Source organism: Crocodylus porosus, unplaced genomic scaffold (genome assembly GCF_001723895.1).
Source record: "Crocodylus porosus isolate Cpor-Errol unplaced genomic scaffold, CroPor_comp1, whole genome shotgun sequence".
Lineage (NCBI taxonomy): Eukaryota > Metazoa > Chordata > Crocodylia > Crocodylidae > Crocodylus > Crocodylus porosus.
Window position 1 is genome coordinate 10,536,232 of NW_017728948.1, and position 64,348 is coordinate 10,600,579.

The 64,348-nt window shown below is 46.4% G+C and overlaps 1 long non-coding RNA gene across 1 annotated transcript; it reads right to left on the reverse strand.

Moving 5' to 3' along the window:
- Positions 1 to 33,638: 33,638 nt before the first annotated feature.
- Positions 33,639 to 49,553, reverse strand: LOC109322276. The gene is made up of 2 exons (XR_002104342.1): positions 49,326 to 49,553; positions 33,639 to 35,882 (listed from the first exon to the last, which is right to left on the reverse strand). It is a non-coding gene; the product is annotated as an uncharacterized LOC109322276 (long non-coding RNA).
- Between the last annotated feature and the right edge of the window lie 14,795 nt (positions 49,554 to 64,348).

Here is a 64,348-nt window from a genome sequence, read left to right on the forward strand (position 1 = left end):
TATGCGAGACACAGGCAGGGGGTACACAGGTGCCCCAACACTCTCTCTCTCACCTTTTCCTTTCTCTCGCCCTCTTTTCATCTCTCTTGCCCCTTTCTTGTCTCAAAACTATGGCAAAAAAATTGATGCAATTAAAAAAATTAAATTCCCCAGTAATAATTTGGTGTGCCGCGCTTTGCGTGGTGCTGGGTTCAGCACTCCTAGCTTTGGCCTACATCACCTCTAGCCTAGGTGCATACTTGAGTTGTGCACCCCTGATATAAAAGGTGGCAACCCTACCCACACCAGATCAGACATCTGTCATATCACGGCCTTATATACACAGCCCTTCTTCCAACATATGGCACTCATTAGTCTGTAAATGTAAAATCCCCTGGAAAATTGAGTGTTGGGGTACTTGTTAAAACTTTCAGCAGTTAGGGGGTACTTGCTCCTTTTGAGAAACACTGCTCTATACATATAGAGGAGTTTGAGAATGGGCAAAGCAGCGGAGAAGCTTCTTGAATTCCTCTTCCAACATCTCAAAGCCTGGAGGTTTTCCAGTCTCTCCTGTAAGATGGCTCAGTCTCTTCTATCAAGCCATAGCTTGGAATCTCCTTTTGCTCCTTCTATCTTATTCTGGTACAGCAAGTAAAAAAATGCAGTGCACTGTGGTCATAGCCAGTGTACTGGATGCAACAAGCTGCCTGCCCCAGGGTACCAGCGGTCAAGGGATCATCATGGCAACTTTGACCCCCTGGCTCTTGTAGGTGATGAAGCTGTGCTGGGAGTTTGCCAGACCTGCTTTCCTCTAAAAGTGGGACTTTCTTATTTAAAGAGACGGGAGATAAAGAAATTGATAATGCCAGATATCCTAGCAGGGGAAGGAAAGACAAAGACGGAGGTTATTAAGGTTTGGGGGCTGAAGCAAGGGAAGATTGATGGAGTGGGGAAGGAACAGCACTGAAACCTTCAGCCTCCGTGTCTGTCCTTTTTCCCTGTACAAATACACATGAAAGCACCTGGCTGGTGCCAGGTGCATGTGGGAGTATTGCTGAAGGAGCTTGTTGGGGATTTGTGCCAATGGAAGAAAGGACATTAAAAAGAGCATGTGGGGGATGCTCTCAAATAGCTCAACAGGCTGTTCTTGGGCTCATGTTATGCACCTTTGCATAAGAAGATGTGGTTTTATATCCCTGACTCAACCATAGACTTCCTGTGTGAAATTGCTGGTCCCTGTCTTGACTAAGGGGATAGTACTGTTCATGTCATGTTCCTGGAGATGATCTGGGTAAAATAGTGAATTTTTCTGAGGTGAACTAGTATAGCGATAAAAGGAGCTAACAGGAGGTCCCATCTACACAGACCGAGCGTAGGCATGAACTTATCTGGTAATAAAACAAATTCCCATCTTGCTAAGAATAAGCATCTGTCAGAGTTGAACCCCAACGGGCAGACCTGAGCACCTCTGCAGGCATGTCAGGTTGCTAGAAGAGGATCCGCACTCCAGCTGGGGTTTCCATCTCTCCGGTGTTGCAGCATGTCTAGGTTTCGGTTCAGGTCCGTCACTACTGAACACAGTGGTTTCCACCTGAGGATCTGTGTTCAGTGGAGTGAGACAGGAAACATGTGACATGAAGTGACCTTTCCACTTATTGCCTTAATCAGATTTATCCCGCTGTTAATCTGAAGCACACAGCTGCACCCAGAGCCTCACCTGACATACGATTCCAGGGTTAAGCCAAGACTGTGTTGTGCTTTTTAAGAAACAAGCCCCTTATTTGTTACCTCTCATATGTGTCAGAATGAGACAAATAAAAAATGATAGCACCAGGGGCTATTATTGCAAGCGTGGCTTTGGGATCTCTTGTGTTGTTTTACATTTGATTATCAGTGGCTTGATGGTTAAGGTCTGTAAGTCACAGGCGGCAAGTGTTTGCCTAGTGCCATGCTTCCAGGCAGTCTGATGCTGTCAGATGTGCAGCTGCAAATGCTAAGAATAGGTGGAATTTGACTCCCTATTTATTATATATGGTGGTTTCATGATCTCCTCAGACTGAAAGCATTAATACCAGCTAGGTTTTATTTCAGCTCTACAGGGAGGAGCCTTGGTCTGAAATGGAATAGTGGGAATAATTCTGATTAGGTATCTACTTATCTATTCTAGCTACATTGTCCAAACCCTGTTTCGTTTCTCTGTCTCCCACTTATCATCATCTCTTCCCATGTGTCCTTGATTTTATCTGTTGAGAATGCTCCTATGTGTAGTCTACTTGGGATTTCTGAACTGGCATCCTCAGGCCAACTGCTGCTGTTGGCATTTTGGGGTGAGATGGGGCTGTGGGGAAGGGAGGGGCAGGGAGAGAAGAGACAAAAAGCAAATCCAAAACTAACTCACTAAATAAATAGCCCACCTACTTTTCACCCCCCTCAGTTCACAAGTTAGCTTATCTGCCTGCAACAATTGTGAATAGCACCAACATCTGATATTACACTGGCAGAATCTATTTTACTTTGAACCCTGCAATCAATACTCAGCGTGGGATAGACTGAAAGAAAGGATCAAAGAACTCGTGGGGAAAGTGTGACCGAAGTAACAAAGTAGGGAGCAGAAGCATCCTTTAAAAATGATAGTCTTTAGCAAAAGCCTGGCCTTTTATTTTCCAGTAGCTTATTCTTCATCACTAACATCTGCTTGCTTTATTTAATACCCATCATGTTACACGGGTTTTATTCTTGTTGCCTGTTCTCTATGTTGCTAAATGACATTCTGAGTTGGATTCTGCTCTCATTTATACAGGTGTAATTTGGGAGCAACCTAACTGAAACCCAGTACGCTAGGGAGCTTCATCTGAGACAGCCTAGCAAATGAAACAGAACAAAGCTCATCACCCTTAGATGCCCATTAGCACACATGGGTCCCGGCCAGTGTTGTGAAAGATGCCAGGGATTGAACTGGAAACCTCTGGAGTCAAAGGCTTGAGCTAGAGAGTCAGGCTGGCTTGCACCTGTACAGCCTGGTGTGATGGGGGAACACAGGTTGGCCAATCTCACTTCTCTTGCTCCCAAGAGAAGTGGTGCTGGCCCCTACCCTGGGGGTCTTTAAGAGGAGGCTGGATGAACACCTTGCCGGGGTTGTTTGACCCCAGTACTCTTTCCTGCCATGGCAGGGGGTTGGACTCGATGAGCTGCTCGGGTCCCTTCCGACCCTAGAAACTATGAAACTATGAATCTAGCTGGAAGGAATTCTCCTCCAGCCAGCGACAGTGGCCACCTACGTCTCGGTGGGCACATTACAAGGATAGAGCCCATCCGTTGACGATGTACCACACTCGTCTAGTACAAACCTTGCACTTCAAGCATGCAGACCCGTGGTCTGAACATGTTGCACTCTTTATGTGACCTCCAAAGGGAAATGGACTTCCTAGCACCTCCCTTTCTCCAGCTCTGTTAGCGATTCATTCGGCACATCTGTTAATATTCCTCCGGTCTCTCCTCAGCTCATGGTTTCTGTTTAAATGTTAAATCTGCATGTGTTACCTCTTATCTGCAAATGAAGATGGATTGCTGTGTCAGGGCAGTTTTAAATGCATTTCACTGTTAGAAAATTGTAATTATATTTAGAGGTTGTGTGAAGTCCAAGTACATTTTGGGCTACTGTGTTTAATTAGCTGCTGCATAAATGGTGTATCCCATTAAACTGTTCCTGCTGCATTGCATTAGTCAGGATTTGAAATGGTTTTGAGATATTAGCGGTGCTTGAGCACTGGAAGGGCATATGCTTTGTTGCTCACACAGGCAGAGTGCTACATGCTATCTATTTTTTGAAGTGCAGCTAGCTTTTCAGATTAAAAGACTGAGGAGGAGGTGGGAGCAGGATCATAACTTGACTCCCCCTGAAACCTGACAATGCAGCTGTGAAAGCTGAAGCTGGAAGAGTTGTGACTGTCACGAATTCTCAGTTGGCACAAAACAGGTAATGTCTGCCCTGTTAAATGGACTTTATAGACATGATAATCTCATGTTAGGAATCCAATTAAAGTGTCCCCTCTGGTTCGTTAAAAAGAAATCGGGCAGGGAGAGGAAAGCTCCAAGGAAATTTGGGTGCCATTTACAATGAAGCGGGGTGGTGATGTGAATGTGCCCTGACAAGGACAGCCCTAGCAAATATGGGAAGAGATAAATTCATGCTGTTATGCTCAGAAGTATTAAAAGCTTGGTCTGCGCCTTCACCTTGCCCGCTCTCCATGCTGACATCTCCATGTTCCTCCCTTTTTCTCCTGACCACAGCAGCGGCTTCCCCTCCTCCCTACTACGGCTCTTCATCCTTTCCTCCCCATCATCCTATTATCCCTCTTTCAGTACCAGGGTCCCCCATCTCTTCTCTGTTCATGTTAGGTTTTCTTTGTGTCTCTTCTCCTCCTCATTCCAAGCTGCCTTTCTTTTTTCCCGGGATTGCGGGTGGCTGCCCCCGTCTACGGAGCTGGCTTTAGGGAGGCAGCATCCTAGAAGGTGGGAGAAAACGAGGCACATTCCCTCTCTTCTCCCTCGGCTTCCCCTTGCTGGCAGAGCCCCCGCCCCACAGCTGCCAGAAGCATCTTTAAGTGCTGTGGCTTTTCCATATGTATAATTTGCACCACAAATCCAAAAGGCTGCTGCCTGGGGATGACTAGAGCATTCTCCAAATGGATTTGCTGCGGTGTTCAGAAATCAGCACGTTGCATTCAGACAGGCAGACAAACATGCCATTGAAGCTTGAGCATCGCCCTCCTATAGTTCCCAAGGCTCTTTGAACCATTTAAAACGCCTTCACGGAGGCAGTGAAATCACTAAGCATTATTACCGTCTGTCCTCAGGTGGGGAAACTGAGGCCGGGAGATGGAGTAACTTCCTGGTGGCAGAGAGCTCTCACACGGTCTGCGGCACCGAAGTCCCCGTCTCTGCACGCACCGACTTTTGGCTCAGGTCTTCGCTGAACATTTGGCACTGTTGCAGCCGTGCTTCGAATGTAATAAAACGCTATTTATTTATTGCTTCCATGCAATAAAACGTTAACAAACCTTACTTAACAGGTATCAACTGCTGCTTCTATTAAAAAGCTACAGGGTAGGGAGGTAACAAACAGTTGGTTTGCCAAACAAAACTATAAGAGTACCAGTGATTTTTTTTTTCTGCTGGGCTCCCCATTGATATCAATAGCTCCATATATTTACCTACAGTAAAATGGCTTGTTTTTCTTAGCTCTGCTTTCACTTGGAAAGAGGCAAAAGAGAACGGTATGTTGTGCTTTCCAGTTCTTCTCTGCTTACAAGCTGCCTCCAAGACTGCGCTCCAGTGGCCCGCAGCCGGTCTGCCTCGTCGGATGGTTTTGTGTTAGTTACCTTGATAATCACACAGCTGGGCAGTGGGAAATCACGTCCAGTAGCTGACGCCTGGCTAATAGCTGCTGGCTGTGTTTAGAGACCTGAGGACCTGCTGTAATAACACCGCCACTGAATTAGTCTTTTCCTGAGTAACTGCATTACAAAGCAAAAGAACTGTAGCTTCCTCAATCTTTTACATCTGTAAAAGAGAGGTGGGAAAAGTTAGTCATGGTACATGGCATTGATGCAAGGGCTTACCCAGCTTGGTGTCTGGCCAGGCCTCTGCCTCAGTTTCCCTCTTCTTGGGTTTCCCAATACCTGCACCCAGGCTCTCCTGGCTTATTAAACAGCATTGTAGTCCAAATGTCAGTCTAAATGAAACCAAGTCTTTTTTCAGCTCCGCGGTTTCTTCAGGTTTGTGCTGGGCTCGATAGGACTTCCCCAAGAACTCAGGCTTGGTGCCCGGCATTTTGTCCAGCTCTGCTCTTCCGGAGCCTGTTTCTCACCACGGGGCGATCAAGGCAGGCTTTTCTGTCCAGCTGGTGTGGAGAGATTTCGCTCCGCTAAAGGCACCTGAAGACCAGCCTTCCTCTGTTTTATACTGCCGGTGGTTTGTAGCCTCTCGGTCTACATTAGCGACGGAGCTGCCGCAATATATTCTTAGGTCTAATTCAGACGGGAGACGCACCTGACAGTTCAAAGGCTTATGTAAGTCAGGCTAGAAATAGTACACAAACTTTTTTAAAGCTTTAAAGTACCTCTTGCTTTTGGGTGAGGCATGCTTTCAGGCTATTCCTCAGTGGGGAATATCAGAAAGGGGAATCCGCTGAATTTCAATGGGAGACGGGCCCGTGCAATTTATAATCTAGGGCCACGCTCAGCCTCATGCAGAGTCCCAGGGGTGGGAATCCATCATTCTAGTTCAGAGCCACCTTATACAGGCTGAGCTCTGACATCCAGATCCAGAGTCAACCATCTTCCAAATCTATGTAGGTTTGGACCCAGCATTGGACGTTGTTTTTAACAGAGATAGGGGCTGCACTGAGGAATCTGGATCTAAACCTCTGCATGGTTCACAGGTGGGTCACATTTGGGGATCCTGTTCATTTCCATCTCTAAGCCCTCTGCTCAGTGGCAAGTAATAAAAACATTCACTTTCATCTCAGGGATTTTAGAAAAAGGGTTTGATCTCTTGGGGGTCAAACATTCATGAGTGTTATGGTACTTGATGTCTTTTGGAGCAATCTCTAGAAGTGTGGACATATGAGCACTTTCCCGTGGCACAAAAAAGGAACGGGGTTTTATCCCCATCACACTCTCAGTGGCAACTACCCATATGCACACTCTTAATCTGTGGCAAGTGGAATTAACTTGAAGTCATTTACTTCTCTTTCTTTTTAGGATAAGCTACTGTGGTTCAGCTTCCACTGGGGTTCTCAGATGTGAAAATGGGAAGCTCAGAATTACCCGTATTTATCAAAAAATGGACAACACAACAATGTAATTATAGGCAAAAGTAAAACTATAAGAATAAGCAAAGGTAGATTTTTTTTGCCCGTAATCTATGAACATATTGCCATAAATAACAAATGATTTGATCATTTCGCTCACTGCCGTCTCTTGAGATTTGAGTATCTAACACTTATCCCATTGCACACTTGTCTTTAGAAGCCTCTCCAAGTAGGTACTATTTTTCCATGTCCATCTGTGCACGAGGTACAATGCAAAGACAATTTTAGGATTATGGGAGGATTAGGGTCCTAGGAAGATGGAACACCAATCAAATATGAATATTTTCGTTCAATTAAGAGCCTTCATTCGCTCTGCCTGACTTTGGCAACTTTTGCCATTATCTAGCATACATGCGTCAAATTTACTGTTCAGATATGATTATCCTCATACTTCTGGCAATATTGTATTCTTCTTATTATAGGGTAAGAGTGCACATAGCCTGTGACCACAGAGCAGGTGATGTGTGGTATAGCCTCACCCCCTTTTACCAGGCAATTAATTGCCTGTAAGTTCTCACCCTGGTGGATGCTATCAACATGGGACTGTAAACTATCAGAAACACCCTCTGTGGAGCTTGTGGCAGGAGGAGAACTGAGGTTTATAATGATGCTGAGGCTCAGTTGGGTTTTGGCCACCGAGAGAGCTTGAACTAACAATCTTCCCTTCCAAAACCACAGGCCCGTACCATCTGAGCTATCCCAACGCAGGATCTGGTGACTCTGGAATTCAGAAAATTCTTCTTCCTCTCTGTTTAACTTTCACAGGGATTGCAGATACTTTAAAAAAGGGGGCTTTCAACCTAACAAACAGTTACGGTGCAGAAAGGAAGTGCAGTGCTATATAGGCTATATATCCACGCTGGATGTTTCGACCATTGAAGTGGGTGGCTCAGTGAAGATACACTAGTGCATATCCTCAGTGTGGACTTGTAACCTGTGAGACACAGAAGGCTTTAGCTACACCGGAGAATAACACTACATGGAGTCAAAGCCTTTGACTGTCCTGTATTGAGGTAGAAGGCAGGGAACAGCCGGTATAGAGAAGGGGCTGACATGCCCACCGAGATCTGCGCCTACAGAGACTTTTTGTTCAAAGCATTCTTTCTACCAAAAATGGCATTTTTTTTGTCAAAACAGAAATTTCCATGGGAAATGTCCAATTTCAACAGAAGTGTTGAGTTTCATTCGACAAAACAAAAAGCTGAACAAATGTTCAGTTTTCAGCGACTCAAAACTAAAGAATTTTGGGCAAGGACCAAAACAAAACCAAAACCCAGAAAACCAGAATTGTTTTGGTCTTTGGCTCAAACATTTTCAGTCTTCAGTTGATTGCCAGACCAGAACACTTTGCAACTTCTTCTCCTGAAGTGAAAACCCCGGTCTTTTGAGAGAAAAATGTTAAATAAATTTTGGGGGTTTTGTTGAACTTCCCCCATAGAAATAAAAGCCATTTACTGTCATTCTCCATGCATCTTATTCGCCTGTGGACAGAAGTGTGGACTATGATATTTTGCTTATGGTGGCATCTCTGATGCACAGTCTTTGGGCTTTCTTTCTGTGATGGCATAAGCAGCTGCTTGTTCCCTTTCTGGCTTCATTTCTCTAGCTGTCTCTGCCTGTCGTCTGCACTGTCCCCTAGGGCAAAATGCTTTGGACACTCCACTCCTATAGTTGTCTATGGCAGTTGAGGACATTCGGTACATGGGCAATTCCATGCAATCTGGCCCTCCATGAGTGTGTTTCCAATTGGCCAGTGCAAACTAGATTACGCGTTGCCTCCTGGCTGGTTAATCACAATTTTCCAACCCCTGTGGCCACCCGCTATGCCTGGGAATAACACCTGTCTTGGGTTTGCATGTTCTGCCCTGCTGAGTTCCAGCTTGGATTTACTCCCTGGAAAACAATGGATTCATATATGTGACCTTAACTAATGCCCCTTTTGGCAGCTTCATAGTAGAATCTGGCCCTGGCAATGCTAACTGCTGCTGGCTGTGTCATAGAGCCTGTAATTCATGGGGATCAGTGATATTTGAATAAGACTCCCCAGGCTATGGGGGTATAGGGTAAAGTTCCCTTCGACACCATAGAAATCAATGGTGTATTTCAAGTGAAGTTTTAGCCCTTGCAGATTGACAGACAGGTGTGCTCCCGGGGTTGTTTGGTGTTCCAGGGGTCCTCGGGCATGGCTGCATGGTCAGGTTGGAGTCTGAAGATTTACCATCTGTACCTTGCCCTCATTCACATCAGGGCTGTGTTTATTTTAGAAATCCCAGTCCATTTACTAATGCAGATTAGAGTAGGCTGCTTCTAAGCCTCAGGCAAACAGATCATAGAGGAGTTTTTATCACAAAGTGAATTAAAGGAGCAGGGCTGACAGCCCTGGAGATTGACTTCTGCTATATATTCCCAGAGCACAGTCCAAATCACATCATTAACAGGCCCCAAACCTGATGTGGCTGATACGTTGGAAGGAAGATAAGACAGATTAGCCCCCAAGGCCATTCAGTCCTTCAGCCCTGGTGCTGAAGAGCTGTGGGGATTATTCTCAAGTGTAAATGTTAGGACAGTGGCACACAACCTCCTGTGGCAATTCATGCTGCCACTATTCCCCCACTGCCAAATTTCCAGACCCCGGCCTCGATGACACGACCCTGCATTCCCAATCACGCGGGTGTGTGGTGTCGCTTCATGGCCAGATGTCGACTGACCCTCCATGGCCCTTACAGACTGACTCGACGCTGGACCCAGCCCACAGGATCCAGGCTGCAAACCAGCTCTGCAATGCTCATCCAGCCTGCAGGACCAGAAAGTTGAGCGCCACTGTGTTAGGACAAGGACTGAGCTCACCAAGCCTGCTTCACATTGGCCACTGAGCAGTTGTCAGAGGGTGATTCCTTTTGACCACTACTGTTTTTGTTAACAGGGAAAATAAAACCATATGTTGTGTAAGTAAATGCACAAAACTTTCCTCTAAATCCCTGCAGACAAACTGTCAGCAGCAAAAGTATTTACTTTGGTACTGCAGCTGGGCTTAATCCCAGGCCCATTGTGTTTGTGCATGCCTTTTCACCACCAGGCTTCAATGACATGCTGTTTGCAGGGCAGGCCAGTGAATGTGTGCCATAGGACTGCTGTTGTTAGGCCTATCAATTACAGCATGAGACAAAGGGCTGGAGTCAGCAAAGGTAACAAGACGTGTATACTTTTTGAGCTTTGAGTCTGAATGAATGGAAATCCCAGCCGTCAGTGACTTTGCATCACGGTTTGGCCTAAGTTGGGATGGCAGAATTTGTTTCTATGGGCTGACTTCAGCTGGTTTAAATCAGCGTAGGTCTTTCAGCTTCCAGGAGCTACAGCTGAAGATCTGGCTCCTCGGGTCTAAACTCTGCGGTTGCAGAATGCTTATAAGAAACCTGAACGTGATTGTCTCGGTCCAGGAGCTCTGGAGTGACCCTTTCATTGCAAGCCTACTTTCCACAGGATTGCATCTGAACATGAAATGGTGCCTGCTGTTACTTTGTCCAACTGTCACTGGGGAAACCTTTGGTAAAACAAAGCTCAGCGTAGCTTAACGTGCATCTCCTGCACAGCTCCAGTAGAGCTGTGCGACTTCTTATTTGGATTACTGTGGTGCTCAGATGTCCCAGCTGAGCTTGGGAGCTCTCTCTCGTACTAGGCACTGTACACACACACAGACGATCCCTGGCCCAAAGAACTTGCAAGCTAAATAGCTGGTGACTTACTGGTGGTTCGGGGTGTTTAAGTGTGCAGCATTGCAGGGTCTTGCTGATGTGTAGGGCTCTAGAGCAGGGGTGTTAAATGTACAGCTTAGGGGCCAGATCTGACCCACAGAACCACGCTCTCTGGCCTGTGGGGCTCCTGGAGGGTGGGGTGAGAGGCAGCGGGACCCGCCACCAAAATCTAGGGTATACAGCGTGTCCCATGTCAGCAGCAGGGAGCAAGTAGTGGCTTCATGAACCTCTGCGACTCCCTGGTGCTACTCACCCTGCTGCAGGAGGTGACTCTGGATCCGGCCCCAGTAATTCCCACGGTCTGGATCTAACCCAGGGGGGCCAAGCCAGCTTAACACCCTGACTGTAAAGCAGTGGTCCCCAGTCTTGGCAGGTCCCTGGGGAACAATACCGAACAGGTAACATTAGACTTTGCTCTCTGGTCAACCTAAAGATACAGATATTAAGAGCAAATTTTCTGTGGCTGTGAGCAGTAGAGATGCCTCATGGGTGACATAGCCTCAGCCTGTGCCTGACATAGTGTCAGACATAGTGCCTGTGAGTCCGGAGTTGGGGGACCAGTCCTCTAGCCCTTTTTCCCCCCCTCTTCTTCCTAGGCTGACCAGTGCTTGGAGAGGGCAGATGTCAGGTATCCTCAGGCAGCTTTCCACTGTCCAAGCCATAGACCTGGACTGGCCCAGCTGTGGACTCCTCCTGCAAAGAGAAATCTCCTCGTAGTGAAGGGCAGCTGTAATGCTGTGCAAGCTCTCTGCTCACAGGGTCCCAGGGTGTCGCCAGAGGTGCAAAGCACCTCCTTACTCATGGGCAGATCTAGGAGTTTGGAAAGTGGGATGCAGAGTGTTATATGTGATTATATGCCATATCAACACATTTTTCCCCAGTCAAATAGAAACTAGAAGCGTTACTAATATGCTAGGGGGCTTAACGATCTATTATTCAGTTTATGAACAAAGCAAAAACAAATATAGCTATTGGAAGGTGCACTCATTTGTTAGATTTTATATATAAAGTTAAAAACCCCCACAAGAAACTGGTAAAAAAAAAAGTTAAAATAGTCAAAAGACGGTCTTATTAGTCCTGTAGTCATTATAGTTAAATGAACACCCCTTATTTAGATTCATAAAACAAAATCTAGCCCTTTTTAGCATCTTGATAGTACCTCCAATATTTCACCAGCGGTCATTCCTAGTACACTCAAGTTCAATATTATGGCAACTGAGTTAAGTTTTTAGCTAAAGCTAAGAACAGTGGGCAGAGCTGTGAAATAGATAAGCGATCTTACCAGGAATGGCTAACGGACACAAACTGCAGAAGAAAGGATCATATGAATAGTGGAACAAGATCATTAAAAAGGGAAATGTTGTTAATGCCTGTGGAGTAGGGAGAAATTAGGAATCAGAGTGATGCTAATGAGCCATGCAGTCGATTGATTCTCTCAGTGCTGTTTGTATAGAAATACTGCTGCGCCTGCCAGGCAGCTGGCTTTAAAGTTTGTGTGGAGCAAGAACCAAAGAAGGTGCAACTGCACCAGCGCACCCCTGCGGGATCTGCCCCTGCCTCTACTTTTGTGACCCCGGCTGCGGGAACAATCCTGTTGGTTCCCTGTTATACAATGGACTGACCTAGAAGCACCACGAGGGCTAGGGAAACCTAAACTGGGTCTTAAATCTGCCTTTTCTGTTCTCTCCAAGCTTTGTAAATCCTGGCTCACACATGTCCACCAGTGCCCCCTTATCACATGCATTATGATAAATACATCCTTCATGCAGGGGATTCTTTGCTTTCCTTCTTTTCCCTCTTCTTGCAGGCGGAGTGGCTTTGGCTTGATTTAGCAAAGCACTGAGCTTCTCCAAGAAAATGGCCTCAACTCCTATAAGAGGCTTTTAAAACAGTCAGCATCTGAAAGGGCTAGATCTATAGCTCCCTTAATGAAACGACTAGTTTCAGCAATTATGTGGGGAGTTTCTGAATTATCTGGCCAAGGTCAGATTTGAATTTTCATCAGATTTGTCACTTTTCAGAAGCTGTCTCGTTGGCCCTTCATATACCTTAGCGATAGCCCATTTTAAAACCTCACCTTTGCCATTGTCTCAGGCCTCAGTGAAGATGAGCATCTGGGATATGCTGGGAGAAATTTGCAAGAAAACTGCAAGTGTCAGAAAAGCGCAGATGCACCCTCTTTTTGGTGTGCTTGTTGCACGAGCCTAGAAACGGATGCAAAATGCACCAGTATTGTGTGCCGTGGGGATGGGGCCTCATGTTGCTGGCCCTCATGTTTTGATCTGCCTTTGGTTAAGTGCAGATGCCTTCCTAGGGCAGAGTCACAACTCTGTTCATGCACCACTCCTGGCATCTAGAGCAGAAACAGGCAACCACCCTTGGGCTCGCTGACCAGCTGGGGCGCATCAGCCTGGCCGTGTCCATCTGCAGCCTGACTGTCTGAGAGAGACAGCAAAGCCCCTGCTTAAGCCCAGCTGGAGCTATCATCTACTGGCTTGTTTTAAAGCATGTTCTGCTTTGATCCTTTGTGGTTAGTTTGTGGCTCTGACTCACTCTCAATAGGTGGGCAGACTTAACACCTGGCCTGTCCTTTCTCCTCCCATTGCTTAGGAGAAGAGAGGTGAGCAGCAGGTTGTGGTTGCCTCCTCTCTTTCTTTGCTGTACAATGCTTTCTTACTCATTTTGAATGTGGCATGGGTAAGATAAATCTTGTATCTCTGTACATGATGCCATAGAGAGAGGCTGTGCTATTTAAATAGGGCTGCTGCAATATCTTAATGCCTTTTCTTAGGCTGAGCAAGTAGGGAGTATATATACAGCCTCCTGTAGTTGCTCTTGTAGCTTCTTTTCTTAAGAGAGAAGCTAGATCTAAAACCTAATTCCTTTTGCCCACAACATGGTGCTGCAGGGGAAGTGGTCAAGAAATACCTGCTTTCAGAGGAGACTTGAGGGCTGCCTGGGGAAGCAGTGCTGCAGTAGCTTTGAAGAGATGCTCTGGAGGGGCCAACAGGTTTTTGGGGTGAATTTGGGTTGAAGAGAAGAACTGGTGGTTTTGGGGTGAGGGGCAGACTGAGGGAGAGTGAGTTAGGGAGATGAGCAAGCACTGAGCCGGGGACGATAAATGATGTGAGAGTGCAGCGGATGGATAGGAGAGCTGTTTGCTGCATGCGTGTGAGACGCGCGTGGAAACTGGATTACTGAGTGAGCGGGTTCGGTGTTAAGCATGGCTGGCCGCAATTTCTCCTTGGGCTTGAACTGAAATCTCAAATCTGAAAACTTTCACACTTGAGTTTGGGTCTGGGTTTGAACTTGGCTACTGGAGCCCACTTCTACATGTAGTGTTAATACAAGGATGCCCCCAGTGATATCATCATTGCCTGATGCCAGGGCAAGCGGGCAAAAGCAAAACCAAGCCATCCTGCAGCAGGATGGCCCGGGTTTGGTGCTGAGACCATGTCCCTGATGGCACATGCAGCACGTGAGCTGACTCTGGCATACGCTAACAACGGCACTGGACTGTGTAGCTGGAGTGCGTGAAATCCCACTGCAGTGTGCTAGTGTCATTATCCTTTATACACCCTCATAAAAAATATGAAAAAAGCCTGCTTTACAAAGTGAAAAATTGGAACTGTTTTATTTTTATGGCTTAAAAGGGACAGAGGCACCTGTTCACACTGAGGACTAAAGAACTGCAATGTTTCAGTGGCTTTTTAAATGACTTAATATGGCTACAGCTGGAGGTATAAAAACAGCTGAACTAATATGAAAACCTATTTTGATGGCCTCTCTGCACCTTAAAAATACCATGGCTGATCTGAATTCTTTCTTAGAAAACACCCTTGTTTTGTGGCCTAGAGGAGCTAGAGGCTGTGTTGAGGCTCATTGCAAATCAACCCATCTAGGATCCTGGAAATCGGTGCTGGAAAGCTTATTTCAGCTGCTAGAAGAGCCGCGTACTTCTTGAAAAGCGCCAAGGGCTCTCCTCTCTGATGACAGTGAATTAGTATCAAGGGTATGCTTGGTGGAGTGTGTTGTACAACATACAAATACAAACGCTGCCTGGAAGTGCTTAGGCTTAATAGGAAATGCAATGTAGATGGGGAATGAGAAATCCAGGGTGGTGACCTACTGTCTTAAAATTAAACGGTATGGAAATGGGGACATTAAACATTATTTTTTTGATTTAGGAGCAAAGCACTGCAAGGGATCTACTGCCTCACTGGGTCCAATTCCTCCTGTCACAGGCACCATATCATATAATCTTCTTCATACCATTATTGACCTCCATCTTGAAATAAATTCTTTTATGATGCATCAGACATATTTGTATAACATGCTCCTCCCCTCCCCTGAAGATAAAGTTGTGGAGGAGTTTTAAACTTAAGCTGACTTCTGGCAAACTTCAATTGCAGTGATTTCAAATATTCTTTTTAATGTAGCTTTAATGTATAAGACATACCCTGATTTCAGGCCTTTCTTGATTTGTGGTGGGGCGGACACTGTACCTTTTATACACCAGAAAATGTGGCAAGCTCCCCTCCTCCCATCCCCACCCCACAACTGCTCTATGTGGGATGCTTTAATAGTGAACAACTTTTAATTTTCAGCCCATTCATGGTTCCTTTTTAGTTATTTGTTTTTGTGCAGTTACTGTCTTTTAGCTTGAAATAGTTCTCCTTTCCATCTGTTTAATTCCTTGAGCAGTCATAGCCCCCCTCCGCTTTCCCTTTTCTAGGCTAAGGGACCTTAGCTCATATAGTTCTCTCTTCTATGGTGGGTTCTTCATTCCCCTGATCATCCTAATAGCCCTTCTTTGCACCTGCTCCAGTTTGAACTCATGGTTCTTGAAAATAAGTAATGAGAAAATTGGCTATTGGTATGAATGCTCTTGCTCCACCTTTGTGGGGGAAAGCTTCAATATTTGGTTGGGGACAACTCGGAACCTACTGGCACTTTGGGTGGACGTATTTGGTTGTTGGTGGAAGCAAAATGTTCTTGGGGTTCATTGAAACTTTCCAAGGTGGGGGTGGAAGCTGATTTCCCATCAGCTCTGTCTATGTGGAGTTGCCAAGAGCACTCGCTGGCCCTGTATAGATGGTGAGCTTACCATCCCAGGTGACAGTGCCCTCAGTTGGGTACTCTATGTCATTAGAATTGGAAAGTAGCTGCTGTAGCCTCTGTGTGGTCCTTGGGTGGGCTCGCTAGCACTGCTAAGTGATCGTTAGCTTGCCCTTAAATTAATTGGCTCACCTGTATGGCTGCCTGGATGCAACTCCATTGCTTTGGCATTTGGAGACAGCCCTGACCGAGCAGCTTGAGGATACTCTCTCTGGTGGTAGTGAAGTTTACTATAGAGATGTAACCATTTTGGGGCTAGTTCAGTTCACATGAAATCCCAGTTGACTTTTACAATATGACTCGCTCAACTTCCTTGCTTGGGTGTGGGTGGCACAGTTCTAACGTGTCAAGGTCTCCAAGCATTAGCAAGAGCATCCTTTCTGATCTCAGCACTATGGTATGATGTAGAAATGTTGCACAGGAGTGACCTCCTGGGTAAGTAAGACTTGAACAGTGTACTGCAGGGAGTACATTGCATGGATTTGCAGCAGTGCTCAGCAAGCAAAGAGCAAGGAGGGAGCTGTTCTGTTCATCATCGTGTAGGATCTCAGACCACTTTGGAGACTTTTTTGCTGGGTTTTGGTTGCTAGGACAAAATGCCACAAAGGACAGAGAGTGGCTGCCTGAGAAATAACAAATGAATTGAAATGTGTGTCTATCCTTTGGCAAGGCAGGTGAGCAGATCAAGATGGCTATTTAAAGAAGTGTATTGTTTCCTTCCACGTGATCCAGGCTGCTTGGGGAGCTTTCATTAAGCAGCTGGTAACTGGAGTGCCTCGATGAGCTTACAAAAAACTTTCCGCTCTGTTTCGGATTGAAACATCCTTTGAACGTGCCTCTCACTAAATGTTTTTTAGAGATGTCAAAATAAGCATCAGTCAAGTCCACAGAATCTGGAATGTATTACATGCATGCTTGTGCAACATTACTGATAGGCATTTAACACTGCTAGAGGTGCGACATCCAAAGGGATAGACCATAGTTCATTCTCCCTGGGAGTGTCTACATGTGCTATTAATTCAAAGTAGGCTTACTGCACAGTAAAAATACTGCACAGTAAGCCTACCCAGGAGCACATCTACACATGCTTCCTCTTGGCAACAGATTTGGTCCCGTTGGGAGCAGCTCGGTACAGGGCTGCTCACACTCTGCTCTGCCCCCCTGCAGCAGCCAGGGGAGCTCCAGGCTCCTCCTGGAGGCTGGTAGGGAGCATGGGGCTGGTCTCCATGTGCGAGGGACTGGGAGAGCTGTTGGCTGCCGCAGCAACTGTCTCCTGGCCCTGTGCACAGCGGGAGGGGTTGTGATGTGCCCGGGGCCAGGAGACGGCGGCTGCTGCTGCAGAGCTGTGCCACCCCGTGTGCATGGGATGAAGCCCTGTGCCCAGCGGGCCTTGCCTGGACTGGCTGGAAGCTGTCCTGGTCTGGGGCAGGTCCCAGGCAGCTTAAAAAAAAAAGCCAGCTTTGGACTGCACACTGTGCAGCCCAGAGCTGGCTGGGATATGCACCTTCCCTGCATCTCTTTGCCAGTCCCATACTTTTTTCATAGATGGTAGAGTCGGAAGGGACCCACGAAGGATCATCGTGTCCAACTCCCTGCCCCAGGCAGAAAAAGGACTGAGGTCAGATGACTCCAGCCAGTTACCTATCTAGCCTCCTCTTGAAGATCTCCAAGCTAGGTGATAGTACCACCTCTCTTGGCAGCCTGGTCCAGATTCTGGCCACCCTCACTGTGAAAAATTTCCTCCTAATGTCTAACCTGAATCTACCTTTCTGCTAGTTTGTACCCATTTTTCCTAGTTACTCCTAGGGGTGCCCTGGTAAATAGCACATCTTCAATTCCCTGTTGTCCTCACTTGATAAACTTCGGCTACTAGAAGGTTTCCCCTTAGATGTCTCTTGTGAAGGCTGAAGAGATCCAGATCCCTCAACCTTCCCTCGTAGGGTCTCGCACAGAGGCCACTAATCATGTGAGTGGCCTTCTCTGGACTCTTTCCAGATTTCCGTGTCCCTCTTGAAGTGCGGTGCCCAAAACAGGATGTAGTACTCCAACTGCGGCCTGACCAGTGCTGCATAGAGGGGGAGCATCACCTCCCTCAATCTGTTGGTCATGCATCTGCTAGTGCATGATAAGGTGCGACTGGCTTTTTTGATGCCTTCTTTGCTGGGCAAGAGCTGCAGGGGCAGGGACTTGTTCCCAGTCCCCTGCCTCCATCAGCTGCGTGGGGAATCTCCACTCAGGTGGGTGGGGGGTGAGGGGTGGGGCAGGATTTGGCCCCTTGCTGGGGCAGCTAGCAGTGAGCCCCCAGCTGGGGAGGGATTCCCTGGATTCCCTGCCCAGCCAGCTGTTCCATGGATGGGACAGCTCCTGGCCAGCCCCGGGCTGAGCGGGGAAGGAAGAGCTCCCCAGCCCTGGGGTGCTCAACTCCCTGCTTCTCTGGGGAGGCACCAGGAGGGGGGTGGGTGGGCAGGGGGCAGAGAGGGACCCAGTCCCCACACTGATCAGTTCCTGGGGTTAGCTGGAAGCTGAGCAGTGCCAAGACTGGGCCCCCTGCTGGTGTGGCTGACCAGGAGCAAATTTGATCCTGGTCAGTGTCTACATGAGTGAGCTCTGCTGTGTAGTTTGTTTAGTACCTGTATTTATAGGTACTAGCTAACTGCTCAGGAGACTAATTTACTGTGTAGTAGCTTATTAGCATGATTACTTGATGATGATTTACTGTGGGGTAGATTAGTCTACTGTGCAGTAAAGCATCTTGTGTAGACAGCCCCCCTCCCCCGTGTATGTGTGGATTGTGATGCCCTGAACAAGTGCAAAAGTATAAAGCATCTGATGAATAGCCATGACCTGCTGTAAGCCCCAGAGGATTTGTGAGGAGATATCTAGCCTGTTCCCATGGGTGCAGGTCTCCAGGCTGTAAGTTCTGGTGATTAGAAGGTAATTTAACAAGCGAACCTTTTTGTGCCACCTCTACTTACAAAGGTGTTGCACTCAGATAACACAGGGAGGGCAGAATGCATGTCTGCTGATTTTTAGCAAGACTATGTGAATAAGAGATTAATAATCAGGACACGGAAGGAATTATGAACTTCTTGGCCATTTGCAATGGGTCTTGCAGCCCCTTGTGAAAGTGTCTTGTGTACGCGTTATGGAGATGTCTGAGAACTTTGAATTCTACAGTTCTCAGGCACGTGCAGCATTATCTGTAAAACCTGCATTTTTTGCCTTTGATTTTAAACTCCCTTCTTAAAGAAAAGAAGGAGAGGAAATGAGCTGGTATGTGCATCGGATTAACAGCTGCATTTTGTCAGTGATGCCGTAGATGTGTGAGGAATAGAGAACAATTTCTTCTCCTGTGCTGTACGGGTCCACGCACAATGAGGTCATGGTCCATAGCTAAAGCTCCAAGGTTCTGCCGTGATGCACACAAAAAGCAGGTGGTGGTGTTCAGTAATTAAAATAAGACAGATTTTGAAGTTTTGTGCATGATTTGATCCTGTGACCTTCTCCTTAGAGAATGTAGAAAATTAGGGACACAAAGATCTAGCAGAAAGTTTGCAGGACTTGTTAATACCCATCAGAAGAGGGGTTATGATTGTTGCCACTGTTTGACTGGTACAGGAAAAAATGCCTTGACAAAGTTAGCAAAATTAATATCAGATCTGTCCAAGTCCAAACCGTTCTTCCTCACTCAAACAGTCCTTGTTCCATGGTGCTGCACTTCATCCTATGTTTTCAACGTGACCTTTACCTGGTCTCTGAGGGCTTATCTGCAGGGCTTCCTTCCTGGCTCCAAGCTGACGGTGTACAAAGCCTGCCCCACGGCATCCCAGTGGACATACCACAATTAGGCCAAGTAGATCTGTAGTTCTGGAGTGACTATGAGGAGACATGAGCATTCATTCCTCACATCACAGCGATGTTGTTTCACTCTCCTGAGACCGAGATTGAGCACAGCCCTGGGGTGTGCACGTAGAGCTGCTTTGAGCTGTCTGTGGTTTGGCTGCTGGTGTTTGTTGCACCTACTAGGTGTGGGTGGCAGGGTAGACCTACACTAGGGAGGGAGGCTATAAACACATGCTATTCACCTGGAAGTCCAGGGTTGCACACCTAGCCTGTGTGTGCAAAATCTGACTTGGTGTTCACGCATTCCCCCAGTGCGAGGATGCAAAGGTAGCTTGTGGAAACAAACTTGAGGACTTGCATTTGGACGTGAAAGCCTCCATGCCCAGAAACCTCATCACTCCAAACAGCAGCTGTGGCTATAGAGAGAGTTTTTGAATATCTTGGCCTTGTGTCACTTCTATTTATTTTGTGCATGTTGTTTTGTCCGATAGGGAAACTACTGTTGGGGGCTGCAAGAGAGATCTGTCCCCTCGTGCAAACACATCCCGGACTGATTAGTTGCCAGAGTTGAAGGAAATCCTTATGATTTTTACCTCTAAAGATCTAAGGGCTTATTTCTTCTATTTGTACTGCTTTAAAAGCTCCAAGTAGAAGAATACCTTTCCAGTGTGTAAAGCACGTGCTCTCCAGAAATATTCAACCGCAGGGATGTGAAATCCTTTGGCATGTAGATCTAACGTTAGCAGCAAGAGGTTCAATTTCCTGACAGACAGTACTTCTTTAAAAGAAAAACCCAGGTTCTGTGGTAATCACTATGGGTGGCTGATGATTTATTAATAGATTTGAAGTAATTACAAGCAGGTGATAGCATCAGAGCTGGAAGGCACCTCAGGAGGTCATCTAGACCAACCTCCAAGGCAGGGATAGTCCTGCCTAAACCATTCTAGATAAATGCTCGTGTCATCTGTACTTAAGCTTCGGGTGATGGAGCTTGTACAACCTCATTGTGCATCTATTTTAGTTCTTAAGCATCTTAAAAGGCTCTGCCTACTTATCTGACCAAATTCTCCCCCGTTGCAACTGAAGACTGTTTCCACTTGGCTTGTGCCTTGTGGACAGGCACACCGTGGACTCCAATTCAGCCTACGGTTCACTGTAACCCCCAGGGCCTTTTCTATACGGTGTAATCTCATAAATCAGGAATTCTCAAAAATCCGGCACATCGGGGGTAGTGGTGGCCAGTCCCGGAGCAGTGGAAGGGGACGCTTGCACACGGTGGCTTCCACTGCCGTCCACCACCCTGCGTCACTGCTCCATGACCAGCCACTGCTTCGGTTTCAAAAATCTGGGATTTTCAGATTTCTGGCGGCTGCTGGGTGCCGAGCAGGCCGGATTTCTGAGGTAATGCGGTAGTATGGTAGCCTAGCTAGCTGTTTCCCAATGTGATCTGATTTCTCCATCCTAAGATAAATTCTTTGCACTTGTGTTTATTGAATTCCATCTGATTTTGTTTCAAACAATTTCTCCAATTTTTCAAGGTCACTTTGAATCCCAGTTCTGTCCTGCAAGGTGTCTGCTACCAGCTTGGTACCATCTATAGCAGGGGTGGGCAAAATGCGGACGTAGCCCGCTAGGCCATTCTATCCGGCCTGCAGGGCCCCCTAAAAATTTAGAAAATGTATATTTATCTGCCCCTGGCTGCCTGTCATGCAGTCCTTGATGGCTTGCCAAAACTCAGTAAGCGGCCCTCCACCCAAAATAATTGTCCACCCCTGATTTATAGATTTGCTGAGTTAGCCCTCACTTCCATCCTTCCTCCAAGTTGTTAATCAAGGTGCTGAGCAGTACCAGACCCCTGGGGAGCCCTACTTGATGCATCCTTCCCCTTTAAGCATTGAGCTATTACCTGCTCTTTGAGCACAATGATCCATTCAGTTATGCAGCTTAGTTTAGACAACGTTTCCTTACCTCGCTTATGAGAATGTCATTGCATGTTGAATTCGGGTCGGATGTGCAGATTGTAATGTTCAGGTTTCTTCTTGTAATAAATAATATCTGTAAGTGAATGGTATTAAGGTTGCAAAGTTGAGTACTCAAGTCAGGGAGTGCCAGAACTGAGGTGCCCCAAGCACAGCAATCGTAGCAGGCCCTGTCATGGAGGTGCTGCAGCATGGCTATATCTCCCTTTCCAATCGCGTAGCAGGAGCAGCACCTGGGGCCTCCTTTAAGTCTTCCCTCCCTCCCACCCTCAGTAATGCCAACTCTCACAAAATTATCACAAGAGTCATTATTTCTAAGTAAAATTAAGTCTGACTCATGGTTTCGTGATAGAATTTTCCAATCTTGGGATTTTTTTCTTCTGGCCCCAAAAAGCCAGTCGCAAAGTCCCCAGGAGCCTGGGTGGGAGAGAAGCCTGGACAGAGCCCAGCTGGGGGGGGGTGTGTGCAGGGAGTCCCACCAGGTCAGTCCCAAGCCTGGGCCACAATAGGTAGGGGAGAGGGGGAGGGAAAGGGGCTGCTTGGGGCACATAAGCAAGGAGCCGGGGGAAGTGGGGGATTACAATAGAGCATCTCATGGTTTCCGTACCAAATGTCTTGATTTTTAAGATTTTGTCTCTCGAATGAGCTTTAGTTAAAGCAGCTCTGCCTCCACTTTTAAGTGCCAGGACACCGATGCATAAGACGCTGGAGGCTGCTGGAGCACGGTAATCGCCATGCTCCAGCAGATGCGATTTAAGAGTAAGTACGGTGCATCAGAGCAGCCTCACTGCTCATGTAGAGGTGCATTTACATGCTTTCCAATTCCTCAGCAAATGAGGCAGGGATTCCACAAACAGCCTTCCTCTCCACATCACCCTCCCCAGACGAGACCCATCCTGTGCACTGAATGTGGTGGGAGGGACCAACCAATTAAATGCTATCATGATTTACTCTCATTTGTTTATAAATTAAGGTTACCCAAGCCACCCAACCTTTTTCTGGCATTTCCTACCGTCTGAGTGCTTGACTTTGCAAACTGAATCCTTTTAATAGAGTTTTGTGTATAATTTAATAGGCTTAGGAGCAGCACGTGACACCCATAAGGGTTTCTTAGCAGAGTTGGAAACTCTAGACCAGCGGCTCCCAAACTTCTTTTCCCGCGTCCCGCCGCTGGGAGCAGAGTGCAGTAACGGTGGTGGCCCGGGGGTGGCAGAGCTCCTGGCATGCGGTGCAGCTCGTCTTTTCTGCGCGGCGGCACCGGCATTGCTCCCATGAACCTCATCTGGGCTGCGACCCAGGGTTGGGAACCGGTGCTCTAGATCTCTGACAGCTCCTTGAGCTAATGGGGTAAATGATAAAAGTAACGGGCTGTTGTGCCTATTTCTGCTGTCCTGTTCCTTCCCAAGAGTCCAGTCCTTGTCCCTTCTGCATTCCAGTCACTGTCGCAATTAATCTCCCCTTTCTTCCAGTTTCAGGGTCTATTTACTTCTGCTGCTAGATCTAATCTATCTCTCTGTCCCTCCCCAGCTGTGCCCTACATAAAGATCTCGTCCCTCTTCCTTTGACTCTGACGGTTTCCATGCTGCCTGGGCCTAGCACAGGGAGCGCTGAGAGGCTGGGAAAGGCAGGCTTCCTGCTCTTGGTTCAAAGCCAGCACAGCCCGCAGCTGCTAGGGGAGGGAAAGTATGCCCTGTCCTAGGCTGAGCCCAGACTCAGTGTGGATGGTGTCTTGGGGGATTGTGCTGCTAAAAGGGGAGATGTCTCACGCAAAAATGTGACACAGATTCTCCCCCACCCATCCAAAGGCTTAATATTTGACATACCTTGAACTGATTCACAGAGGCTGCCCTCTTGCCTAGTCGTAGGCGGATCTAAGACTTGCTAACGGTGGGTGTGATGCTGCCCATTCAAACCATGGGGGTGAGACAGGGCTGGAGCACCTGAGCTGGTTGGCGGAGGACGGTGTGGAACTGGGCAGGGAGCAAGTGCAGGGAGGAGCGGGATGGGACTTGCCCAGCATCCCCAGCTGACCTGGCGGGGGTATGATGGGAATAATTACTGATGATGAAATGAAAACTGAATTACAAAGATGTCCATTCTTTAACTGGCTTTGTATATAGTGCTGTGCAAGTAACTGGCTTTCAGTTTGTTCACTGAATTGGAAAATATGAGTAGCTGGGGAAGAGCAGGAAAAGCCATATAAAATACATTATATGTCTATATTCTTGGTTGAACGAAATGCTAAAAAAGAAGCATTTATAAAAAGCAAACTTTTTAAAGATCAAATTGAGGTAAAGCTAGTAAGAGAACACTTCACAGGTGAAAAATGTAAACATTTCACACAGATTTTTTGGGTGATTATTTTTGGGGAGGGGTGTACATGTGCACATGCATTTTTTTTGGGGGGTGTACATGTACACATGCATACTCTTCTGGCTGAAGGAAGTGGAATGAAAGGTTTTGGTCACCCCAAATTTGCGTCTTTTGATGTTTTTGACTGAGAAACTCTCCATCTGGATAACGAAGGCATACTGTTGGGGGCCTCTGTGTTGGCTTTTAATGGAACATTAAAAGCCGTTGGCAGCACAGTTGAGGGGACAGAAAGCTGCAGTGACTTTTAAAGTGTCGGAAACCATCTTTGAGGTTTATGACTAGGAGAAAGCAATCAAATCCAGTAAGCAGTCACTTATTAGCTATAAAAATGGCTGCCTCTGTTCTCTCACTGCTCTGGAGAGGTGCCTGTGACCCCACAAAGTCCTCTAGAGACTCTGCTATTGCTCTTGATTTTTATGTGGAAGGTGCTCAGATAGCACATAGCTCAATGAAGTCTGGAAAAACTTTTGGATCCAGAGGTTTAAGCATTTAAGCCCATGCTAATCTTTATGACCGATTTAGATAGGCCTGAATGTACATTAAGGTTTAACGACCCTTGGCAGACTTTTCATTTGGATTCAACGATGATTTCTTATTTTTAACAATGGATGTGGCTTTTAAATTGCTTGGAGTGGGCCAATCTGACAAAGCCTGTGCCACGAAGAGCTAATGCAGTGAGGTTTAATGCTAACACTGGGAATTCCCCAACTCCCGCCAGCGAGAGAAGCACGGAGAGCAACATTATCAGAAAGTCTCGTGCCACCTGGATCACTACGTCTGTCTCTTCCATGGCTACTAGTGCACATATGTCTCTCCCTCCCCATCCCCCTAATCACCTTCCCATGATTACTGTTATGTTGTCAGATGGGTTTGGGCTTTATTACAGAACAACTTGTCTATTCCCGCAGTAATGGCTTTTCCCTGGTAGTAAATTTTTGGGTTGGTTCACAGGGAGCATATCTACATGAGATGCTAAGTGCAGTAGCCTGATAATACTGCGCATTAGTGCGTCACCGCTCAAATAGTGCTAATACGCTACTGCGCAGTAGGTCTGTGCGAAACGGCACCGTTTCATTTCGACTTCCGTTTTGCTGTTCTGAATGGGCAGTGTTTCATTTCGTCGTTTCGTTTCATTTTGGAGAATTGTTCCGTTTCATTTCGTCAAAACTGCTTAGCCTATGGGCGAAACATCGAAACAGCAATAGTGGGGAATCATGCAAATGCCTATAGCTTTGTCACTTCTTGCATGATTCAGGTGAAAATTGCAGAGACAATGGCCACTTCTGAGGACACGAAGCCTACTTGTTTCAAGAAGATAGATGCAGGGGTTTCTGGGAAACTGCACATCAAACTGCTAAAAGCAAAACTTGTGTCACCTGCCAGCAGTGGCAGCCTCCTGTCATCCCGCACGCAGATCTGGGGGCCTGTACACCCGGGAGGGCTGTGGGGCTGTGCCAGACTCCTCCCGGGGGTGCAGGTCCTCAGATCTGCGCATGGGATGACAGAAGGCTACTGCTGCTGCCACTGGCCCTAGGCAGTGGCGGCAGCCTCCTGTCATCCCACAGGCAGATCTGGGGGCCTGCACCCCCGGGAGGAGTCTGGCAGCACTGTGAGAGCAGGTTGAGCTCTGTGGGGCTGGCAGAGCCGCTCGGAGCACAGCCCTGGCTCTCCCTACCTCCCGCCGCTGGGCTGCGCTCCGAGCAGCTCCACCAGTCCCATGGAGCTGAGCCTGGCGGTGGGAGAAGGCAGGGGAGGCCGTGGTGGAGCTGCTCGGAGCACAGCCCAGCGGCTGGAGGCTCTGCAGCCTCATGAGGCTGAGCCTGGTGGTGGAGAGCCACTGGCCAGGGCTGTTTTGAACCTTGAAACGTCTTGAAACTTTCAAAGCATTTTGAGTGCCCTCATTTCGTTTCAAAGCTGTTTTGAAGCCTTTTGTTTCATTTCGAGTTCACTGTTTTGAGCTCAAAACAGCTTCAAAATGAAACACCCGTTGAAATTTTTGCCCAGCCCTACTGTGCAGTACTGTTAGGCTACTGCACAATAGCGTCACTTTAAAAGGTGTTTGACGCTACTGCTCAGTAACTCCGGTTACTGTACCTTTTTATGTAGTACTTGTACAATCAAGTACTAAATTAGTGAATTGTGAATTAATGAATGTGTAGACACCCAGGGGCACACTTTTGTAGTCCAGTTTTCTATTATTACCTCAAATCCACACAGCAATTTCTGGCCTATTACACAGGTTATACCATTCAATTATATACATAACCTATATTGGGACCTAATAACCGCAAACCAAAATTTGAATTGCATGCATTACACAATTCATTCAGGTAGCTGTGCTGGTGTTTTTATATTAAGTGAATACAGTTGCTACTAATTACTACACCCTTATTACCACAGCAGTGTAATTAGTGGCACTGCAACGTGTAACAGAGCAAAAGTAGGAATAAGCAAACTCTCAGTAAAAACTGCAAGGCCTGTAGCAATTGGAAACACTTTGCTGTGTGGGAAACCTATAAATAGTAACACATCACAACAAAATAAATAGTCTTAGAGTTTGTTAGAAGTACCTAATTGTACAGAGCATAACAGACGTGTTATTACACTGTGTCCCATTATCAAATTATTGTTTCCACCTGTGTTGTCTCTAGTCTTTCCCTTCAATTGTTACCAGTCTGGGCCAGGGACTGTCTTTTGAGCTTTGCTTGTGCAACCTCTTAACATAGTGGGGTTTGGAAGGCTCTATGGCAATAGAAACCAATGATAATATTCTACAAACTGTTGCTAGTAGAGTTATAGTGGGTAGTTAATTCAGTGGGCGGCCAAAAAAGGAAAGATGCTCAGGATATAGGGCCAATTCTAGATGAATTGATGGAGGGGCAAAGGTGGCTTTAAAGCACTTCTAGGTTCCCTGCAATCTTGGCATTGAAGATGCCTGACTGACACTAGTTGAGAGTAACTAAGGAGCAGTGCAGGTGCTGCAGGATGCAGGATCTGGCTCTGCATGTTGCAAGTATTTCCTCCAGTGTTAAGTATTTCTTGTCTGTCCAGGAATTGGTACTGAACCAGTCCTGATTCTTACACAGATGTTTCTGCAAATATCTACTGTACAGTTAATGCAAACAAAGATCCCTTTTTGGGGTGCCTCCAAACTGACCTGTCTACACGTCACCTGTGAAAGGTCATCAAGGTCCTCAAGAGCTCCAGGGGGGTTAATCTGCATTTGCACCAATGAAACTGACAGCACCCTCTGGCTCGGGGTTTGTACCCCACAGCTGTAGACTGAGTAGATTCACTTTGATAGGACCCACATCACCTGGACTTATATGTCATTGAGAAACCTGAAAGAAGAAACCAGAAGAGGCAGGATTCAAGAACATCCTCCCAGCAATAATTGGTAACAACAAGATGTGGCAGGCGAGACTCCCTGGGGACTTTTCGAGGTATCTTATTGGAAGGCAATCTGTTGACTCAAAAATAGACAGCTGGATCCGAATGGCCAGAAAGGGCGTAGTGCTCAAGTGAACGTCACTGGCGGTTATACGTACTGTAACCCAACAGTGATCCTTTAGATGTATGGGGTGAGAGACATGGGGATGGGAAAATGCAATGGAGAAATGTCTGCTATCATAAAAACAGGGTTATTACTGGACCTGTGCAAACAGAGACATTGACTCCTTGACTGAGCACATCAGAATTGTTAATGTTGATATCAGTATTACAAATATGAAATTATATTGAAAATTGGGTTTAAGTAGATCAGCTAGAGGATTAAATCTAAATTACACTTCCAATAAATAGCAAAATGCATGGGGCCAGCTTGTGTTCTTGGTGTCAAGCCAGATGAACTTCCCTGCTTTCAGTGGAGCTGTTCCATGTTTCCATCAGTACAGTCTGGTCTATTAAACTTCTCTTGTGACACGTCTTGTCTGAGATCCTTGTTTTCCAATTGATGGGTATATTGTAAGAGAGAATTTTGTGCTTAACAGGCATGATCCACAAGTGTCATAAATTAGCTCAGAAGGCAGTGGAGCTATGCTGATTTATACCAGCTGAGGATCCAGTCCTCTGATTTAAACTCAAGATTTAGACACTAGAAGGATGAGTGAGTGATTTATTTATTTATTTATTTATTTATTTTCCTTTTGATTGCACTGCTCTCATGCTGATGAAATTCTGTTCACTTGATTCTCACTGCTGAGAATTAAATGAGAATTAGGTCCAGACTAGAGGAATGGTCAGAAACAGGATGACTGAGCCATTCATTGGGTTACTGGTCTATGGCTTGGAGACCTGGGTTCAATTCTCTGTGCCAACACAGGCTTCCTGTGTAACCCCTGCTCAGTTGCTACCTAACCTGTGTAGTGATAGAAATTATAATTTAGAGATTCTCCCTAACAGGAAGGAGACTGAGGAAGTTGGGAATTGGGAGATGGTCCCTGAATTGGTGTCTCTCTCTCTAAACAGCTGCTACCTAAGGGTTGACAGAAGTTGCCTACTGCTCCACAATAAGACTTACTGTTTAGTTCTTCTCATTCGTGAATACTGATGTTTCTTGAGCCCAGTGAGCTCTACATCCTGTAAATGCCTATGGTAGTGCTTGTGGGTGTTGTCAGGGGTACTTTTAGTCTTGACAGGGCTGAGCAGCTCAGTGTCTACTTCCCACCTAAGCCTGCTCAGAATCTGGAAACAAGGAGTTTCTCTGTCCAAGTCACTTGGCTTGGAGCATGCTGACAGGATTAGCTCCTCCCAAATTACAATGGCAATGGCCACTTGCTTTTAAACTGTGGCCAGAGGGGAAAGCATTTGGCCTCTTTAAACACTCACCCAGTGGTTAGAGGTTAGAGCTTGTTTAGGTAATTGAATGCAGACTTGTATCCTTTCTCTGCCTTGTGGGTTCAAACCCACTACTCCCACCACTGCCCTGGGGTGTGCTCTACTGGCCAAGTAATAGGAGGTTCTGGACTGGCGGTGCCGCTCTTCAGTCTCTCTTACTGAAGCTGTGCCACTGCAACAAATGATTCAACTCATTGGGTTTCAGTCTCTTCTCCCAGGACGTCTACTGTATTTTACTCCAATAACATAAAGAATATGACGTGTCAAACAGTCCTTGGAGCAGAGGCCAGGATGCCTCCTTCTACATGGCTGCCCTAACCACCAGGCTGTCTCTTTAGTACATGAGTCTAGGGTTGTTTGCACAGTAGTGCAGCCCCCACAGGAAGGGTAGACAGTGCTTCCACCAAGAACTGCCTACAGCTCAATGATTTAATGAGGTGGGAGATGTGGGTTTCAATCCCCTTAAATAATGATGGAGCTAAAACGAGTTGTAGAGGAAATGGGAGACCAGGTTGTCCTGTAAATATTAGGCTATTGTATTGATGGGGAGGTGTGCTAATCCCTGCTGCCTCCTTGGTCCTTGAATGAAAGGTTGTAGGTTCTTTACTTCCAGGAGAAGAATCTGGGCTGTGACTCTTGAGCAGACTGAGATTTTTTTTTCCTGCACCCTGTAGTAAGGGGCAGTCTGTGCACTTAATGGGTGCATCTGCACGAGACACTGTCACTGTAGTGACAAGCCATGGCGATGGAGCTCATTGCTACAGTGACATAGCATTGGCAGGCTCTAACCATGATGCCACCACTATGTCACTGGAGAAATGACCCCTGCACCGCTGGGACTGCACCAATAGCAGTGGATACTGTACAGTCAGGGGCACATGTAGACGCACCCAGTGTTTCCTCTTTGTTAGTTCTTGTATCCCACAAGTGTGTCAGTTTTGATGGCGCCTGGGTCAGTGGTTTGGCTAGTGTTGGATCCCATACTGAGGCATTTCACCTCCCCCACTGTGCTGTACAGGGAGTCCACACGCTTACCACAGGGTTCTGGACTCTACTCCAGGGGCCAGGCACCTAGGGGCTGGTCTATGGTCATGGTAGTGGGGCCTGGTAGTGGGAACATGGTTGGAGCATGCCAAAATGTCAATGGGGCTGCTGTGGACTCATTCTTCTGTCCGTTCTTGAGCTATTGGTTTCTGGCAGGCCTGAGAGCAGATCCTGGGTGTGACCCTGGAGCACACTTGCTAGCAAACTTGGGATTTCAAACCTCTTTGGTCTCAGGTGGGTGCAAGATGCTCTGGATCCACCCCTACAGCAGTGTAGACAAGTTCTAAAGGGCTGACTGAAATCTCTCTCTGCATTTGCTCCCATCTGTAATACGGAGATAATGCCTACCTACCTCATATGGGGGAGATTTAAGGCACTGAGATATTAAAGTAATGGAGCAAGCTTACCTTGAACTAGAATATATTGGCTCAGCATCATGCTATGGAAAATGGTGGGGAAACCCCTAGGAAAGAGAGATTGCTGAACCCTGGCACTTTTTATTTCCATCCTGAAGAATGCTCTCCCCTTACTGTGTTTCATCTTTGATTAATGAGCATGATATGCTCTGGAATGGGAGTTGGTAAGAGGCATGCAGTGTGTCATTTCAGAGGCCCATCCATCTGGCTTTCAACCTCAAAGAATTTGTCCTTTTTTATTTCTCTTGGGCATAGTGATGTCAGATTTATGACCTAACTAGGGAAAGATCCACACAGAGGACTAAGGCCATGATGCTTATTACACTAGTTTTACAGCAACATGACTCAGTTAAATTCAGGGCAATGAGACATGCCATAGCTCATACCTGTGCTCAAGACAGAAGAATCAAGTCCTGTAGTGTGGATTATAAGAGACCTAGGTTCCCAAAGGTGCAGAGGTACCTATGGAGATTCATAAAAATCTTAATAGACAACTAAAAACTGTCAAAATATTGTTTGAAAGCTTGGACCCACATGCCTAACTCTACTATTTAGATCTAGAGGCTCCCCCAACTTGGGGTCATACTCAGCCACAAAACTCAAGACCTAAAACGTGAAAACTACAATTTAAAGCTTAAGGAATCTGAGTTTGGGCTGCCTAATTCTAAGAATAGGAATTTGGATCTGGGTTCAGATGTCAAAAGTTTCTGAATTTTAAAGCTGTCTTGGTTTGAAATTTTCATTGCAATCCACCTGTGGAAAATCCCAGCTTTCCAGATGTGTCTGAGTAAAGGACATGCCTACAAAACTTGCTTATGTGCTGTGACTGCTGCTGACCATGCTGACTGTTATCGCCTCATTCTTCTGCTGTGTTTTCATCTGTTGTCTCTCACTTTATCTTAATACTGTGCCTTGTATTAATACTGTAAGGTCTTTGGGGCAGAAACTCTCTTCTGTGTTGGTACAGCGCTCAGCACAATGAGGTCCTAGTTCGTGACTAGTCTTCTCAAGACCTCTGGTGTATAAAATAATTATCTTTGGCTCTTCCATAAGGCTGTAGAGTAAGATGATCTTTGAACCAGAAGCTCCTTTGCAGTGGGCTTAAAGGTATTAGGAAAGACTTTCTCTCTAGGATGGTAGTAAAACACTGGAACAGGTTACCCAGACAGGTTGTAGAAGCTTCATCCTTGGAGGTTTTTAAAGCCCGCCTTGACAAAGTCCTGGCTGGGATGATCTAGTCGGGCTGGTCCTGCTTTGAGCAGGCGGTTGGACTTCGTGACCTCCTGAGGCCCCTTCCAGCCCCATTTTCTATGACTCTAGGATTTTGATAGAGTTGAATGCAATGTACTTCAAGGCATTATTCAGAACTAAAATCCTGATGTGCTGAAATTTGTTCTCTGCTGTTTGCAGCACTTCTACCCAAGCACTAAAAATAGAGGCAGACTTAAAAACCAGAAAAGTAAAGAAAAAGTTGGGGTTTATTCCCTTTGCCTTCTGGCTTGTATGTCATTAGGGTGCACAGGGGTCACACTGGACAGCTTTTTATTACCACTATGTCTTGAACCATACTCTTTGAAATGAAAGTAGCAGTTCTCCCTTACCTTCAGGAAAATACCAACAAACATTTGAAGACTTGTACAGCTAGAAATGCTATTTTCAGCCTGGGGTCTCTCTACTGAGACCCCATCTGTTTTCTCAATGCAGAGTGAGGAGTTTTATGCTGAGTGCTCTTGTCTTCAGTCCCATTCTGGAACATACGCTTTTCCGTTCTGCAGGGGATACAGCGTGTATGAAGTTGCTCCACGCAAGCCCATCGCAGTTAGCATGAGATGTAAATCAGCCCACAACTTGGGATGTATTCTGCTCTCAGTGATGTGACAGTAAATCTGGTTCAACTTCCCTGATTCTTCTCAGTTGGCTACTAGAGAGTGCAGTTTGGCTTGATGCATCCCATGAGCATCGAGACTTTGGTGCAAGAAAGAATTAGATGATGTCTCAATGGGCTGTTCCTGTTGCAATAGTTGACTATGCAGGTACAACCTGGGATATCTGCTCATTTCACTTGTACTGTTTGCTCCAGTTCATGTGGTTTTTGTCGGTATCTGTTATAAAAAATACAGCAAAAGGTGAGAGAGTCTAATCGGGGTGGCTATTCTCATGCAATGGATGCTATGAACACAAACAAGGTGTGATACTCTGAGGTCAGATGATACTTGTCATGGGCATGGGGGTATACCTTTTCCTTTTTGTATTTCAGTGGGGGCCGTAGCTGGATCCTTGGTTCAGCACGCTGGCGTGCACCTACAATTACTCCATTGACTTCTATGGAGTTAGTAGGCTCGACCTCTGACTTGGATGTGAAAGAAATCAGAATCTGACTGAGCATGACCTGCCTCAGCTAGCTGTCCTCGCGCCCAGCACGCTACAATAACAACTGCCTTTTCAGACTAGAAATCCATTTAGCCTCAATCAGCTGTTCAGTACATAGTGAACTCAGTGTCTTCTCCCTTCCTTGTGGTAGGTCATGGTCAACTGCTGTTGAGCTTTTGCAAATTGTCCATTCAGTTTACACAAGAACAACAGTGACAACGAGCCAGTTCAGTTAAAGGGCGCACAAGCAGGCAACCAATAAAACTGCAGCCTCAGGGGTATGGTGTGCTTTTATTCCTTAAATGCTGGTGTGCTTAACATCTTGATGCAACTGAACCAAAAAAGGCCTGGCTCTGTCTTTCACGATACAGGACAGCTTCTCTTACTTGCACTCCCTTGTACCTTCAGTAAATATCTATTTGGGCCATTGCAGGGAAGATCCCCTTGCCAGAGGAATTTCCTTGCTTACAGACTCTGGAGATGGGACAGCAGTCTTGCCCTCCTGTTGTAACAGCTGATGGGCCATCTACTTTAAGGCTTTTTCTCTACTGACATGCAAGGTTTCCTCCCTGCCCCCCCATCTTTGTTTTTGTTTTGCAGACAGATCAGAACATGAGCTCCTTATCTCGTTATAAAATAGTAAGTGGAGACAAAGCACTTGTGGTGTTTACTGGAAGGGGGTGGTGTAAGGTCAGCACGGCCACCCTGCCTGCTGCTGACCTCTGCTACTTTGCCTCTCAGTAAAACCAACTGCTTTGTTATGCCACTGACAAAAGAGTGGTAATTAATGTGTTACCCCATGGTAAAATGCATCTTTTTTTCTCCCCCTACTTGGTGAGACCTAGCTTAGGTGTTGAATGGTATTGGTGCCGTGCATTAGCCATAGGTAAATGTCTCCAGAGTGGAGCTGAGAGAACAGCTACAATCAAAAAAGCCGAAACTGCTTTGGTTCAGCTCCCCTTGCGAAGCCGATTCCAGCGCTGGAGTGCAGAGCAGCAAGTGTAACGGGAAGGGTAAAGCATGTCAAAAGAGGGTAAATTCTTAGGTTTGTAAATAAGGCATGATTTTAAGACCTTTATTCTCTAAAGGTGGGGACGAAAAAAGCAGTATCTTGGGAAGTAACCCGTCAGAACACAGTAATACAGCTCAACCTGCAACCACTGCATGTTTGCAACAAAAAATACTTGAGAGGCAATTAATAAATTACTTGAGTAGAAAGTACTTGAGCGGTAATTAATTCATGACTAATACACTTTAAAAAAGACTGAGACTATTTATAAACAAACAGGGCAGATGAATTTCTCAACTGAAGTCTTCCCTCTGAATTGTTTCACTCAGCTCTGCTCCAGACCAGAGAGGGAACTGGTGATGTTCAGTGCATTTCTCTCACCGCAACCCATGTACTACTTATTTCCCACAAGCTGTTCCAGTTCTGAGTTCTGCTTGCTTTTAATTCAGGGATGTAAATTTGTGGAGTCCTGAGCAAAACTGCTAAGTCCCACATCCTCCCAGGGATGCAGCTCGCTCGAAGATGCTCTATCCATCTTGCCTTCATTTCCTCCTTCCCTGTTCTATTAACTCTCAGCCATGCCAAACCCATCAGCTCGTACTTCTCTGCCCATTTTCCGCTACCTCTCGGCAGTGTCTCGCTAAAGGGGCCGTAGCCCTTTGTTCTTGACCGTGATTCACTGAAGGTTTTTTTATGGTTGCTCTACTGACAGTAGCAGCACTCACATGCCAGGATGCCAATGTGCCCTGTGGATGGTGGGAGATGTCATCTCCCATTCACAGGTGTGAATCTAAGTGTGCTTTGGGCATTTCACCTGGGCGTGCTGCCATATGCAGGGTGAATGAGCCTTCTGCCCCGAGCCCAGCACAGTCCTGGGTGTTCAAGCGCTTGTCAGGGAGGACATCAGGCAATCAAACCAGCCCTTCACGTCCCAGATCTGCATTGGGAAGTGCAACCGTGGAATCCCTTTACCTGGCTGAATTTGGACTGTGAAGAATGACATGCTTATAATAGGAGACCCTGGTCTCTCCTCGTAACACGCAACAATCTGGCTTCATACAAATACAGGACCAGATTAAGAATCGTCTATATTGGAGTAAATTGGACAGCAAATAGCCCGCTTTATGCTGGTATAACTAAGACTTGAATTTGGTCCCGCCATACATAACGTTTACCCTGGAGTGGAAGCAAAACATTGAATCTGCCCTTCTTCAAGCACCCATATTCTTTCACTATATGATATGGAGTTCTGTTCCATTGCTAGCATACATCCCATATTACCTACAAAGTCTGCATACTCCAAGCAAATGTTTCTCAATTTTTTTTTTTACTTCAATTTGAAGTGAAAGGTACAATATAGGATTCAAATGCCTTTGCATTACATGGGTTTTTAACCACTTTGATTCCCCCTCCCTCCCCCCCTCCAGAATCACTTCACAGAACTGAAACAACCTCTGAATAGCTTTGGCTGCATTCCCTTCTGCGTATCTGAACTTTCTTTTGATTTCTCTTTTTATTGCTTTACATGGCACTTATTTTTATTTACTTTTATATATATATATAATATATATATTTTTAAAAAGCACATATCATGTTTCAGGTCTCACTTTGTCAGTATTTCTACCCTGTGGATGTGTTTCACAGCAGGAAAGAAAATAGGGTAATTGCCAAAGAAACAGAACGATGGAACTGCTCAAAGAAAAGACAAAAAGAAAACAAATCGATTTCTGGAGCAAGTATTGGTGTGTCCTGGCTCTTTCCCCACTGTGAGCATTTGGTTCCAGTGCTTCATGCAGATAACTATGGACAGGAGAAATAGGAGGAGACTTACAGAAGGATTTGGAAAGTGTGATTTGTCACTAAGAAATGGCCCGCTCAACATTATCTGAACACAACTTCTGACTTGTCTTTGGCTCGAAGATTTAACGTTAAGGCAAAATGAAGACGCGGTGTAGAAGCTCCATCAAATCTTTGGCACAACAGCAACAACAACAAAACCACTGTACAACGTGAGCTGAGAAGGTATCATTTCCCTGTTAAGCAAAGGGAAAAGTGCTAAATAAATTGCACATACTAAAAGGTGGCTGGCTGGCTTAAAACGAAACAAACAATCCCATCTTTTTTTTCCCCCCAGAGATTTGAGACTGTCCCTTAGCCAACTGTTGTCCTGAAAGGGGTCTCTGCAAAAAAGCTGCTTGCAGTCTTCATGTGGGTTATGCAACCATTGCCCAAAATAGATGGAACGATGGCTGGACGTTCTTCTGAATTCTCCTGTCCCAGTTTTTATTCCTGGAAAGAAATGATACACGGTCAGGTTAGTGAACTTTTTGGAGACTAGGGGATTGACTGCTTCAGTAATAACAGGTGCGTGTTCTTTCAGAGCCACGTGCTGTACTTGCTGTAGGCTGTGACTCCCTTTTACTCCAGTGGTGCAGTACTGGGTCTAAGTAGCTCTGAGCAAGTAAAAAGTAGGCTTGCTCACCAGGATCAAGAGGAAACTGCCCCCTGAAAGGAGGGAGGCATGGAGTATTTAAAGGCCAGGTTCATTTGCCACTAGTCGTTCATACTAGTGTTTTACCTAGCATCTCGTGGAAATATATATGGCCCAGCCTGGGAATGCTTAGCTCACCCTGGCAGGCTCTCACCGATTTCAAGGCTTCCTTGTGAGCCAGGATTTCATGGTGTGACCCAATGGGGCCCTTCCCAGGGTATGGAGCTACTCAGCAAGAATAAAGGTGGCAGAACCTTGTCTTGCATGCCCTGGTGCACACAGCTGGAAGAGTTTTCTTTTTAGATGTTTTTCTGATGGAAAAACTCATTGTTTTCTTCCCCCCCCCCCACTTCTCCCAGGAGGGAGGGAGAAAGTTATCCCCCCTACAAGTATTGTATTTTTTTCCAGTAAACATCATAAAACAAAATGGCTTTTGCATTTTTGTTCTTTATATTTTGTTCTTTCTCCTTTTCCCCTCTTTTAGTGGTACAAGTGGGGGTGGGGGAGGAGAAGAGAGAAAAACAACCCCTGAAAACTGTTGGAAGTGGAAATATCTCTCTCTTTTTTTCTTTTTATCACAAACTAATTTATTGCCCTTCTCCTTTTAATTCCTGTTTCTTTGTTAACACCTCCCTCAGCCTCTTCTCCCTCCTCTCTCTCCCTTCCCCCTTCCCCACATGCACACACAATGGAAAATTTTTTGGGAGAAGAGAGAAGATGATGTGTGTTTGTGTGTGATCGATCACATTTTCCTTCAAATTCTCTCTTTTTTTTTTTCCCTTCCTGTACACAGACAGCAGCAAATGCCAGAGCCCCATGGTAAAATTGGACTTCTGTAAATTGTCTTGCTACCCACCCCCCCCACTTTTGCAGGCACAACTTATAGAGCCTCCTTGACCATGTTTTAGTGAGTCCTACAAAGGAAACTTGTCCCAGCAAAAAGATCTTATTTGCCCAGCGAGAAACTGTGAATACAACAGTAATGGACATGCATAGCATAGAGCTGATGGATGGAGTGGGACAGAGATGCTAAGAACGTGTGTATTTTTAGGGAGGGAATGGAGCAAGAGAAGACTAAAAGCTAGAAATGCTAGTAAAGACCAAGCTTCCACTTGAAAGGCCTTGCGAATTTTCAAAGACCTCTTGGGAACCTATCTTGAGTTTCAGAAGCTGATCTCAGATTTACGAATGGAAAGGAAATCGAATGGGACAACCTGGACTGAGCGATAGTGATGCGAGTTATTACATTCTCCTTTCCGGCTGTCAGGCTGCTTGGCCTTCAGAATGGGACCATCCCCCTCCCACTTATCTGGGTGTAAACCATTTGAGCAGCAGGCCTTGTTGGGGAATTCACGCTTGACTGGGGAATGTCGCCAAAAGATTTCATTACTGTATCGTAATAAACAGAGCTCAGATGGGCATCTTAAAACAGAGTGAAACCTTTCCCAGCACCCCTTCCATGCTGAGTAGGAGCATGCTCCCTAAGAAATCCCAAACAATATTAAATATTTTGAGACCTTATTAGAATCTTTAGAGACTAATTTTGTAAGGGGATGAAGTTCAAATTTGTCAATGTGCCTAAATCACTTAGACTCCTTAGAGACTTAGGGGCAGATCCACAAATGTATGTAAGTGCCTATCCTCCTGCTGAAATCGGTGGAAGTTTGGTGTCTAACTTTGAGCCTAATGCATTAACAATCAAGGGGAATTAGGGGCTGATGTCCAGTGGCTCAACTTATAAATATGTTCAGGCCTAAAGATACAGAAAAGTGCCTAATGTGAATCTTTAAATGCTTAAGTGAATCAGGGGCTTGACTTGCTTGAATGCATTTCTCCCGAAAAAGAGAATTAAGTAGGGCCGCACTATCTGCCTGAAACAAGGTGGCGCTGATGGATGAGGGGAGAGAATGGGAGGTGTGACATCTCTGCTACGGGAAGTGTCAGACTGTGCTATGATCAAAGGAAAATAGCAGTCATCTGCTCGCCCCAGCCATCAGTCAGGGTAAGTGGGCACAGCCACCCCTGTGCTGAAGCTAATGACTTGTGTTGGGCTAAAGCACGCTTTCTTGAGGGGCATCCAGTCTTGGTGTGAAGACACCAATAGAGAGAGGACTACACCTTTTCCCTTGCTCTCTTTATTCCAACAGCCAGTCATTCTCGCTACTAAATCTGTGCCTATCTTTTTTTCTAACTTGAATATGCCTGGCTTCAGCTTTCAGCCTTTGTGCTCTCTCTTTCCTAGATTAGGGCCCTGCATTCTTCCAAGTGTTTTGCGATGGCGCTTGGACACTGTAATCATGTTGCTGTTAAGAAGAATTCTTTTGGTAATCTGGAAAGATTAAAATCTCTAAATATCTCCTGAGAGGCATTTTGTTCTGATATTGATTCAGGTTTTTTGGTGGGGTTTTTTTTTTTTTTAAGCTTCTCTAGTTTGTCAGGATTGGAAGCTATAACAGAGACAACAGTATCAATGTTTTCTTTGATATTATCCTCATGGAGTCTTTGTAACGGCCTACTGTGAAGGCCCCTTTAAGCTTCCCCCCTCCACGGTGTATATAGGCATACAGTGCTCACTGCAGCCTTGCCCTGTATAAGGTTTCTCCAGGAAAACCCAAAGACCAGCTAAGAATACCATAGAAAATGCTAGTGCATCCCAATGATAAGACCATACCAAGGCCGTTGCAGAATCAGGGCCCGGAGCTTTCATTAATGCACGATTGATACGACTGTATCTGTGAAAATCCAGATGGGCTGCAATGGCAAAGCTGGGAGCTCGTATCTGGATTTTGCATATTCCAGCATTTGGATGAATTTGGGTCTGTAGTTCTGTTATGGCCCACTATAAGCTAAGTACAATGCAGTCTTGGTTCAGCCTGGCTGGGGTTTGGGCTGGTGGAATCTCTATTCAAAATGTTTAACAAATCCATCAGATAAATGTAATTCAATTCTTCACAGTGTGCATTTGTTTCTCTTCTATGCTGAAAACAGCAGACGCCTCCCTAAAGTTCTTTGAAGCAATGGAAACACAGAGACAGGAGAAATGACACAGTCAAAACACTGCCTTTAAACAGAGGGAGTGGTGACATCAATAGCTCCAAATGAATGTTTTTGGTGTCGCTTATTTTTTGCTTCTCGATGAGCAGAAGAAGGGTGAGGGGACTTTTAAAAAAAATTATGTATTTATTTATTAACTATGTGCTGAGTGTTCAAATCTAGCATTTGATTGTGTAAATCAAGAAAGAGGACCCCTGTGCTGGCTGGGATATGGCACCCTAACATTCTTTTGATGAACAAAATGTGGATGAAAAGCACCCTATTCTGGGGTGTATACAGAAGTGCTCCATGAATGTTTTACAGTGCTGTAATTTAGAGCACTTTTTATAGCACTATAAAGTACAGTGCTCTTAAACATGACAGAAGTGCAGTGTTGAGAGTGATGGGGTGGGGGCAGGGGAGGTGTGGGGGGGTCTGATCCGCCCTGCACTTTCCAGGCTAGTTGGCAGGGGGCGGTCCACAGCCTCCTGCAGCTTTTCCACTGGTCAGAAATTTAATCAATGTACAGAAGTTATTTAAAGTGCTGGAAAGTACAGCGCTTCAAATTTAATACCTCACTTAACAAGCGTTAATTTAAAGCGCTGTACCCACTTCTTAAAGTGCTGTTAAGCTAGACACTTCTCTTAGGTCACAGCAATAAAGTACTTTAAATGGCAGAAAAAAAAACAACTCCTGTACACGCCTTTAGGTGCCAAAGTCTGAAAATCCTGACCTCAGCTTTTTTCGTATTTTAGCTTTTGGAGATGCACAGACAGACAATCTTATAGTGCTAACTTATTCATCAGGAAGAAGGCTTTCCCTTTTTCTGTGTGTAAAATAAATTGGTGCTTTACACAGCTAAATAATAAACATTCCTTTAAATTCACCTGTCAGGATTAATTTGTCCCACGTGAAATAAAAACACAAAGAGGGCTGAGGGGGGAAAATCCTGACAAAAGGAACTGCCTTAGTAATATTTAAGGATAGTAGAAAAGTGAATATACTCTGAATCCCATGTCTTAGCTTGTAACAGTGTCTTGATAAATTGGACATCTTTCACTACAGAAATTAATGACCTATCAAGCATCTTTGAAGAAAATAAAAAGGTTGGGGGAGTAGATATGGCACAACTGCACTCCCTTAAATTCAGACAACTTCTGGTTGCTAATTGGTTTTCCAGCCTTCTGAATCTAATCCAACATCGCCTGAAGTCAGTGGAAGGACTCTCAGTGACTTTAGTGGGCTCTGGATTGCTGACCACGTAGTACACAAACAATACATAAAAATACACAAACGCATCTCAACATGGGCCACTTTCATGCATTTTGACCACTGTCCATTTATTCACAGTAATATTGCTCCGTAGTGCACAGCTAGGAGATATGCAACGTGTTTTGGGGGGGGAAAAAGATTTCACTGCAGTTCTCTGCAACAAAATATATGCTGAGAGATAGGGAAGACCAGCCTTAGTTTATGTGCAGATGAATGCACAGGAACTAGCTGAGGGCAGAAAAATGCTGTACATACAAGGGGAAGGGAATACAAAAGGAAGAAAACCCTTCTTATGATTTCAGTGTAGTCACTCGCTTGTATTAGTCAAAGAGAGATAAGGAACACATCATTTCTCTTTCCCCTCTCCCCTCTCTTCTCACTATAGGCAGAAACTCTGAAGCCTAATTTACTTTATATTGGCTGGTTTAATTAGTCTAAAAAATAATCTGAACTCCACTGATTCTTGACCTTGAGAACTGGCCTCATGACCTTGGAGATTCAAAGGAAGCGTCTCCGGGTGTCATGATTCCTGTATTATTTGGTGTTCTTTAGTTTCTGATACCTTCTCTATATTCACTTTTCCTTCAACTGTAGGTATCTGATCTCTGTTGGACAGTCCTTTTTGTTTCTACATAAACGAGGGGTTGCATCTTCCACACTTGACTCTGGAAGCCACAACTCCAGCAGCACATGCAGCTTCTCCCTGGTCTCTGAAACAGAGTGGGATGGACTTCTTGGGTAGTGCTACACAGATCCATCAAACCTGCTTTTGTCTGACCTCTATGGGGTGAATCCAAGGGACTGCGATCTTTGATGCTCAGGGAATGTGGGTAGGCTTCCCACATCCTACGCAGTGAAAGACTCCAGTTAGGACCTGCTGCTCAAGATCGTCTGTAGCCACGTCTCAAATGGAGCAGAAGGGGTATGCTCTTGCAACCCAGCGGGACTAATACTTGTGCAGAAATGGAAGTGAGGGAGAGGGAAACCGCAGCACTGAGGAACCTCAGCGCGGGGAGAATTGAGAGACTTGTGAACTTGCGTGGGCTGCCGGTATACTCCAATCCATTACTGTACAGGTAGCAAGATTACAGGTGGCAAGGGTCACTGTCAACACAGTCGAACCAAATTTAGAGAACTGCAAAAGCATCTTGGGGTAGGTCTGGCTTATATCAGTTGCATGGGTTATGCTGCTCCCTCTTGGCACTCCATGGCTCCTTAGCGCCATGCGCTTTGACACTTAAGCCTCCCCAAATCGCACGTGTGTTGAATGCAAGTGCTTGCCATGGAAGAACTGCTGGGGGCTAGTTGTTAGGATGGCATTTGTGTAGTAGTCTGCTTTCCATGTGACCTACGCTATTGGGGGGGCAGATTCAGGGCACCCCCCTCTTTGGCTGTACACCACTGGGACTTCAATGTCACAGCTCCTCATGTGCTATGAGTTCTGAGCTCACCAGCTGGTTGGTGTGGGGTCTGGCCAGAGCCCCCGCTCTCGCACAGCTCTGGAGTCCATAGGGTGAGCTCCCTTTGCTGCGCATGAGCCACTCTGCCAAAGGGGCACCTTTCCACGATTATGGATCTGCCCGTGATGCTATCCAGAGTGGCTTGGCTTCCTTGTGCACAGCAAATGGATGACATTCGAGACCGGGGGCTGGCAACGCTTTTGGGTGGAGTGCCAAAAACATCTGCAACCTTGACTTAGGTTGGCGTGCCGGGGCAGACAGCAGGGGAGCCACAAGGGGCCTGATCCTTGTTGTGGGAGTGAAGCCCCAGTCCCTTCCCCACCGTCCATCCCAAGGGGCGCGGGCCCAGCAAAATGCCTTCATGCTCCACACTCTGGCACCTGTGCTGGGGGCTTCCTACCCGTTTTAGCCAGTTGAACCCAGATGAGTTGCTGAAGTCTCTTAGGATGGCTGAAAACACAATTATGTGGACCTGAAATGAACTGGAAAGGCCTATACAGATTTCAACCTGCTGGGCTGCTTTCCCAGCTATAGATGACTAAGACAGGTCCCCATACCAGAGTGGTCCATTTTCTCCCCCAGGCACGCTGAACCAAGTGGCTGTAGGGAAGCAGATGTGCTGACTGGCTGTACTCTCCTAGTGGGGAAATGAAGCTGTTTTAAGCAGGATCTTCTGCTTTGCTTGGTGAGGGGAGGGGGAAATGGGAACCTGATTTCCACCCTCACCCCTCCTTGCATTAGAAACCCCTGTGGTACATGAATCTATGGTGAATAAATGGGGTTCACCTAATCAAGACTTTAGTGTATCAGATGGGGAAGCTAAACTGCTGATGTGTGTTAAGCTAGTATTGATCATTACATCAATACGTGCGTTCCCTGTCAGAGCTGCAATCCGCTTTACAAGCCTTTCAAATTAGTTTGAAGGATGTTCAGGGGCAGGGGCTGTAGCTTTACCTGGGGGTCCATACAGATAAATCACAACACACTAATATTAAAACAAATCCATTCTCAGCAGACAAAATCGGAGCTGTACAACTGGTGCTTCGTGCTACCTTTTACATGATATAAGGTCACTGCTCTTTCACTCCTGCACAAAGGAACAAACAAAACAGGCTGCTGAAAACTCTGCATTATATTATCTATAATAGAGCTACTTATTTCTTTTGCAGTATTCAGGGAGCATTACAAATTTACAGCAATGTTTTAAGCTTGTATACAAATCCCATACAGTGAAGACTGTATAACCTTAATCAAAATCAGCTAACTGAAAACAATTAATCAACCAATCAAAACCAAATATTTTTTATCTTAACTGTTTGAATTTTCATATTATACTATGATGGAGTATGTGTGTATATACCTACAGATTCCCTTTTTAAAATTCCCTTTATACGATGTGTGTATGGTGTATGCTTTACATATGTATATAAGAATATATCTCTACACCCAGATTTAAAATGGTGTATGTGTGTATTTCACATATGACTACATATACTCACAGAATTAAAACTGTAGGCAAATATATACATGTATGAGAACTATATACACACAGATAAGTAAATGTGCCTTTTTACTTTACATGTATAAGAATACAGCTACACACAGAGAAAGTTAAAGCTGGGTGTGTGTATTCACCATATATTCACACACGCACACACATACATACACAACGGGAATTAAAAATAAGAAACTAAATTCCAGCAGAAAACTTTTATTGAGCTCCAACTGTTATGCTGTTATTCATAACCCAGTTTCCTCCCTTACAAAGAGACCTTTTGCATGGTTTTTCCTTCTGCCTCTATAACAGCTGCTCTCAGTGTTGTATCCTGAGTGATGATGAGGTTCTGAAAGTGTTTTTTTGGAACAGATGGCCAGGAGAGAGCTGGGGAATGTGCCAGCAGAAAGCTGGGGAATGTGCCAAATCCTGCAGTGACTGAGTGCTTTGGGTTCCAGCTCGCGTGCCTTTCCCCTGCCCTCTGCCCTAAGTGGCGCCAGCAGGACTTCCCAACTAGCACTCTGAACATCTGGAGTCTGCGACTGCCAGGAGAGAGAGAGGGGGGGGGGGAAAAAACCCTCCCTGCTCCAGCTTAGCTTCCATGTACTCAACAATGTTACCGACTAACAGAACAACTAATCAAAAACAAAAAGGACAAAAAAATGAACCTTGCAAGCTAAACAGCTGCAGCTGAACAGAAAAGTAAAGCTCCTTGCTGCATCGGGTGACCGGCTTAACATTCTCGGCAGAAAGCTAATGAAAGCAGCAAGCCTGCCTTTCTGAAGTCTGCTCTCCCTCTGCTAGGGGGGTTTCACTCGGCATGGTGGAGCGAGTGACTTACAGGGGATGTTATCGAGGACCAGGTCCTCTCCCCTGGCCTTTGGCCGGGCACTAACACTGCGATTGTGTTGTGACGGCAGACCGGAGCACCTGTGTTGAGGACTGAGGCTGGGAGGGGATTTGGGGCAAAGTCTAAGGAGAAGACGCCAGTGTTAGCTGGTGCATTCACAGCTACACAGAACCACTGGTCAAATCTAGTAGACGGGCAGCAGCCAGGCATATAGCTCACGGGCTCTCACAGCAGCTGGCCTAATGCTTTATGGTCCGAAGTGAGAATATAAACCATCCAGATCAGAGCTGCTTGATTTAGACTATATGGATGGCACCAGAATTGGGACTAGTGTGCCACAAGCATGGCCTGCGCAGAGGGACGGCTGGAGGAGAGGGGAAATGGACACCAAAAAGGAGAAAACAAACAAACGGCCGAAAAGAATCTGCAATTTGACGTGCGTGTGATCATAACAGTGGAATGGAAGAAGCTGCCTGTCTCGTACACTGCTCCCTGGGGCAGCAGGAGTGCATGAATAACACTAGAGCAGGCCCTGATGCAGAGGGCACCAAGTCCAGGACGAATTCCTTTGTCTTGACTTCATTGAGCTTTGGATCATGTTGAATAGGTGCCTGGAATGTAGAAAAATTCAAGGCAGCCCATCTTTTCTGACCCGTCCCCTTTTAGCTGTTACATCCACAGCTCCCACAGCCAGCACTCTCTGTCCTCTACCAGGATCCAGGGTAGAACGTGCCCCATCCTGAGATGACCATTTTAAAGGTGCGTGTTCCCTCTTATCGTAAGCCAGCCAGCAGGACTCAGTTTGCCAAGTCACTGAAAGCCCTGGTGACCTCTTGCACATCATGGTCCAGAAGAACTGATGGTTGCTTACTACTAGAGGCTCCAAGTCATTTGTATGACAGCATGAAAGATTTCCTCCATCCCTCCAAGCCATGATAACTGCTTTAGAACAGGGGTGAGCAATTATTTGGGCTGGAGGGCCACTAGGAGAGTTTTGGTGAGCTGCCACCCCCCAGTCTGCAACAGGAGTGGGAGGCAGTGCTGCCCTGGGATCTGGCCCTATGTTATCACTGCCCTGTGATTCCCAAAGTCTCCTTGGAGACTAGCCACAGGCAGAGCATGCTCGGCTGGGTGGATGGGATGGGGCTGCAGGAGGGTGGGGAGTGGCATCCAGGAGTGGGCTGGGGCTGGGACCACGGGGTAATGACAGCACAGGCCTGGGGCAGAGCTGCAATCTGCTCCCCACATGCCCCTGGCTGGGGAACCAGTGCCTGTGGCAGGGGATGTGCGGGCAGCAGACTGCAGCTCTGCCCTGGGCCCCAGCCCCATGCTGTCTCTGCCCTGCAACCTTGATCCCGGCCCCACCTGCCTGTCCTGCTCCTGGATGCTGCTCCCTGCCCACCTGCAGCTCCATCCCATTTTCTCAACTGAGCGTACCCAGCTTGCGCTTGTCCCGGGCTGGTCTCTGTGGAGACCCCACTCCCCCACTCCGTCGGGCGCCCTCAGGCAGCAGGGTGCCTGCACATCAGGGCTGGGCCCAGTGGCAGAGACTGGAAGAAGCTGCTGATACAGGGGCTGCCGGGAAGGGAGACTGGCCACTGCCCTGCCCCTCCCCGCCGCGTGCCTGGGGGCAGTGGGACCGCCCGCATGCAGCACAGCCAGGGCTGCTCCCCACACCTGGGCCGGGAGGGGCTGAGGGACCCGCTGTGGGCTGGATCAAATCCCCTGGCAGGCTGGATCTAGCGCACGGCCCATATTTTGCCTACCCCTGCTTTAGAAAGGCTGTTGAAGTCCTTAATTTTCCTTCCTAATCACTTTTACATGCAGTTTGCAATCATCAAACACCTTCATTCAAGTCTCAGTTGCAACAGCCATAAGCTTCCATTTAAGCATAGAAAGAGGAATACTTTCAAGAGGTTTTTGTAGCATAAAGTCAACTTTTCTAATTAGCACTATGGTGCATATGTATGTTGGGAGGAACCCATTGCTTCCTATGGCCACAGCAAGTTCGGTACAACAGACTAATGTCAGGAACAGCAGATAGTGCAACCTCCAAAACAAAGCAAAAGGCTATGCGCAATCCAGCAAATACAACATCTGGAGCCATTGCCTGCCAAAACAAACTCCAGTCAGCTACTTCTTTGTGTGTGGAAAGCTTACTGTGCCATTGCACACTTGATCTGATCAAGAATTGAGCGCAAGAGCGATAGGGCAAGGGAGAGCCACTATAAAATAAAGATGACAGTTGATAAGTGTCCTGCAGAATGTAATGGCTAGATGGATGTGGCTTGGGGGCTAAATGTTTTCATCTGACTTGTTACAAATTTTAGAGAGAAAGCAGGGGATGAACCTCTAAAGCTGATAATTCAGTGGAACTGCCCAGCTAACAGCAGCTTTGAAAACTGATTAAAAACATACCCGGAGCTCAGGAAACGTGCCTATTTCAAAATTAATAAGAGAGTGATGGTTTTGGTCCAAGACATTGTATCCTCTTCCACATTCTGAGTACAAGACCCTTTCACACTACCTAGTATCCACCCCCAGATCATTTATGAACACATCTCCCAGCCCTGTAAATTGATCATGATTACCGTGTGTTTACATCTCGTCTTTACGCAGCTACGGATGAAGGGAAATCATGCTCTCTCTAATTTAGGCATTGCAAAGTGCTTTCTTCTCCCTATTCAGTTCCTTGTTTCACCTTGCCCCATTTCTAAATGTCACAGGGCCTAATCCTGCTCCAACTGAAAACAAAGGTTTGGGGAGGGGTTTTCCCTTGGTTTTTGCAGGAGTCAGATGGGGCCCTAAAATAGTGGCACATACTGTCCAGACACGGAGCCATAAAATGCTCATTTGCTCCAAGTGCTCTGACTGGTTAAGGTGTCCAAACACTGCCTGGTCATTTTGGTCTCAGCTGCAATTATGCATCTTCCTCAGACATGGCATCCGGGGAAATACTGAGCAGGATGACACTATGCATATTGTAGGGCCCACCTATTGATGCACCTAGTGGGAAAGGATTTGGGTTACTTAAACTTGCCTCATTCCAGCTAGGACCTTGACACAGCGTGCGCTCGTGAGACTCTGAGAACCGATTAGGACCGGTGACACTAATGAGCCTGGTACTCCTGTCTACGGTGCAGAGCCCCCTTTTATTTCTGAGTGGGTGTTGTGGCTCTTTGGGAATTTGAGGGTTTGGTAGATCTGATTTTGTAATGCTGTTTTTTGCTGATGGATGGTTGTTCATAAGGGGGCATGTGCTCCTTCAGTGAGTCTAATTGTTTATGAGCCTCGGATAGCGGTTTCGTTTTGTTTTGTTTTACCTTTGAATAACTTTGATGCTGAATGAACAACATAAATGGTAGTTTTGAACTTTTTAATTTCTTGTAAAAGATGGGTCCAAGTCTAAACCCCAGATCGGAACATCCCTGAACGTGGAGGTGTTTAAAACCTACATCCAATTTCTGTTGTTAGTCCTTCTTTCATTTCCATAATCTCAGACAACGGTTCCCAAACTATCAAGAATCCATGACCCAGAAAACTGGCCTGCAATAACCCATATCCCACTCCCCTTTGGGTTGGTGGAGATGCTGGGTTCTGGGATGCATTTCTCTTCTTTCACCCTCCCATCCACATAATAAAGACTCAGAGTCAGTTTTGCAGTGTCTAGTGGGCAATTCCTGTGCTTCAGGGCTGTGCAGGTATTTGGGGGGAGAAAGACAGGGTAATGATTGCATTGTGACTGGACTCAGTGATTAGAGAGGATGAGGAAGGATCAAGATAGTGGCAGGAAGCATAACTTCATTTTTCCTTTGCCCTGGTTCTTCCTGGCTCTTATGACCATGGAAATATGGTAATTTTTTTTTCAACCTTATAGGATGAGCCCATGCAAGTGATCCCTTATGGCCTGTTAAAAAATGTTATAAGGTCTCATTAGCTGCACACATGCAAGGGACATCTAATAAGATGTATATATCCTCAGGACCACCCTGTCACTCGGTCTGAATTCGACTGGCCTTTTAAAGAGTCTGTGCCCCAAGGTGTTTTTTCCTGGGTGTTTTGCAAGGAGCAGAACACCATGCTGTTGCTTCTGTCATAAATATTACTGGTGGCAACTACAAGAAACAACATGGACTGTGCTGTTGTGTTTATAAACTGGATGTGGGTAACACGATTTGTTGCAATAAATAGTGGGGAGAGAAGAAATAAGGAAGCCTTTCTGAATCGGAGGTAGCTTGTGCTACGAGAGGAGAGGGAGAATGCGCCTCAGTTTAGCTGTCCACTCATCCATTAAAGCCCTGCTGATTTATTATCCTGCATGACAACTGAGCCCAGAATGCAGGGGGAAGTTCAATTCAAGTTTACAAAACTCTTTTTGTCATAAACCGCTGAACAAAGACATCAATCACTCTTTTAATTTACCCATGTCACTTTCCGAGAGGAAAACTGGCAGAACGCTCAGTTTCCTCTTTAACGTGGCTTGATGATGATTTCACCTAATTGGTTCAATGTTAAATAACCTAAAGGAATGCAATACATAATTAGATTTCGTGTTGTTTCCTCAAGATACCCATATGTTCTTCAGGTCATGCATCTCGCTAATGTGTTTATACATGCAGTGTCTCCATTAGCTACATTTTTGTTGTTGTTGTTATCAGATGATTTTCGTGGAGATAAGTGTTAGATTAAACAAAACGAAAATGCAGTCGAATGATTGTGCTTTATGATCTACCGAAGGTGACCCTGGGCTGCTTTGTTGTAACAACAACAGCCACAAGACAACTCTAATAGGATCATGCTTGTGTTAAAGCGTGATGGGCAACTAAGGGGAGGAAGAGCTCGGCACAGAGGAGAGGAAGGATAGAAAGAAAGGCTTTTGATTAGAGAGGAATGTGGCTTTCTATCCTTCCTCTCCTCTGTGCCGAGCTCTTCCTCCCTTTAGTTGCCCATCAGGAGGGGGATGGCAGGATAAGAACGACTTAAACAGTGGGGAAAGGAAAAAGACTAGGAATAAAGAAAAATTCCAAGGAAGGGAATCACTTCAGATGAATTGTGCCTCCCTATTTTTGAGGATTAATTTTCTGTTAGTCCCCCCCCTGGCTCCCCTCCACCACCACCATCTGGAACATACCTTCCTTTTTTTAGATCTTCCTTCTGCTTGTAAGGTCCTCGTGCACTGCTCCACGCATTCGGAGAAGCTCATGTTACTGTGGTCTGCGCTATAGTCCAGGTCAGCTAGTCTGGCCAAGGAAAGGATATAGTTACAGGCTATTCTCAAGATGGCCAGTTTGGACAACTTTTGGCCATAAGAATAGCAGGGAACCTAGAAAGGGCAACAAAGAAAAAAAATAGGTTAGATAAATAAATTATCTGTGCTTGAAACATGACAAAATAGTTATAGGTTGTTTATTTAGTGATTTTTTTTACATGCAGAGGAACTTGACTCATGCCATCAATTCTGTTTTTGAAGACCGCTCTCCCACTGATCTCCATGGGGATGTGACCAGCATGAGGTAGCTTCATTTCAGCAGGCGAAGTGGGGGGGCAAGAATATCTTATGATCAGTTACTTTGTGTCTGACCATTTTTGTTTGGAGGCAAGAGCTTTGGAGCCAGGTTCTGCTATCTTCACTTACCCCGAGTAACACTCGACTCCAGCAAACAGATTCAGGGCCTTCAACAAGAGACGCTTATAATGCTGACCAGTGCTTGCAACAGAAGCAAATGCTAAAATACAGAACCATGGTAGAGCCAAACCTAGGGACAGCCGTTCTTCATCAGCTAGACCACACACCACTTCCCAAAAGAGATTTATTAGTAGAGGGCCATGGCAAGGTCTAGCTTGGATGCTAGTCCTTTCACAGAACCTACCCACAGATCTCCTCTAGGATAATATAAAGCTCTTGGCAGTCAGGTCCCATTTTAAACTGAAGCCTCCCACTAAAGTTAATGGTGCTACATGAGTATCAACAGGGTTGGGGCTTCATGTACCAATTTGAAAATCGCCGGGGCTCTTCAAGTCACTAGTGTGAATCACTGATTCTCTTGCATAGGGTCAATGGGAGCTTGAGCCACTTCTCTGAAACCCACCCCTCTACCCTGGCCACTCAGATCGCCCATCAGTCTGTTGGTGCAAGCTTTTACACTGCACCGATCGCCGGATCACTTGTGTCTCCATTTCATACCTGACTACCTACTAGTCCCCTTCCCCCTCCTCACTGGCAATGCCAAGTTGCCCCTTGCAGGAGCTTCCTCTTTGCCACTTTTGCCATTCCCTTCCCCATTTCTCCACCCTGGTTGTCTTCATGTCTGAAAGCAGTGAACACAAAGAGTATGCAAACAATGCTGCAAGCCAAATTCACCTTCTGTGTACCACTGCTGGTTTGAATGGAAGGGATGAAGTAGCTTCTCTCTGATGTTGGCCAAACCGCTCAGCCAGAGTGTATATGATAGAAATCTCTATGATGAGATATTGGATACTCTCTTGACCATAGCCCACACTTTCTCCCAAGTGCCTGTTTATCAGGGATCCTAATAACTCCCTTTTTGTTCTTAATCCTTTTAGTGACATCACTACTGCTACCAAAAACACTTCACTTCAGGCACCATCTTGGCCACAGCTGCCATAATTTTATATGTTTTAAGTAAAAACCTGCAGAGGTGAAGAGGACAATACTGGAAGGATGTGACCAGACCAGTTGAGAGCTCAGATCAAACAGAAATCAGGGCTGAAGAACAAAGCACTATAGAGTTTAAAAAAAAAAGGAAGGTTTCAATGAAATGTGGGAATGGTTTCAGAATTAGAGCAAGAGGAAAGTTAAATCAAGCGGAAGTAAAATAGACCATGAAATACTTGAGGCTGATGCACAGATGTCATCCAGTTACAGCACAAATGCTGGAGGAAACTTTCTTTTTCCTCCTTTGATTTCCTCCCATCTCTCTGTCTCTGTCTCTCTCTCTTTTTTCCCCTGTTTTGTTAATTTTTTAAAGCAAATTATTGCATGGCACACTTGTTACAAATTCCAAGAAGGGTCCTGATATTAACAGTAGAGGAACTCCTCAGTTGAGATATTAAATGACCCTGTTTCTATACAATGTGACATGATATACATTGGGGCTAGCCTTGAGAAAAGAGTCTGTAGTCAAGAGAGAAGATGCATGTTCCAGGGCTTCAGAGGGGCTCTGATACCATGATGATAGGACCTGCCCAGCACCGTAGATAGAGAAGTATTTCTCCGTAGTGACAGCATAAGAATAAATTGTTCTTAGGAGCTCTCCCCACTTGGCTCAGCTCCTGCCATTTTCATGTTTCCTCTTGAATTAAAAATGGGAAATTGAGAGAGGCTCCAGCTTTAATGATTAACGGAGATATGCCTGAGTCACTGTGTTCAGATCCGGGTCCAAGCCTTTCCTGAACAAGACTAATTTGAACCAGTGTTTAGGTTTTAGTCCATCCCTAAGAGAAAGCGGGTGACAGGGTTCTGCACATGCTGCGGAGGAGGGCAGGGCTCTGTCTGGAACAAGCTGAGATATCAAGAAAGCTGCTGAGACCAGAAGATTTCAGGCCTGATGCTGTTCTCACTTATGCCAGCAGAACACTCCTAGCAATGCTTGGTTGAGAAAAACTGGGTTTCTAGCAATTCTTTTAAATAAGATCTACCTTACTGCTGCCCACCTCTGGCTCATCAGATCCCATAAGTTAATTAGGGTCAGGCCTAGTTAGTGCTTGGATGGGGGATCCATACAGATGGAAAATAAATATACTTGGCTCTTAAATGTTGGGGCAAGAGAGAGGTTTACATGTCTGCCAGTGGTGGCCTATTCTAACGTGTCCCCTCCCAAACCTTTTTTTGCAGGCTGCCAGCACAGCCCCCAAGATTACATTTGCAAAGAGCTTGGTCATAAATTTAGAAATTGCTGCTGTGTGCTAGAAAGGAAAGGAAACTGAAACTTCCCTGTATTTAGTCTTGTTAACAAGACTGGGGGTACCAGGCTGGGATCCTGATTTCAACCAAAGGCGGAAATCCAGGTTTAGTTAGGGAAGTCCATGGGAAGTTTTCCATTGACTTCATTGGATTAGGGTCCAGTCTCAGCCAGGTCTCTCTAGGGAGGAGGAAGCCTCATATTTCTCTCCAGTGACCTGCTGTCTTCAACTGAAGAGAGACTTTTGGAGCCACAACCCCTCTTCATTGCTGGAGGGAAGATGTGATGTGATGTGAGAGCTCTGAGAGAAGTGGAGAAACTGGTGGGCATAGGATCCATTAACCTTCCACAATGAACAGGATTTCATCTTTATCATGTCTCCAATCCAAGCTTTCTATAGTCTGTTTCCAATATTCTGCATGGGCCACTGCTTCTGGTGTTGATGTTGCCAGATCTTGCGGGGTGCATTGTGATGCTACAGGGCATCTCAGGTGATCCTTGGTTTACTCCTCCTGACAAACACATTGGCTGGTTGCACAGAGGCCACATGATAAAGCTGCATCTTCCAAGACCCACTCTCAATCTGTTCGCACTCCACCATGTATGCGATTCGGAGCTGGAGCTGGAGGCTAACTCCTCACTGGGGGTAGTTCCTCACCAGCTTCATTCAACAGCTTGGTCACCTAGTTTCTCCCATTCTTTTTGCCAGAGGGTACTTCTGGCTCATTCTGGTGATGTGGTCAAAGGTATGGTAGAAGACAAAAAGCATTTCTCGACGAGAGACAACAGTAAACTGGTTGATGTCCATATAGAGGGTGGCAATTGTCTAACTCTTGTACCCGTTGGTCAATGTTGCCTGCTACTTTCCTCCCAATGTAAGGGGAGCGCTGTGCTGGATAGTGCGTCTAGGCAGGCAACAGGGGTGGGTTTTAGGCAGCCTGTTACAATGCTGCATATATCATTTAGGGCATTGTCAATAAGTTTACTGTGACTTGAGCACCCTCAGGTGGTGGAGGCATATTCAGCCACAGAGAAACAGTGCTAAGGCAGTAGTGCATAGGATGGATGGATGTGCTCCCCACTTGGCATCTGCGAGCTGATACAGAATGCTGTTTTGTGTATTGACCTTGACTTTGGTATTTAATATGTGCTTTTTGTAACTAAGTGTACGGTCCAGTGTTACCCCTAAGCAGACTGAGTGTTTCTGATGTTCAAGACTTTGGTCACCCCAAGTGACATCCAGGTGGTGTTCTGCATCCCGGTTTCTCGGATGGAAAGCACAGATTTGTTAGGGTTGGATGTGGGATAATTATTTAGGTAATAATCCGATACCTTGATCAGTGCCCTCTCCAGGATCTTCTCCGTGTCCTCAGAGTAGAAACACCTGTTCTCCAAGAGGCTATGGATGGTCTGGCTTAGAGCTAAGTCGTCAGTCATAAGGTACAGTTTGTGGATCATGATGCAGTGTTGGACAGTATCGTATGCAGCAGATAGGTCAACAAATGCTGCACCAGTGATCAACTTCTGTTGGAAATTATCTTCAACATGCTGTGTGAAGCTTAGTAGTTGGCCTGCATGGGACTGACCTAGTCTAAAACCCGCTTGGTTTCATGTATGTTTGGAATCTACCAAGGGTGAAATTAATTGCAGGATAAGATGTTCGTAGTGTTTGTAGGTGATGCTGAGCAGGGAGACCAGTTTATAACTTTTTGGTGATGAAAGGTCTTTCCCTGGTTTGGGCAGAGCTATGACTCTTGCCTTCCTCCTTACTGATGGCATTTGTTTTCTCATTATGCATGCACTGAATAGATCCAGGAGCCATTACCTTGCAAAGACCCAATTCTGAAAAGGACAACAGATACATTCATAATAACTGTCCAACTTCTCAGCTGATGGAGAACCTTGACTTTGAATGAATTATGGCCATTTACATCAGCTGAGGTTCTGGCCCAGCCTTTTTCTTCTGTTGTCAATAAGGACATGCTAATTTTGGTACAAATACCTAACAAACTCATCCACATAAACCCTATGAGCCTTGGTCCACTCTGTCTTTTATGCTGGTGTGATTCAACAGAAACTCCACTGAAATCAGTAGAGTTACAACAGCATAAAACTGGTGCGAGTGGATGGAGAATTGAGCCCTGAAATTCCCATTTCACTGTATGACTCACTGTAAATCTTCTCACTTGACTGGACCTGCCCCAGTTGTACATTGGTGTAGCTAAGAGAAGTGAAGACTACGGAGGGATTTGATAGCAGCCTTCAACTCCCTGGAGGGTGGTTCCAAAGAGGATGGAGCTGGACTGTTAGTAGTGGTGGCAGATGACAGAAGAAGGAGCAACAGTCTCAAGTTGCAGCAAGGGAAATTTATGTTGGATATTAAGAAAAACTTTCTGACTAGGAGGGTAGCAAAGCACTGGAACAGGTTACCCAAAGAAGTTATGGAATCTCCATCCTGGAGGTTTTTAAGACCTTGGCTGGGATGATCTAGTTGGGGCTGGTCCTGCTTTGAGCAAGGGGTTGGACTAGATGCAACTTCCTGAGGTCCCTTCCAACCCTCATTTCCTGTGATTCTAAGGGCAGGATTTGTCCCCCAGAAGTGGAACTGAAAAGGTGCTGTGGCTTGCAGGCACTGAAACGTATGCACTTGCAATAGGCTATAAAGCAAGACCTCCTGACAGCAGGCTGCTCTACAATGTGCCATAATAAGCTGTTGAATTTACCTATCTTCTAATTCATCTGGTTTATTTTTGCGCTGGGAGTTAAAGTATTTTAGAGCTCCACTGGGGAAATAGTTGGCTGCCTTTTCGATGAGTCTTTTTAGAACATGCCGTGTAACTTAACTGTCTCATTGTTTGTGCTGAGCAATACGCCAAAAAAATTTCCAGAAGGTTCATATAAATGTCCAGTGCTTAATAGTTCTGGCTTTATTACATCACTCCTTCCACCCTGAGATAAGTCAGCCTGTTTGATGAGGGTTCAGGTACCTCTATAGGGGGATTGGCAGGTTAGGAAACGGGAGCAGGGACTGCTTTTCAGCCCGTGCCAATGGCTGGCTCTGGTGGTGTGAAATGGTCATTGGACCTGGTCCTAGAGGAAGCTTTCCTGCTGCCTCTTTCCATGTCATGTCATCTCCCCATGGCTTGGGAAGGGCAGCAGCATGTCTGTGGTGCTACTGGGAGGAGTGGAGAGACAAACAACACCCTTGACACTTCGAAGAACGTGTCCAAAATATCACGGCTTGTTTTTGAAAAGTGTTATTTAAAGGAATGTGTTATTTGGAAAAGGCTGAGAACGAGTCTATTCTGGTTTTGTCTGATCGCGTGTATGGATGCCTGAGTGCGTGTGGGGGTAGATAAACAAGAGCGAGCACGAGCCAACAGGTCTCCACCGAGTTTTCTTGTCTGGCTTGTTTGTCAAAATTCTCTGGCCATGGATTAACTTTCTTTGCTTGGTATTTATTGTTGCTGCATCTGCCCAGAGTATGTGGAGTGCTCCTTAAATCCCAGATAATGACCATTTATTCAAAGTACAGAATTGCTCAGGCTCCTTGTCGGGGATCATGACCCTCACAGGTCTGAGAATGAACACAAGTACTCAAGGGGTGAGCCTCAGCCCATGGGTACAACGACCTTGCATGGCAAAAACAGAGCTCTCTCATATGGAGAAATGCTTTTTTTGCATGCCCACGTGATTTACTGGTTCAAGATGTCAGGCCTTGCCATAAAGTATATGGAACTAGTCCTAACACGTAGCATCATACCCTGACATTGACTTCAAGTATGGGACTAAGCCTTAAGAGAGATTGTTTCTTTTCCAACTGTAGAAGACAACCGCTGTCATGTAAGGAGGCTTTACCAGGGCACTAATGTGTACACCAATAATACTAAATCTTACACTTCCAAGGCAGCATCGTCAGGACTAATTCTCTTTCATACTCTCAGGATGGACTCAACTCCAATACTCAGATCTTCCACCGACCTCAACAAGAAGCTGAGCATCAGAGAAGGCAGCTTTAGGACTGAACATCACAGAAAGGTTTGTTGTTCTGGGTTTTACTGGGGTTCTGCCTCCAACCATGCTGAGCAAAGAGCACAGCAGAGCACTGATCACACAACACAATTCTGGTCTAGGGACATGTGTGACCTGAGCATTAGGTCACTGCAACAACTGTGTTCCCTGGAATTATGGACTGGAATCCAGCAGGGCCGACAGCTCCAGGATCATTGTTTGCAGTTAACCCTACAGGGAGTCTCTTGGTTAGGAACCAAAAGCTCTGTGGGCACAATGGTTGGGTCCCCAGCAGGTGCAATCAGCAGATCTCTCCTTCAGCCAATGGAGATGTGCTTGTTTGCACCAGCTGAGGATCTGGCTCACGTGATTTCATGATGTGGGCGAAGCAACTGGGGGTGGGGGGGCGTTTTTGCTTTATCATAATGTTGTGGCTATTGGGGACTGATGTGCTCAGCTTTCACTGTTGTAGCAAAAGAATTGCATAGACTAGAAAGAGAAGCTCACGCTGCCAGGACCACATTGAAGCGGTGCTCCCAGACTTTGGCAAGACCTAGCTTGAAACCACCCTCAAGAGTGGAACTGGGGTGTGCACAGAAGGGAACTCCTTTTCCTCCCGATCTTCTAAGAACCACAGGCCAAATCAGGTCGGGGTAAGAGGATAAGCTCCAGTGAAGCTTAACACTGTTTACACCAGGGCTAGATTTGGCCTCAAAGAGTCTTATGATTCACTAAGCACTCCTAGAAGCTTGTCCTGTTTCTGCTACCATCTTTGCTGCTGCTCTGTCCTGGGTCAGTGAGCGTCTGCCAACAGAGTACCTCCAGGAAAAGAGCTTCTCAGGTAGTGCTGACTTTAATGAGAAAACCAACCCTCTTCTTGAGCAGCTCAGAGCTCTCCCACCTCCCCTATGCCTCCCCCTGTGCATAAGCATGCCTGCCTGAGCTATGCTGGGGACAGAATTTAACTGGGAAGCTGGGTGAGATCGAACTGGTCTGGGAAGCAAAGCCCATGTGGGATGTGAATAGAGGTGTTGAGCATCACGGTAGCCATGGTTAGACTCCCAGGCACTCATGCACTGCATCACCTTGATGTGAGGTGCTGATGAGGGTAATCTGAGAGCCAACCTGGGGTCAGGCAGGGACTTGGGAGGTGGATTCAATTCCCACTGAAATCAATAGGAGTCTTTTCTCTGATTTTGGTGGAAGTGATCAGGTCTAAGGCGAGCGGGAAGGTCAGTTACAGAATCTACAGCTGGAAGAGGAAGTATGAACAGCCAGGAATAGCACTGTATGGCAGGCTACAAAGTCACCTCTATAGCAAGCAGCAACAACTACCCCCACGTGGACAAGAACTGAACCTTATTCACTGTTCTGGGGAAGTTTGTCCTCTTCTCTGTTGTCTCCCTTACTTTCCTCTCCCTTGTTCTGTTGCTGGCTTTTGATTCTCCTTTCACGGGGCCTTGTCCTCTCCTGTGGCCATAAATACCATGTGCACCCAGGGCACTATAAATATCAATAGTGTCACTCACTACTGGTTTAAACCTCCAAGGAACCCAGATTCATGCTTTGTTCAGTGACAGTATATAAGGAAAATGCTACAACTTTGGGATCTTTTGGAGGATATGCCCCAAATCCAGGGTTTCCTCCACCATTTCAGCTGTCACTGAAGTCATTGGGAGTCCCTTCATCGGCAGCAACAGGGCTGGAATAAACCTTTGTGATCTGCTCCAACTCCAAAGGAAGTCAACAGGAGGCTTTTCATTGACTACACTGTTCCACTCATTAATCTTCTCCCCGTGACACACTCTGTTGGTGGCCATCAGTGGGCTGAAGAGCTCAGCACTATGGATGTCAGGCCTTTTTTTTTTCACATTGGCTCAGCTACTATAAAGTAGCAACCAAAGGGAAGTAACAGATGCCTGTAGCTGTCGGTGAAGGAATGCTAAAGGGGGTGGAATTCAGCTCTATTAGCAAAGAAAAAAGCCAGGAATACCCCGACTAAAATATCCCCAGAACACACATCAGCACAGACAGAAGTCCTGCCAATTGCAGAAGAACAAGAGGTGCGGAAATGTGGTGGGTAAGCTTAGAAAAGTGCTGATATAGTTATAGCTCTAATCCTAGCCAGAGTGATTCAAAAGATCGGTGAAGACATGGGGTCATGGGCTTTGGCCTATGCTAACATCCAGAGCTCAAGGGACCCTGGGTGTGCAGACCTGTTGTTAGGATGCGGCCCATGTTGTTCTGTCTTCATGGACTTTGTACTCCAGCATAGGTAAATTAAAGCCAACCCACATATGCCTACACCTTCATTCTGTCTTGCAGACATGCCCTTGCCCTCCTTAATACACAGACTGGCAGCTCCTGAGTTTGGTGAAGACACAAGCGAGTGCCCAGGCACATCTTTTGACTTGAGAGTCCCCTTGCTGCAAACCTGAATGTACAACTAGACAAGGAGACCTGGTTACACTTTTGCTGAGGGGCCTGGCCTGGAGTGGCTCCAAATAACTGGAGTGGCTGAAAATGTATTGGTGGTGCTGAATTTACACTGATGCCAACCTTCAGTCTCTTTTGGATATAGCTTGATCTTGCTGTGACACTGGCACAAATCAGGAGTAACATCAGTGAAACTACTGGAGTTTCACTAGCATGATCCTAGAATATTACAGAGCTTCATTACCATATAGAAGCAAGGTTGGAAGGGGAAGCACTTGGTTTTCATAAATGAAGTAGTGGTGTAGAGCCTGGGCTTGCTAAAGGCAAGAAGAGAAGTTGCAGAGAATAAGGTTGTAAGGGACCTTGAGGAGTCATCTAATCCACTCTCTGCCTCGAGCTAGGATCAGCTCTCCTCAAACCAATCCTGACAGATATTTGCTTACTCTTCCTAACAGTGACCAGGAGGAATCCCGGGGTGGGTAAAAGAGGTGATGGAAAAAGGCAAGTCATGACATTCAATGGTCCTAAGGGAAGCGGCTAACATACCATGGAGATGTGTAGCAAGAGGACCTGGACAGAACAGAATAATGTTGACAACTCCAGCAGGGTGAAGAGCTGCCCCAAAAAATCAGTGAGTCTCCAGAAAGGAAGGGAGCCATGTCTATAAGATGTGCTTAAATTCAGAGGGCTATAGTCCCTGGCCTCCCCCAGGGTTTTAATTCTGCCATCTGTGAGAACAGGTAGCAGCAGAGAGGAAAACTAGCAAAAGCACTTGTACTATTTTAATGCATTTTAGAGCATGCAGGGCCCTTTCTCATTGTCCCAGCATAAAGCAGGGTAAACCCTGCCAATCTTAATGTTCTTTTGTGTCATTGGGAAGATACTACTTTCAGGAAGGATCCAGAGGTATCAGGGAAAAGCTTTAGGGAAGTAGGGAACAGAAGTCGCCCTTGCTCATCTCTGGGGGCAAGCGACTGCTCTCAGGTCGTTGCCATCTGACAGCATCATCTTCACAGCGGCCATGCGCTGCTCTGCTCTCAAGTGAGAGAGAAGACCCAGCTCCTGAGGACACAGAAAAGCCCAGTGCAGCATAGCAATAACTGAATGCCTCGCGCCTTTTCAAAAGGCCGCCTTGCTTTCCAGCTCGTACAGCTGTCCTTCTTGCTCTCATCCCAGAGGAGCGCACTGAATAGGCAGGCGGAGCGGGGATGGCTAAGTACTCAGCGACATGGCTGGATTACTCTCGCCTTCTGTGAAACAACTGCGGTTGGTTCTTCCGGCACCAAGAATAAAAAGCCTCACTGCCATCTGGAGAGCTAGCAAACAAGCTGGAACACGTGTGCCGTATGTGCACAGCTGTGCAGTGTATGTGTGGTGCTGCCGTACCATCTGCCCAGCATGCCACATGCCAGTTGCTTGACGTGGGGTGGGCCGGGAAGGGAAACTTGAGGGGGATGGAAAGAGAGAACTTACTGCGGTGAAGAAGCATCTTTACTTCTCACCTGTCAGGATTGGGTGTCACATCACCCATACATGCAAGCCCAGCCCTGCAGCCCCTGCTGATGCGAGCAGCCTCCCTAAGGAACTGGCTTTGGGGACCTGGTAGATTAATTGGGAGCCCACATGAACTGCAGCCTGTTTAAATCCTTTCCTTGACTAGCACAGTCCGAACGTGTGGCACTTGCTATGTCTTTCCACCCATTCCCTCGAGTTTGCAGGACACGTGACACCTCTGCTTTGCTTGCAGAGTGCCTGTCCTCTTCCCAAAGAAGGAGCGCGGAGCTGGGGTACAACGGTGACGCTCTTCTGCACTTCATGCGGGCCAGTCTATGCGGAGGTATCGGTTTCAATGCTTCAGGGCAAGACTCTCAGCTGCTTGAGAGACCACTATGTGATGACAAGGAAGGAATGGAGGACTAACTTCAGAGCAACAAGTGACTGAGGCCTGCGCGTAGCCTTCTGCTGTCTGGGGAATTAGCCACTACAGCGTGCCATAAGATTTTTTTAATGCTACCCGGGGACACCAAAAGAATTTGCTTCATGAAGTAAATTGTTCGAACGAGACTTTCTTTTCATCTCCAAAAGAGAATCTCTGTATAATCCCTATTTTAGACTCTTTCCCAGACTACAGGAAATGCTGCCTGCACTGGGATTCCTGTGTGCCCAACTCATGGGACAACAAAACGCCTACCCATCCCATGCAGGCAGCAGAACAGCCCCTCACATGCAGGGAAGGTCCCAATGCCCGGCAGACTGCACACAGGTGCTGGGCGGGCTGTATCCTGAGCTTTTCTAATCTGGCTTTCCTGCACGAGCTACAGCATGTCACAGAAAGAAAGTGACTGTGATGATTTTCTTAATCAGCAGGGGCCAACCTTGCTGGCAGGCGTGCCATGACTTAATCGCATATCCTTTCCCCAATCCTGCTCTGATCGGCTGCTTTCTGCTCTCTGCCTGATCTGCTGCTCTGTTTTTGGCTCTCTCCTCAATTTGCCACATGCGGCACATGGAGGGTGCCTGTACCTGAGGCATACATGCAATGGGGTGGCCATCCCAATCTATGTGATTCTTGGAAGGCGTTGCCTTTTCACTGCCAGTGATCTGCACTTGTAACGTTGATTGTCAGCTACTCTAAGGCGCACACAGCACCAGGCCACTCTTAGCAGTTAACAAAATAAATCCAAATTTCACCCCATGACAGTCCAGGAGCTTACCACCTGACTGATCAAATTGCCAAGAAAGGGTGTATGTGCAAAGGGATTTCAGGGAAAGCAAATGTTTTCTGGAGAATGAAGTCCTTTCTCCATGGAACTGATACAGCACAGCAGCAGCCCTGGCAGCGTGCTTCAGCCCTGGCCTCCGGGATGAGTTTACTGAGAGAGATAATGCATTGGTTTGCTGTCTGTGCTCACTTGATCCTTGGGCTCCCAGCCGAGTCCAGGTCTGGAATAATTTATGGAGGCAGGGCCAAGCTCATGGGTTCAAGGCTTTTCATGAGATGCCCAGTTCCCCAAGAGGAGGGCCTCCTTTTGCTGTTGCTTGGCTCACGTCTGAGGTCAGTCTGGACTGAGCCTGTCTCCGAGGTGGGAACTTAGTGCCACTTGCCATTGCTGTGCTTGTGACAATCCACTGAGAAGGGGGCCGAGACGAAACCACGCGTTTCACAGCGTTTGCTAAACAGCCATAGAACAGCACCGGTTTGGGGAAAACCAAACTGTATCAAGTGTCTAGTTCACATGTACAAACACCTTTGGCTTTCAAGTCAAGGCCTGTTGCTAGCCACGGGCATACACTGCATCTAGGGCAATGGGATTTCTATCGTGTATCAAACCTCATGCTACCAAAATACAACAACTATATAATCTAGAGGTATCCTGGTAACTCTACGCTAAAACACGACCCCATTGCAAGCCAGCTCTTGCTCCACTGCGATCAACTGGTCCATGTTGCATTTATTTTATACCTGGTAGGAATGGACCCTGTGTTCACAAGAAGGATTAGCTTCCCAGTCGGGAATGGGCTAATGCCCAAAGTAAAATCATCCTTAAGAAGCTTTTCCTGTAGTAAGTAGAAAACTTCAGAGAGATTCTTTAGAAAGAATGTACTAAATAATGTACTATGGACTGTACGTCCAGTCCTGTAGCACTAACTTGTGAGCAAATTTAAGGAAGACCAAGCAGAATACAAGATGCAAGAAGGGCCTCAATTTGAGAACTTGCATCTCCTGTCGAAAACAGTGGGACTGCTCACCTAAGCGGAGGTGGCAGGATCAGGATGTCGGGGCCTGCCTGAAAACACGGATGCTCAAGACTTCTGTGTCGGGACTCCAGTGTGGCAGGGAATGCTCTGGGACTCTGCTTTTCTTTTCATTGATACCTCTGGAAGGTTATTGGCTGTTCTTGGGAAGATGCAGATGCTGGGGTGCTATTTGGGGATCCTATAGTGCAAGTAGGTCACAACTTTCCATTGCATGATGTGCTTGGGACAGACTGAGAATAGCCCAGTGCCCTCTGCAGCCCCCAGCTCCAGCTCTTTCCTCTCCCCTCTCTGGGGACCCATCTACTCAGCACCTTTTGCCAGGCTGGGTGTTCATGTTACGCTGCCTTGGGTCTCACCTCTACACAGGACCACAGAGTGTCCTAAACAAGGTAACAGTTCTAGTCTTTACAGTCACTATGCTACCTTAAAGCCTTTACAGGCACGTCTCTACCCACTAGTGTGCCGAGAGGATACATTCATTGATTTTGTGAGGTGATCAGATGAGATGGTACAAAGTACTTCACCCTGTGGTGCAAAGTACTTCACTCCTTACCCCATCCCCCCCGACTCTGCCCCCTGTGCAGAAGGGAACCTGTGATTTTTGTTCTAAAGATTACTTGCTATTTCAGATAAACTGTCCCATTACAGAAGAGAACATCTGGCTTATTCAAACCGGGTGAGGAGGGATTTAACTGCTGCTTCACCTTACTCTTAAACAAGACCATGCTGAATGATTAAGGGCAAAGCAGAGGATTTTGAAGTTTTACGGATGTGAGCTGGGAGCTTGGGGAGGAGGTTTCAGGCACCAGCAGAGCTCTCAACTTTGCCAAACTGTTCCCTACACCATTTTTACTGCAAATCTCCCTTTGGCAGAGCACATCCAGCATCAACTCGCAGCGGCTGCCTGCACACCAGCGACTGGTGTTTGTAGAGTCCTCTTGCTCTCTGTGCTCATTGTCCGAGTCCAGCTCTGGAATAATTTATGGGGAACGGGCCAGGCTCGTGGGCTCAAGGCTTTACATGATGCCCAGTTCCCCAAGAGCAGGGCTTTCCTTTGCTGCTTGCAAGCTCTGAGCCTGGCAACCTCAGGCAGAAAATTCTGCCTGGATGTCCTGCCTCTAATTATCCTGGGGCAGGCAGGGAGCCAGCAGAGAAAGCCAGTGTCCGTTCTCCATCCTGCTCTCGCTCCCCTTGTCTTCTCTAAAGACAAGGCAAAGTTTGAGCTCTGTGCCTGGCTCTGCCCTCCCCTTGCTTCCTTCAATATTTGTACTGTAATAATAACCCAGGCAGTGAGTGCAGGGGACCCTTTAACCAATACATGGGGGTTTCAGCGCTTGTTCAACACATGCACACACACGCACCAAAATCTCCTGGGGGGGGAGCGTTCTGAGCGAGGCAGGGGTGCGATAAGTGGGATAATGGACTGTATTTAGGACTCTGGTTTCTGCCCAGTGTGAAACCCATCAGAAGCCCCTTTTTAAACCCGATTAAAGGGCTGCAAATGTGCAGCCTTAGGTCCCAAAGCATCGGCTGTCAACGCACGAGCTGCCCCCCATCCCTGCCCTGCACAATCCACCACCTCTGTCCTTCCCCTTCCCACCCCCTTCTCCAAGGGAATGACTGCTGCTAGCCCTGCAATGCTACATCTTGCGCCCAAACTCTCCGGCAACATTTTGGCTGAAAGGGGAAGCGTGAGGAAGGTCATTTTCAGGCTGCCCCTGGGCTTGGCCTCGGTCTCACCAGTGCAGCTTTCTCAGCCTCGCCCAGGGGGAGGCCTGAGGCTGGCAAAGATGTGGAGGGGGCAGCAGGTCTTCTGCAGGGGCAGCCCGCAAAGCCTGGGCTCCAAACCTCCCTGGGAAGGGTCCCCTTCACTCTGCTCCTTTGAAGTGAAGCATTGGGAGGGAGCCGTGGGGGACACTCAGTGGTTGTGTGATTTATTAGTGGGGGTGCAGGGGGCATGTGGAGTGTGTGCCAGGGTAGATGTGAGGGTGCAGGGGGGTTATGTATGTGGGGGTTGTGTGCGTGT